At 38.1% G+C, this 60,948-nt stretch overlaps 1 protein-coding gene and 2 long non-coding RNA genes across 3 annotated transcripts; 1 reads left to right on the top strand and 2 right to left on the bottom strand.

Moving 5' to 3' along the window:
- Positions 1-10,084: 10,084 nt before the first annotated feature.
- Positions 10,085-11,811, bottom strand: LOC124170183. The gene is made up of 2 exons (XR_006867346.1): positions 11,276-11,811; positions 10,085-11,038 (listed from the first exon to the last, which is right to left on the bottom strand). It is a non-coding gene; the product is annotated as an uncharacterized LOC124170183 (long non-coding RNA).
- Positions 11,812-31,971: 20,160 nt separating this feature from the next.
- On the bottom strand, positions 31,972-32,537 carry LOC124170355. The gene is made up of 3 exons (XR_006867445.1): positions 32,398-32,537; positions 32,111-32,160; positions 31,972-31,992 (listed from the first exon to the last, which is right to left on the bottom strand). It is a non-coding gene; the product is annotated as an uncharacterized LOC124170355 (long non-coding RNA).
- An 18,676-nt stretch (positions 32,538-51,213) lies between these two features.
- Positions 51,214-53,132, top strand: LOC124170409 (gastrula zinc finger protein XlCGF57.1-like). The gene is made up of 2 exons (XM_046549130.1): positions 51,214-51,217; positions 51,496-53,132. Exons 1-2 carry the CDS (start codon positions 51,214-51,216, stop codon positions 53,130-53,132), a joined length of 1,641 nt encoding a protein of 546 aa, XP_046405086.1.
- The last annotated feature ends 7,816 nt before the right edge of the window (positions 53,133-60,948 follow it).

The following is a 60,948-nucleotide window of genomic DNA, read 5'->3' as shown; positions in this document are numbered from 1 at the left end:
ACCGCACTTTGTTACTGCAGAGGACTTTCCATGGCACATAAACGCAGAATAGGTATGTTGTTTTTCTAATCCACTTGAAATAGTGTTACGTTTTACTTTTTATTTATATCATTATGGTTTTATACTCCCAAAGAGCGTTTTTTTTCAATTTTTGAATTTTTTGTTCAATGGCAACAAATTCATTTTTTTTATTTAAATATCCTCCTCCAGGCATTTTCGCTCAATTTTTAATTTTTATTTCTAATTTTCATTTTTTATGGCATAACATCAATATTTGTTTATTTAAATGGCCTCAACTTAATTTCGTTCAATTTTTTATTGTTATATATCATGGAAATACATTCCATTTTTGCTCATTTAAATGGTTAAAAATATTTAACGAGCTCGTATTATTTTGCAAAACAAACTGCTCTACCGGACATAATTAAAGATAAATTTTGTCTAGTACATATATATATGCTCATTAATATTTTTTACAAATTCTAGCGCAGTGAAATAAATGTCCCTTTTTTTATAATTATTGAAGATATAGTTACTGTTTATGGGCATATATTATGAATAATAAGGACAATCCATTTTCAGGAAGTGTTGAAGAAGTACCCGCGGATGCCGATGAACCAGTCGCAGGGCCATCTAGTGTGACTTCTGGTGAATATTCTATTCAGTCTCTTGAAGATTAATGTTTATTATGGTTTTATATTTTAATATAATTTACATTCCGTAATTTTTAGGACGAGGGGTTCCAACGAAAACGGGAGGCAAGAGGCGTATGACCACTTTGGGCACAGGTTAGCCATTTGTTGTTTTATATTATTTATCTTAGCCATAGGGAAGTGCATTTATTTATTTAAATAATCAATGTAACTATAATAATATTTGGACGCATTGTTCTAGGAGTTCCTGTTGGAAAGAAAGTAAAAACAACATCCACCTTGACGACATCAACTCTCACAGAGGGTGCCATTGATGAGATACTAAAAGCATTTTCATCGGATGAAGAATTCGAAGACACCGATTCTGCTTCGGAAAGTGAAGACGAGAGGCCTGGGACACCCATGCAAGGTATTCTCGAGGGCGAGGAGGATTCAAGGACAACATACTCACACTCTTCGGTGCCCGCTACCGTCAGTGAAACCCTTGCCTTCACAACCCAAGAAAATCCCTCCATTTCGCCGTCCGTCTCAGGCCCTTCTACCCCAGCCCATACTTTGGGTGGTTCCGTCACCCAGTTGCACCCCACTAATCCGTTAGCATGGTCATTGACGCGACCACTTCTTGGCAGTATTCCATTCACTGGCAATCCCGGACTGAAAGAAGCACCGCATTCCCAAACTCCCCGAGGGTATTTTGACCTGCTGTTCGGCGAAGAGTTCTTTGAACTCATTCTTAAAGAGACGGAAAAGTTTGCTGAACATTTGTATTTGGAAAGTCCCTACGTTAAACCGCGAATTGCTTCGTGGAAAAAATTGGACAAAGAGGAGTTTCGAGTGTGGCTAGGGTTGCTTTTCCATATGGGGCACATCCAAATAAACAGATTAGAGAGCTATTGGAGGACCGACAAGCTCTACAATGTAGGTATTTTCCGGGAAAAAATGAGCCGAGATCGCTTTCTCGTCATAATGCAAGCCTTGCATTTTAATGAGAATCCTGGGGAAAATGACCCCGAGCCTTCTGACAGGCTTTACAAAATTCGCCCTCTTTTAGATTTTTTTGAAAAACGCATGAGGGAAATTGATTACCCTAACAGGAGCCTGTCTTTGGACGAATCAATGCTTCTTTGGCGAGGCCGTTTACTTTTTCGGCAGTATGTCCAAGGGAAGCGGCATAAATTTGGCATAAAAATTTATATGCTCACTGAACCATCAGGATTAGTTCATCGGTTACTGATATACGCTGGAGCTGGAGACAAGGATGTTGGTGGGAAAGGGCACGCAGGGAAAGTGGTACATTCCCTTTTAACGGACTTTAAAAATAAGGGACATGCCATTTACATGGACAATTTTTATAACAGTGTCGAACTGTCCCGGCAACTCCTCAGGGAAAAGACCTACACGACAGGAACGCTAAGGTCACAACGTGTGAACAACCCACCTGATGTTATAAAACAGAAATTGAAAAAGGGAGAAGAATTCCATCAGTGGTCAGACGACGGGGTGTGTGTGTTGAAGTGGCGCGATAGGAGGGAGGTCCTGGCTCTGAGCACTGAGTTTGGTGCAGAAATGGTTGAGGTGCTCGGAAAGCGCAATGTAAGGAAACCTAGAGCGGTGGTAGAGTACAATCGCTGTATGGGGGGCATCGATCATTTCGATCAGTATATGTCGTATTACACTTGCGAGCACCGCACTCTCAAGTGGTACAAAAAAGTAGCTATACACATTTTTCAAATAATGTTACTAAACAGCTACCTATTGTACAATAAGTACAGTGGGGAAAAAAAGAATCTGCATGACTTTAGGCATGAAGTAATACAGTCATTACTTTCCGTAGGTAGTGAAGAAAGGCCATCCGACCCTACAATCGTTCCTAAACATTTGCCTTCACCTACCCCAATCTCTGAAGGCAAGAGAAAACACAGAATACAAAAAAGGTGCAGGGTGTGCCATACTAAAGGCATCAAGAAAATGGTGACATACATGTGCAAAGACTGCAAGGGTGGGCCAGGTATTTGTCTTGATTGCTTTCCACTGTATGATCATGATAAGTAGGAGCACAAAAAAGCTAATTTATAATTATGTCGTATTTATTTGGATTTAATTTTAAAAATGCATTTTTTCTTGATTTTCTTGTAATGGAATGTGAGTATACATTAACTAAAAAATTGAAAATACGATGTTTAAAGTCTTCAAGATTATGTTACCATTTTATGTATTTTATTCTTCTATCTTATGAGATTAAAAGCTATAAATTTATTATGTTATTGAAATGTAAAGTTATTTATGCATGACTTCACTTGCATCACTTATTTCTCTTGATAAATATTATTAAATTGCATCATATCAAACATCAATGTATTATGCGTTTTATTTTTTTGGGAAAATACTAATAAAATAATATTTTTCCCATTATTAATGGAAAATTTGATTTCAGATATTAGTTCGACAAAATAGTGCCGCGGGTTGCATAACCACGGGTAATCGTCAAACGCGGATGCCTTGAATTCAAGGCATAAATATTTTCTTTATTAATAGTGAAATTTTTAATAATTTTGAACTATGTATGATTGTATACGATTAAGGAAGACATAATTTCTGATATTATTGCAAAATATTTTTTCCGCGTGGCGGTGTGCTATGAAAAATTTTCTCAGCATTGAGTGTGTCTACCAAATGAAGTCAATGAGGGCCAACCTTTTGAAGCAGCGGCAGTGCAAGTGCTCTTGTAGGCATGGGGAGACTGAGCAGCTGCCAAAGAGCACTTTCTCAACAATTTTGCCAATCAACGATGAAGAAGCAATGACTACATTGTGCTTAGAGTTAAGGAATGAATCCGCTAGGGAGAATCTGCTAAGAGGAGCAAAATTTCCATATATTGACAAATATTTCCTAAATTATTTTTCGGCTATTGATTGTTAACATTTTCCCAGGTGAATGAGTTATCATATGCGGCAGGGTCTACAGAGGCGCACACAGTGCGCAACATTATGAGGAAGTTATTCACTAATTGCGGTCACTTTACACGTGGCGCCAATTAGTACATTCCGTTGAATTTAAATACTCCCAAAGAATAGTATGCTTGATGGATAGGGATTGGGATTTCCTACCGACGCGCGATCACATATATGTAAATTTTATATAAATGTGCGCGCGATCATGTCATTCTGCTATCGTTCACACCGTTGGAAACTTTCCACGAGATGCCATGTTATGCATTACTTGTTAAGTGGTTCATTTCGTTATTGGTGATGCCTATTGCAGGTCGATATTAATTATTTCCCTTGAGTTTTTTGTTATCGTATTTTCATTATTTCCGGTCGCTTTACAAGTGGCGCCAATTTGTACATTCCGTGGAATTTAAATATTCCTGATGCATAGAATACCAGATGGAAAGGGATAGTGCTTTTTTTGCCGCCGCGAAATCATGAAACTCTGCCACCATTCTCACTGTAGGAAACTTTCCACGAGACTATTTCCCTGCGTGTGCGTAAATACTGTGCAAGTCAGTGTCCCTCTTGAAAAGCCTTTAAAATATTTAAAGTGCCTTGATGAACCTGTTTTTTATGTCTTTATTAGGTGATTGGTAGCGCTAGAAGGTCAAGGCCCCTCTGAAGTGCCTTTTCTATTTAGGCGAATGCTTATTAAGGTCCGCTTCTGAGGTCTTGATAAATGCTTTTATTTGTCTAATATGCAACATTACATTTTTATGTTGTAGGTAAGGACCAGGACATGAAAGAGGCGCAGGAGGAATTCGAGCATCTGATGGGGAAGGATAATATGTCGCCATGCAAGGCCATCATGGTTTTGCATGGTGAGCGTCCTGCTCCAAGCAGGAGGAGGAGATGCCCAAAGATGGGCAGTAATGTTACCAATATGGCTCCCATTCGTTCTGGGGAAGATTTCCCCCCTCTAGCCGATGCTATTGGGAATGCCCTACGGATTCAAGGGGACGTCGATTGGTTCAATTCAGAGGCTATTGGGCCAAGAGTGCCAGAGCCAATTGGGTCAAGAGTGCCATAGCCTGTTTCGATACAGCGCAACATTAATAATTGTTTGGCCAACATTGAAGGTAGACCATCAATCGATGCACTGTTGGCTAATGCTGGTAAGTTCTTCATGATTTCATGTTATTTTTATTTAGAACAGTCATGGATAACTGATCACAATATAATATCCTGATTGTTTCCATTGGCTTTTAATAGATTCTCATTTCATTTTTAGCTGATGATTGTGAAAAAGGGCGCATTCTGCTGCAGCATGCACGGCATTTCTTGATGAAAGGCCCTTCAGAGCTCACAGTAAGTCTTCGTGGTGTAGTACCTTTATATATATGTTCCAGTATCCTGTCACTGCATTCTATAAGCTAACATGTTATTTTCAGGCTGTATTGCATCCTTCGTACAACATTTATATGCAGAAAGTAGACAAGATATCTGCCATTACTATTGGGACGACACCTAAGAGACTGCAGGAGCAGCTATTGTTAAAATTGTTCGGGAGGGACTACATTGGATGACATTCTGCCAGCGGCCAAAGGAGAGGGAGAGGTGGGAACCCCGCTGCAGATGTGGAGACGATGGAGGCCACCGATGGTAATTACTGATGTCGCATGGGAGGAATCAATATTCTAATTCTTCCCTTGGAATGATTGGGCACGTTAAATATCTATGGAATGTTGAGTAAAGGCGGTTTTACACGATGCACGGAATTGCGCTATCTGATGTACATGCGAAGGCACAGTCAAAATTGCGTCGTGTATAGCGTTGAATTGCTAGAACACATGCGTGGACGCTAGACTGCGAAATAGCCCATTTTCTAATTTCGTTCATGCATTCCCACAATGCCAAGCCATTTTAGAAATTGATGCAGCTCTAACCTGCGCAATTCCGTGCACCATGTAAAACGGCCTTAAGACTTTCAACAGTCCTTGAACTCTTGTGGAACCACAATAGTCAATATTATATGTACACATTTTTGTGTCAAGTTTGATGATGATGATGATATTAATAATGTCTGTGTTACGAAAGAGCTGTTCACCGTGAAAAACACATTTAACAATACTGCTTGTTTTCCCAGCATCTAGTGTAGGTTTTTCTTTTATTTTGATTACCCTACTGTGAAAAAGCGGTGTATTATTTGTGGCAAGTCCTTTGCAAATTGCATAATTTGTGATAATTTCAATTTATTATTACACTACTTACTGCAACTTATGCATATGTTGTTCAGGCTGTTGCAATAGCATTTCCTTTTTATCTCAAAATTAATCTTGTTCTTATGTAGTGTAGCTTATGTGAGTGAGTATTCACTGCTCAAGATTTGAACAGATGAAGATTGCTTAAAATCTTTCTTGGTTACAAATGTTTTCTATCTCATTTATGTAACAATGGAAGTGGGTACCTTGTTTGTTATATTTTTATATCTATTTATTTTCATGAATGCGACATACCGCAGTATTTTTATGAATGTGAAATATAAATTTGTTACAGAAACTATCCCCAATTTCTCAGAAAAATCCATTTCAAATTAGTTTCATCACAACATTGTCATCTCTTTTCATAGAAAGCAATATGTCTGCCTACTCTGTAACTACTCGTAGAGAACTACAATAAGGCTTCATTTAGCACACAAATTCTAAGATTATCATTACTTTGATTTCAGCATGTGTCAAGATGAAGTTTAAAGGCCAAGAGGTTCCACGGCTTTCAACAACGTATAATAAACTGGCAAAGAATATGCGGATATCCAAGGGTCACCAGGCCGGAAAATACCATTATGTGAAGAGGTAAATATCATTTTAAATTGGTTGATGTAGAACAGGAGCCCAATGGCCAAATGGAGCCATGGCTTATGCTGGAAATATTTCTGACAAGTCTGCGAAGAGCTTGCATTGCAAGTACTTCGCCCATAAAATGAAAAATGTCCAAAACGAAAATTATTCATCAACCTCGAAGTGAAACAAGAATATTCCTTTGTAGAAGTGGCTAGAGTACCTAATTTTGTTTTTTTTTCATCTCACAGTCCATGCAAACTAATTTTCCCTTTGAAATTTTCTTAACTTATGACATTCCACCGCAACATAACCTCTAGTTTCTTGTCTTAGCCCTGATATGATCATCTCCACATGAGTTCACTCTCATGCTATTTTGATGAACTTAAATGGAGCCCTTTGGAAACTATTCCTCCTTTCATTGGAAATGTTTTTAGCTTACTAAAGTATGTGTTTGAAGCAAATTACAAGTTCAGAGGTTAAAAAGATGTTTGATGCAAAAAAATGTTAGAAATGGCAGCCCCTGTCGCTGTAAGGGAAAATGAAACCCTCCCCATTGAAAGACCCGTGACTGATGTAAATATTGATAAGAACATTGAGGTGGACAGTAAGGAGACGTCTGTGCCCCCTAGTGACAAAGATGTTTGTATACAACCCAAAAGAAGTAATCGGGTAAGGAAGCCAAAGCAAGTTTTCGACTTGTAAACAGGAGGTTATTGATGTTTTCTTTTTCTGTGCATTAATATCTTAGAGAGAGGATGTTGTCATATCCTAAAGGTTGGCATTGCTTGTTTTCTGTTGGGTTCATTATTTTTTGTTTTCTCCCCCTCTCAGAGATGGAGTGATGGAAGTGTAACATGTGAATTGCATCGTGTTCGAAATGAATGTGGCTGTAAACAATAAGTTATAACAAATAACTCTTTACCATGTAGTTTATTTATTTTACAGGTAACTTATTTGAGTCATGTTGGGGGAAAACATCTTACAGGTGTAACAAAAAGAATGTTAACATGGTTTATTATATCGCCTGATGTGTGGAGTTTGCGACTATCAGTGAAACTCTTCCTCAGTGGTGGTAAGGTAACATTTTTTACCTTTTTTTATAGAACCCTCCTGTTGCTACGTAATGAGCGTGAATCTCACAATTGAGCAGGCCAGAAAGCGTCTTCAATGTTATTTTTCATTTTCGGGAATTATTTTTCCACATTTGGTATCTATGAATAATTAGGCATTTCTATCTTAAGACCTCAGTCAAGAATTTTGCCTGTAAACAGTGTTCCAATTCTTAATATCGTAACCATGGAGGCACCAATGCGCTACATGAAAAACAATACATTCCATGCAGTCTGTCAGTAAGACTGCCTACTTCATTTTTTATTTTGTTGCTGAGTAAGTATATGTATCAATATTCTTGTTTTCATGTATATATATAATTTTAAACAGCCTCGTGCCTGTCTTTATGAAACATTTTATTGTATATTTAGCATAGCCACCAAGTTCTAAGTGTATTATACACACAAAAAATAAGGGTGATTGCTAACATTACAGTACATTCATTGCGGTGGCTGTACATAGGAACCAACTGTAAAAGGATGCCTTAGAGAAAGACATTGAGCTGGCCATCCCTTTGCTGCACCGTCACCCTTTTAGTCTCCTTCAGTGACAAGCAGGGATACTTGTTGGAGACTCTACTCCCCCATTCCCAGCGAATGCTTTCCTAATGAGAATGGCAAAGAACTTGCAACAATCAGAACTAAGACTATTGTGCTTTCCTCATGTTTGCTTATTCGCAATCCATTGTCAAAAATCATTCACTAAGTGGGATACTTAATACCAAAATGTTTTGCCTCAGGTTAGAGCAGTATAAAAAACTGATGTCCCTATAGGAGGGTTGGAGAAGCAGTGTAAACCCAATAGCTATTTAATTATCAATTCAATCATTACATGGTATATTCCATTACTGTGCCACTAAGTTGTAATGGTAGTTCAACCATTACTGCAGCATCCACCACAACCTAGAAGACCCATCTTCAAAGCACTGGATCCAATCATTTAACTCAATTGTGTCACCCAATGCTACGCCTTAGTAATGCATATTCCCTCCACAAAGTTCAACCACCATCAACAATCCACGTGAACCAAGAATATTCACCTTCATCACTATAATACCTTGCTACTGCCCATGATGAATTCGGAATCAGTGATGACATTGATAAGGATTAAAAATTGTTGCATTGCGAATGAACTGCACTGCAACAAAGACAGTGAGGTGTGGGACAGAGTAAGTGATTTTTCTCAGATCTAGGCGATAGCAACAAAAATTTAAATTAACTGTCATGATATAGATATTCATCAGTGATTCTTGGTTTTATTTCCTCAAGAGGGATAGTATTTAATTTCATAATTTAAAAAACGCTATCACCTTGAGTTTTCCCATTTGATACCAAGATATTCAGATTTTGCCCTTGCCCACACCTTCAGCTCATAAAGCAGACCAAACTACTGCCATCAGGCATCTAGAAGGTATTAAGAGCAATCTGTTTTCATTTAACTTGCCGAAAGACTTCTGTAATTGAATAATAATGGATATATATTGCAGACATTTTTGAACTTTTGTGGTTGGATATCAGGATTGCGATATTGATGCGTAAGGCAATAAGTTCATGCAAAAGACATACAGAAACACTTAACTTAAGCAAATAATTTTGACTAATAGATTGTACATTCATGCCATGATAGTAATGCAACATTAAGAGGTAAAAATTGAATTTTTGTTTTATGTCCTTCCTCATGAGCCAGCACAAAAATGTGGGGTACTTAGGACACGCGAGGAACTGGCTTACTAAAGTATATACTAACTCTTCACATTGTAATTCAGTTCCACACTGCATGTTAGCAGTGAGTTATATAGTTAACTGTTTTCTTGTATTTCCCATTTCCATGACTATGATCCATTTCAATTTTTTTTACTTTCAAAATTCAAAATAAGATAGTAAGATCTATACATTATGATAGGTTCAGGAGCCATGGTGGCCCTCTTCTTAAAAACTTAAGAATTGCTTATTGTACCATATATTTATATTTTATGTGCATGGGTTTTTAAAATGGAAAATTTATCTTTTTATCTTAAAATCAAGTGCTACCAAGATCATAATATTAGTCAGGTAACTGATCCATATCTTCAACAAAATAGTGAGGTCTCTTCTAGTAGGGTCCCAGAGTAGTGTATTGAATTGCACAATGCCCTTCAAGTGCATCTACAAACACTCCAACAATGTCTGTATTTAAATGCCAGCTATTGTCATTCCTATAGTCCTAAGTTTTTTTAGAGTGTGTAGGATAACTTCTTTTAATTTTAATCTGACCTATAAATTGCATTCCTGTAATGCCTCCAGGATGGAATAAATTATTATTTCCCATTTTAATTACATAGGAACAATAACTTTCATAGTTATTGCGACACCAACCCTTTTAGTCGCCTCTTACGACAAGCAGGGATACTGCGGAGGTATTCTCGAACCCCCTCTCCGCAGGGCATGCTTTCCTAAACAGCTACTATTAAATGCTTGTTATAATGAAGAGTCATTCTGATGTTTTTTTCAAGAATAATGTATAAGCAGCCTAGGTCTTTTATTGTGAAAATTCGAAAAAAAACAATAAGAAGTTGCTAATTCAAAATCAACATTTTAATTACAACTGAAAGTAATGTTGCACATGAATTGCATATATTCTCTTCCAGAGTTAGGAGAAGAAGTGTGACTGCAATGTAGAGGTAAATTTACTGTATTCCAGTATATGCAGATTGTACAAAAATTAACGATTTAAGGAAACTCATTTGATGGCCCACTGTGGTGCAAGTATAGATAATATACACTTTCACAATTGAAGACCATGACATGATCACATCAACAACCTAATTTAAATGACATTCTACAAATTAATAAAATTCTTAACTGCATACCTAGAAATTGCTGGGGTAATACTTACTGAAAGTTACTTTGGTAGAAGTCATGCAGTTAAATCAAGTAGTTGACATACATGTAAGTATTGAAACACAGTTATGAGCAATTTACGGATAAAAAATTATTTTGCACAAGCAAAAATTATTTTGCACAAAGGAGAGATTAATCTTTATTCATCACAAACAATCAAAATTTTGTCAGCAAAATTTACGAAAGGTTGTTTCACATTTTTTAGTGATTTGGGTAAAATAGTTCAAATTCAGGCCACTTTATTTCTTTCAACAACTATTTCACTCATTGCTTTCCTATTCCTGAGGTGAGATTTGTTAGGTAAGATACTTTAACAGTGAAATACACAGGTGTACACCATGGGTTTCACCTCTTGATGCTTAGTTGTGTGCAGAGTAGATCCAGACTGCTTTCTTGCCATTAAATCCAGTCTCTTCTGTGCCTGGATTAAGATGAATGTCTCATACTTAAGTACTTCTGGGTTAACATCCATACATCACTTCACAGCCTTGAGCTGAGCCTCTGGGACTCTTGAGGCATGGCTCTCTTCAGAGTATCCAAATGTTGTTTGGATAGACAGAGGGAAGAGATTTCCTGTTGTCCTAGTTTGCCTCTGCTCTGCCCTTTACATATCTTAAGAAATCCATCTGGAACAGTCAAGTAAAGATTACCTGCATGAGAATAATTGGAAAAACAAACTGTATAAACTTAAAAACTGCCACATAAAATTATATGTATTGGAAATGATGAATCAGATAATAATACCTATTAAGCATATTAGAAAATTTAATATTTTTATAATGCAGGTATACCACAGTTCCAAATAGTTAAGACCCTAGAGGCAATTCCACAGCTGGCACTGATGAGACTACATAACCACTAACCACTTCTAGACATTGCCTAGAGATGTTACAGCATTTTGCAGCCTCTTATTAATGGGAGCGGTAGGAAGGGAAGTGGATGGACAAGAGACTGTTCAGGCTTACTGAGGGTAGAGATTATACCAGAGGTTACATAGGTCAAATTCCAATGCAGCAATGCCACTTCGGTCTATACCATACATGTATTCTCCAGTACATCTGTGGAGCATTGCAGAAAACGAGAACATACTACTTATGACCAAAGCCCTGGTACACCAATGCAGCTGCCAAAAAACTATTAACCAAAGTAAATCTCTAAATCACCAAGTTGTGCTGAAGGATATGCATCAAATTTGCATATAAAAATGATGACTTGCAAAAAAAATACCACCTTAGAATATGAAGCCATTGCTGAGAGAATCATTGCATCTACTAGATGGTTGGTGGAATTGTGGCAGCTGCAGGATGGAGAATGAAATGTGCTGACATAGAGATTCAATTTTTGTGTACATAGTACCTTACTACCATGCATATATTATTGATGAATTAAAACAGAGAAATATTAAGAGACTATCCCCACTTAAGTGAGAGACAATACTATGATAAACAGTTTTGGTGGGTTACGCATACAACAGGTAAACATATTAGAGTTAAAAATAAGGAGATGAATTTACCACTCGAGGCTTTTAACATGAGTGCATTATATTTAAAAATCCAATTTGAATGAACCCATGCCTGCCGATCCCTTCAGTTTCACCAACTGGCAGAATCCCCAATCATGGATGCCCTAATGTCAACATAACTCTCCTAAATAGGCCCCATTCCCTTAAAAAATACTTTTCCCTTTAACATTCATGATAATATAGAAACTGGAAATCAAAGATTGAAGGAGGATCTTCCACCCCTCCATGTGACAACAGAGCTCCCCAATCCTGTGTTAAAAATTGATGAACTGGGTAGATAGGCTATACTAGTGTACTCCAACAACCCTCCTTCGAGAGCCCATGCATTGATACATGATGCCATGTGCTTCTCATTACAGCACTCACTGGCAGCATGTCATGCAATGATATATTTGCCATGCTAAAATAAAAAAATATGTTTCTCGCTGTTATGGCTTTTAATTTTTTTAATACATGCATTAAGTACTAGTGATTCATAGTCCCGAACAAAAAATTCACCACCAGCCATGCAGAACTGCCACGAATTTCAACAAATGCCAAAATGATATCAAATAACTCATACGAGAGATCAGGGTAAGTTGATATGATGCGAATAAATTGTACAATAGTATACTCCAAAGAACTTCCTTTTTGGAGCCCATGCATTAATGTATCATGCAAGGTACCTCTCATGAAGGCATATGGATTGCCGCTATTAAACTAAAATAAATCTATTTTTTAATGATGATCAGTTTGTTGAATATCCCACTATAGCACCTATACCAATACACACATGATCACGTAACATTCATTTTTCGTGCACACACATGACTTTAAATGCACAAACAACCAAGCTTTTCAGTTAACAAAAGAATTAACTCATTACGGATGGGCCCAGCTGTAGAGATGACACGTTGAGTGGTCAATATGGATGTCAAACTCGAGTCGACAATTGATTATCAGCAAACAATAAAATATAGTGAAATCTCTGGCAAGGAATTGAAAATAGCCTCTCAAGAAGATTGCAGGACAAACAGTTACAGGTATGTAAGGCTTTGACAGGGAAAATGGAAGTGCAACAACAATACCCAGAAGGAAGCTCATCTAATCAACACCCCCCTCCACCAACCAAGAAGGAACAGTATTACAATGCATTTATTCAACAATTAAAAACTTCTTTCTCTCATGCACCAGCTATTGAAATTGAGAGCGGCTTCATATGCTAAAATGGGTTTAATTAAACTGCTGCTGCATGCAAATTAAATTATAATTTAGAGACTTCTACAATGCTTTCAATTCCATTTGCTCATTTAAGCCTATATGTTTTCAGTCTTTGATAAAGAAACAGCTATGGTGACATTGACCAAAAACGAAAAACCGTGGAGATGGAAAATGTTTTTAAGAATCGTAATGTACAGTAATATCCATCACATCCTGAGTTAAAATAACCACATAAGGAAATGCAAATGCTTAATTGGTATAACGATGAGTTATGGAAGGACCATAAAATCATTAAAATGTAAGCTTTTACAATTGGTATGTAACGCTTACGGTACGGCATTGGTATGAAACGGTATTGGTCGCTTCATGACCTAATTTTTTGAAGCACACTTTCGTGGCTTAATAAACGAATATATTGTATTCCTGAATCAATGTATCAAAATGAAGTCATTCTAAATGTTTATTATTCCAAATACAACGAACACATAGAAGCCAAAATATTTCCTCTAGCTTCGAAGGAAATCAGCAGTTATTCAATGGTAAAGAAGTTTTGAAAATATTGTGAACACTGCCTTTGCATGTTTTTATGGTACTTCATGTTGCAAAACCCTATGTAATAAACATATATAGTTTAAAAATATGTTGATTCACTTCCCTCAACTACCAACAGCATATGTTACCACCTATTCCCTGGTTATTCCACATTACCTATCGAGGTTACCAGGCAAATGTTTCTTGATCTTATCCAGGGAATTACCTTAATGGAAAAGAAACCCCCTTTTACAGGCTTATTATGAAACTGTTAAAAACCAAGTGTTTTTACTCCTCCGTAAAATATTTATGAGAAAGCGCATGCCTTCCTGTTTAAGGTGGATAATGTCCGGCCCCCTGCAGTCTCTGCATCCCATCCAGCTATAAATTACGGAGGTTATGTATGTAAGAACATATGCCCAATAGGTGAAGTTATAGCATATATATATGTATATTGTGATAGATCACGGGTCTATACAATAATATCGTGGAAGTTCTGCGGCGCGCGTTCGCGATAAAGGTATCTAAATACTGGGGATGGATTGACCTCAGTGCAGAGCACAGCACAAGATAGAAACGACCTCTTACAAAATGATCGGGTTTACACATTTATTTGCAAAAATTGACCGTACAAAAAAAACAAAATCAGAGAAATACCCTTTCCTAGTTCTAATGAGGGATGAATGATTTGCTTTTGTGATGAAACATAAATGAAAAATAAATGAATCAAAAGACGAAGAACACTACCCCACCAAAATTACTTAATTCTAATACAAAAAATAATAGGATGAATGGATGAATGATGAATTTACAAATGCCAAAGAATGTACAGGCTCCTCGTCCAGTTCTGCGAAATGTCCAGCACTATCGCTTTGAATATGCAAACCTCGTGGACGGGAGATTAGTGATACAACTTTTCTCTTTGAATGTTGAAAAAGCTTGGCAAAGGGTTGCGTGATATCGTTCCACAAATCACTAATTTCGAGTGAACAGCACTCGGGGTCTCTTCTTGAGGAATTATGTTGGATCGAGCAGGGAGAGTGGATAATACACTATCCGGGGAGATGGGTCTGAGTATTTTACCGCGTCAATGGTGTGGTTCTCTGTCGAATCACCGTCTCGGCTGGTTGAGCCCAACAGGCTACTCTCCGCCTGCGGCTTCGAAGCACAGCGGGTGGTTCCCACGTTGAGTCGTGAACCCCGACTGACTCCTTATCTCCCGTTGACTCTCGTTCTCTTGTGCGCTGGCCTTATCTCGGCTCGGAAGGTCTCTCTGCTTCCGCGCACTTCCAAACACAAATGTCCTCCCGTCTCCTCGTGAACACCCGTTATATAGCGGCGTTCACGTGACATAACAAAAAAAATGACACTCGAAAAACCCTTGTACTTGATGGGGACGCCGCTCTAACAGTGCTGTGCCCGCTAAATTTAAATGAGCGATGGCTCACACCTGGAATTGGCCGCGATGAAAACATTGAAAAAAACGACGGTGCTAGTCGTACCGTCACATCGCCCCCCAGCACGAACGAATTTTTCCTTTTTCTTGCTGGGTGAAAGATGAATGCAAGAAAAATGAAAAATGAGTTCGAGCTTATGCACGAAAAAAAAAAAAAAAAATCAAGAAACAAATTTACTTTAGTGATTCCTTATCCCCTATAAGGAACCAAGGAAAATGCATTATAAATGCCTAATTCGGATCCATCCTCCCTTGACAACAAGTAAGCATTAGGACCAACCTTCTTTGAAATATTGTATGGACCGGTAAACAAATGAAAGAACTTGTGAAATAATCCAAGTCTGGTGTCGGACACCCGCGGAGTTCGTAATAGTACGGAGTCTCCGATTTGGAAATTAGAATGCACCACTTTTTGACATTCCCTCCTCCTACGGGCAGACCCCCTTAAATTCTCAGCAGCGAAACGGATGATAGTTTCCTTGCCTACTACGGCGTCCTCCGGACATGTCAACCCATCGGGAAAACGATTTGGTGGTTTTCGACCGAAATGAGCCTCAATAGGAGTCATTTGTGTTGACTCATGCCTTACTTCATTGAACCACTTATTCACAAAAGGCAGAACCTTTACCCAAGCCCGATGTTCACCACCGCAATAAACCCTGAAGACGCGAGACAGTTCCTTCATAAATCTCTCGCTCGGGTTTGATTGGGGATGTCGAATGGATGAGTAAATGATTTTTATTCCTAATCCACCTAACTCATCCTTCCATCTTTCGCTTGTGAACATGGTTCCATGATCCGATAAAATTGCCTTGGGTATCCCGCATAACTGAAAATATTCTTTTCTTAAACAAACTAAACAATTCTTAGCCTTTGTTTTAATCAGAGGATAAACTTGGACGAATTTAGAAAATACGTCCACACACACAAAAACATATCGAAAGCCCCCCTTCGACTTCGGCAAGGCTCCATAAATGTCTACGGCGAGGAGTTCGCCGGGTTTGTTTGGAATAATGTTGGCCATTGGGCCTTGGAAATTTTTTGATGGATACTTGGTTTTTTGGCAGACGTCACATCTAGAAACAAGTTTCCTAATCTCTCGGTCCATATTAGGCCAATAATACCTGGTTTTTATCACGGCAGCAGTCTTAGTACCGCCGAAGTGAGCATAATTTTGATGTGCAAAAGTAATAACACGCTCTCTGACCTCACGGGGCAACCACACTCGGTAACGAACAGCGTTGTTGGGAGAAGAAATTTTCTTAAATAAAATCCCACCTCTAAATGCCGCAGAATCTACCAATTTTCGAAAGCGATTGCGCCGTGCGTCGTTAGGTAACGCGATCCCTCGAAAAAAATTCACAATAGGGCGCAAGTCGCGATCATCAAATTGCATTTGTGCGAGGTTCTTGAATTCATCCTTGGGGAAGGGTGCCAACTGAAGGTCGATTTCAGCTACGAGGTAATGTCCAGATGGCTGCTCTACCAATTTCGGATGCCTAATAGAAAACCGGCTTAACCAATCTGCTACAACATTTTTCTCTCCCGGACAAAATTCAACAGTGAAAGAATATTCCTGTATCAAAAGCGCCCATCGCGTAAGTCTACAATTATTGAAGTGGCACTTATTAAGAAATGATAGGGCTTTGTGATCGGTTAAGATAACAAATTCTCTTCCCAACAAAATCGTTCTAAACTTCGTTCAAGTCCACACGATCGCAAGGGCTTCCTTCTCGGTCGTTGAGTACGCAACCTCGGGGCCTTTCAGAGACCGACTCGCAAACGAAAGAACCCGTTCGCAGCCATCTTCATCCTTTTGGAATATAACAGCCCCTAGTCCTAGGTCGCTACTATCTGTCTGAACAAAAATCTTTTTAGAAAAATCAGGGAAGCCTAGCATGACTGAATCTAAAAAACATTGCTTTATGTTTTTGAATGCTTTGTCTTGCGCCTCCTCCCATTTCCACGGAGTGCCCTTTTTTAGCAATCGCAGTAAAGGTAAAGTCAAAAATGAATATTTTTGCACAAACTTCGCATAAAAATTGCAGAGGCCCAGAAACGCCCTCAGCTGTTTTACATTAACGGGAGGTGGAGCGGTTTCAATGGCCGATATTTTCTCCGGACTTGGCCGGACGCCTTTTTCGGACAGTATGTGTCCCAAAAATTTTATTTCCTTACAACAAAATTGTGATTTAGCTAAATTCATTGACACGTTCGCTTTCAAAAGTGTCTCAAAAAGCAAACTTAATTGCGTAAGATGCTCAGGAAAGGTGGAAGAAGCGACAAGTATGTCGTCAACGTAAACAGTTAAACATTTTTTTAGTTCGGGGCCTAGAATGTCATCAAGACACCGTATCAACGCGGCACCACTATTCTTAAGTCCAAATGCCACGCGTTGAAATACATAACTGCAAGAATTGAATAAAAACCCTGTATACTTCCGATCCTCCGGATGCAGCTCAATTTGCCAGTATGACGCGGTAAAATCAATGCTTGAAAAATATTTGGCACCATAAAAATTCAACAAAATATCGTCTATCCTGGGGGGAACATCATTCTCAGGAATAGTGATACTGTTTAATCGCCTAGCATCTAAACACAGACGTATTCCACCGTCTTTTTTTTTAACCACCAGCAATGGGTTAATATACGCGGTTTTTTCTTTCTTAATGATACCTTGGGTAAGCATTTCCTCGATTTTTTCCTGCACTAGGTGTTTATATGCTATAGGAATCGGGTAGGCTTTTTGAACGAAGGGCCGGTTGTCTGAGAGCTTGATCCGATGGCGGACACCTTTTATTAAGGTCGGAGTAGAAGAAAATAGCGTGGTGTACTTAGCTAGCAGCTTACGCAATTCATCTCTTTCGTCGCCGCTTAGCTGACTAGACCTGCAAACCGCCTCCTCTATGTCCTCCTCATCTACTTGATTCCCCATGGCCAATACTTTAGCGATATTATGTTCCCTGTAAATCTTAATGGGAAAATCTATCACCGCAGAACCTGAACCCCTCACTTTTACTAATTTTTCGCCGAAATCAATAAGAACCTTATTGTCTGCTAAAAAATCCATTCCCAGAATCAGAGGTTTTATGAGATTTTTTATCACAAGACACACTACTTCAAATTCAATCCCTCGCATTTGGAGTTGTATCAAAACCTGCCGGGTAATTGGTGGGGACTTGCGGCTATCCGCACACACGATCCTTGATCGATTAAGGGGAAAAGATGGGATCACTTCTTTTACTTCTAATTCTGTCAAAAATCTATCTGATACCGCGGAAATCTCACTACCGGTATCTAACAAAGCTTCCCCTAGCACCCCATTAACCCAACACTCAACAACGGGACATACCCGCCTTTCATAGTACGTGCTGCCTTGCACACCGCTCTCAAAACTTTCACCTACCAATTCACACGTGGATATTATCTTACCCACTACCCTCTCTCCATCTGTCTCGGCTGGGGACTGGAGGTGAGTCACACCAGCCGACGCGAGTTTAACGCGAAGTCTTGACCTTCTACTCGAGGTGCGCTGGGAGGAGGCGGACTGGGGGATTTCTCCTTGTGTCGCTCCTTCCCAACCTTGCGTCCTCGCTCAAACGTGACGGAATTTATACGATAACCCTTATCAGCTGCTCGCGGCCTCGTATTTTCGGAACCTTGCAATGTACCTGGATGGAACGAATTTTGAGTAGCCAGCGTGCCTGTCTGATAAGACTGGTCATACAATCCTAGTAATACAATCAGTCGTTCAACCGTTAAATGATCAATTGACTTTAACATATTCTGAATCTGAATGGAAAACTGTCTAATTAGGACCTGAATAATTTCTTCTTCACTCATCGGTGGGGAACACAATCGCGCTTGCGCTACTTTTTCAATCGCAAACTGTTTCATCGTGTTCGACTTTCCCCTCACATACCTGTCTGTAATGATTTGCATGCGGAAATTATACTGGGTGTCAGTGTCCCAAAAGTTAGCCAAAAATTTTTCCTTAAATTCCGCAAGTGTTGACGGAACTGGCCATAGCGAGTTACTCCATATCTTGGCATCACCACTCAACATTTGAAAAAACACTTGTGGTTGCAACGCCTCTGGCACAGAGACTATGGAAAAATAATTATTAACTTCCTTTAGGAAGGCAATAGGGTGCTCGTTGCTAAGGGCAGAAAAGGTGGGTTTTGTGAGAGAGTGGGTTGATACGGCCGCTGATTGCGTGGTCGTGCCCCTATCTTTTAAAGCGGTCACTTCAGACTCAAGGGAGTTGATTCTAACGTCGCAGTGTACTTTCACTTCCTTCTGCGTCGCGATCACTGCATCGTAAGCCTGTTCCAACGCACTGGTACGAACCTTTACATCGCCAATCTCCGCACTTACCATTCCTCTACATTCTTCGCGAACGGCCCTTCCTATCGTTTTTACACCGTCTGCACACCGTGTTTCTACCTCATTAATTTTCCTTTTTACTTGGGAAATCTCTTGCGAAAAACCTTCGTTCCACCTATTCATCTCAGCTTTGATTTCAAGAAACATGGCTTGATTACTATCTTTTATTTCCTGACTCATGAGTTCCTTACTCTCTCTTATCTCCTGTCGCATGGTATCATTACTACCTTTTATTTCCTGACGCATTGTATCATTACTACCTTTTATCTCCTGACTCATGAGTTCCTTACTCTCTTTTATCTCCTGTCGCATTGAATGCATTAAGGAAAGGAGGGTATTAAGCGGGTCTTCACGGGACTCCGTTTGACTGACATTGAGACTACCGGGTTCGCCGGGTTGCACGGATAAAGATCCAACCTCCTTCCTTTCGGGGGTCTCTAACGCCATACCCGCTAGTCCGAGCGCCAACCCATCGGTATCTGAATGAACGCTCTGGTCGTCCGTATCGACCTCGTCATCCTTTTTCTCCCGATACTGTCTAAACGCTGCCATCTGATCCTCCTTGTCTGCCATTATTTAAATTAAACTTGCAAAACCCAATGATACGGAATCTGAAAATTTTGATTCGACGTAACCCTTTTGACAAAATGAATCGCGTATTCATACGAAATATGACCGCGCGTTCATGGACGTCAATTGCGACCATTGGTCATTAAATTCAATCTCATAAAAGTGGTGCTGACTGAAGGTCACTTTCAACTGAAAGGAATTTTCCATGCCAGTACGAACTATTCGAGCGGCCCCGCACGTTGGTGCGCCAATTGTGATAGATCACGGGTCTATACAATAATATCGTGGAAGTTCTGCGGCGCGCGTTCGCGATAAAGGTATCTAAATACTGGGGATGGATTGACCTCAGTGCAGAGCACAGCACAAGATAGAAACGACCTCTTACAAAATGATCGGGTTTACACATTTATTTGCAAAAATTGACCGTACAAAAAAAACAAAATCAGAGAAATACCCTTTCCTAGTTCTAATGAGGGATGAATGATTTGCTTTTGTGATGAAACATAAATGAAAAATAAATGAATCAAAAGACGAAGAACACTACCCCACCAAAATTACTTAATTCTAATACAAAAAATAATAGGATGAATGGATGAATGATGAATTTACAAATGCCAAAGAATGTACAGGCTCCTCGTCCAGTTCTGCGAAATGTCCAGCACTATCGCTTTGAATATGCAAACCTCGTGGACGGGAGATTAGTGATACAACTTTTCTCTTTGAATGTTGAAAAAGCTTGGCAAAGGGTTGCGTGATATCGTTCCACAAATCACTAATTTCGAGTGAACAGCACTCGGGGTCTCTTCTTGAGGAATTATGTTGGATCGAGCAGGGAGAGTGGATAATACACTATCCGGGGAGATGGGTCTGAGTATTTTACCGCGTCAATGGTGTGGTTCTCTGTCGAATCACCGTCTCGGCTGGTTGAGCCCAACAGGCTACTCTCCGCCTGCGGCTTCGAAGCACAGCGGGTGGTTCCCACGTTGAGTCGTGAACCCCGACTGACTCCTTATCTCCCGTTGACTCTCGTTCTCTTGTGCGCTGGCCTTATCTCGGCTCGGAAGGTCTCTCTGCTTCCGCGCACTTCCAAACACAAATGTCCTCCCGTCTCCTCGTGAACACCCGTTATATAGCGGCGTTCACGTGACATAACAAAAAAAATGACACTCGAAAAACCCTTGTACTTGATGGGGACGCCGCTCTAACAGTGCTGTGCCCGCTAAATTTAAATGAGCGATGGCTCACACCTGGAATTGGCCGCGATGAAAACATTGAAAAAAACGACGGTGCTAGTCGTACCGTCACAATATATATATATATATATAGATATAAATATATTAGTACGACATTTGTGAGCTTACAATTCAAAATACTCCTCCCTCACCCTACAATCCCAAAGAAAAGGTGTGATGAAGTCAACCACCTGAAATCCACCAAAGGGATTTGAAATCACCAGAAAGGGAAATTAAATCACCAGAATGAATATCATGTTAATACATAAACGCAATGACAACTGTAACACAAATGAATAATTGACATAATTATAAATCAAGAGAGTGAAAACATTGTCTTACTCTCCCTTGTGTCCATCAGTTGATGGCTACTAAATGACGCCGAAGAATAATGTTTCCCCATTGAGCTGGAGTGGGGATCATGCTTAATAGAACCACCCTTAATGTCAAGCAATGAGTCCTGAGAAGTATCCAATGGAAATTACTCATCAGCTTTTGAAATCTTACATCCCTCCCCAAGTCATCGGATCCTATTGATAATATAATTGGAGAATAAAAGCATCCAGCATCCAGCAAAACTCTCCGCAATTTCGTCGTGCTCTGGCCCGATACGCAAAGTCCAATGGCAGCAGGACAACCTATCAGCAAAGGAAGCATTTAGTATAGAAAACAAGTTGCATAAAGGATTCGTTAAAAAGAGAAAAAGTTCTCCTGCCTCTCTCAAGGTGGTACCCCAGAAGAGATGCCAACCACATCAAATGGCTGTCTCCCACCATTATGTGCCCGTAAATCTCGGGTCTATCCATGGAGAATCCAAATCAATCACATGTGGAACACTAGCGATTGACTATCAAAAGGCAAGTGTGGGCACAATAGGCAGGGTGAAGATCAGCCAAACAACTCCACCTTCCACGCCTCATAAAAAAGCACACTAACAATGTACTCGGTTGAAAATCAGGAGGACCTCTGTCTCTCATCTCCCTATTGGCATAATTAGTTACTCTCATGTTCAAACAGGCAACCGGAAAAAAATGTTGGTGACCTCTGCATTATTTCCAATGCCAAAAACACATTGATGGCAAAATGCTCAATTTGAATACATCTATGGTGACAATGTAAAATGAACACAGTGAAAATGTGTAAAAATGTTTTTAAAAATCAAATAATCCAATTATATGCCCATACTCCATATTCAGTGACAAATTGAGGAAATATTTAAATCACAGGAAGTCAACATGGAATAGCAAAATGGCAATTCATTGAACACATTGCTAATTTGTAAAATAACAATAAAATCCATGCAAAACAGAACTTTTATCGTAAGTACATAAATAAGGTTAAGTAACATTGTTTGCCACAAAGCACCGTTACATAGTTGATTGTAAAGAAATCGTGTGATTAATTCAATATAATAAAAAGATATGGCTTTCAGTGTATTTAACCTTTTCTCTACTAAAGACGACAATATATGTGTGGACATTTCTTGACCCGGGAGACGAATGCCGCATATTTTCATCGGAGGTATTCTTATGCAAATAAATGAATGCCGAATACATACGTTTCCTAGCTTTCCCCCTTTTACATGGGGGTTCCTGGAGAGGGCATAAGCCCTCAGATGTGAAGCCATGCCTAACGGTACTCTTTGAGCATTTCGCCATCATGTCCTGCCCAGCTTCGTCAATTTGCCATAAGGCTGCATGTTAAGAAAATATTGAGTTTTTCTGAAACCAGTGGCTTCACCTTGCATTCTTTAGACAAATGAATCCTTTACACGTATTAAATGCAAAAACAATGACTTTCAACCTGTGATTTAAAGGAGATTTTAGGGTTGCCACTCTGCCTACATACTGAAGTTCACCATCCTTTCCAGGTTTTCACAGTCTAAATGTCACCAAATTGACAGTCTGTTAATAAGCCAACAATAAAACTATCACCAGCCGCACATCAACAAAAAATTACCTTATGCGACAGATGCTGTGAATGTAAAGGCAGCGATGAAAGTGATATCTGTTATGAAATCGCCTATTGTTTGCAAAATTCAGGAAACTGCGCTCTTGCCCGGGCACTGAATACCAAAGCCACTTTTAATATGCTTATGCCTTTATGACCTTCTTCAGTCTGGACACTGGAAGTCCTTTTTCAATTCCTGACCAAGAGATTGCTTTTTGCACACGTTGTTATCACCACACAGTAACCAAATTTCCCTTACCCATTTCAAATTCAAAAGGGAATTGAACATGTAACTTATTTTAACATAAGTATAAATTATTGTGATGCGTAAATAATATTTCTATTAAAAACAGTACCTAGTAATGCAATAATTTGATGGTGGACTCATGGGCTAGAGGATCTAGTACAGTGCCTGGGGTAATAGCCCAGCACCCCATTGAGTTGAGTCCCAAATCAGAGGGAAGCAAACACTAGAGAAGTGTACTCCTCTCAAAATTACACCTCAATAGAGAGAGATTAAAAATATTCTAATGCTATGAGTAGAATGGAAAAAATTTTTCTTTGACAGAATGAGTTAAGTATGCCATCTTCAGCATGGAGTTTGCCTTACTCAACAACTCACTGACCAGAGGATCTTGCTCAACTCCAGCACCAAGCAGCTGTTTTACTGAGGCCCTTACTCTCCAATCATAACTATAGCTGGAAGGTGGAGCGTTACTCAAGACACTGGGGATTCTGAAAACACAGTAGTCCTCAAAGACACTGTTTTACCTCAGCTTGTCCAGACAGACAGAACAGACGCATCTCGGGAAGCCATGTGACTGCACAACCTACAAATCAAGAGGAGGGAAATTTTTCATACTAATAATAGGTCCAATGAAATCCTTTCTTCAAATTCTCCTCAGTCAAAATTGCGATCGTTGAACAATGATGCCGAGTCATGAAAGTCAATCGATAGTCAAAGTATGGCTTGATTAGGGCAGAAGTAAAAAAAAAACGTTTAAGTTTAGGGCCCCACAGCGACCATATCTCTAGTTCTGTCTCACAATTACACCTCAACAATTACCATGATTCTAAATGCATTATAGAAATAAACAAGAAAACTACTTACTTCAATTTGAAATAAGTCACATATAACTCAAGAAGTTTTTAAGGATGCCCAAGACAGTGGAGCAATAAACATGTCCCTCTTGTTAGTTTTTGACCTCCGATGAATACGTAGGGGTCAAATGTCACAGAATCGTTCGCGGGAATATCAGGACAACTACCATGACAGACAAAAGGTTTTAGAAGTTGTTTTAAGGTATAGCGCTGTCCACATATCATTACCCTACATGAGTTACACATTAACCTTATTGTATGCCTCAAAAACTGTTTGATGCATTTTTCAAGTATTTTCATGCAGGCACCCATACCTCAGCAACAATGTTACCCATTTGGGAAACTCTTCAGCTGCATGTCTCTTTGTAATTAGTTTGTCGTTAGTCGTAGTGGAAAGAACCACCATGAAGAGCCTAACTCCCGCAATCGGGGCGGATATAATCGAGATATTAAACGGAAAGTCAGCTATGAAAACGAGTCGTAAAATTTTCTTTGAGCATTGGCATTTGCCTTAGAAGAACAGAGGACCACAGGTTATATGAAAAATTTAGGAAGGGAAATTGTTTCATCATGGAACATCTTAAGATGAGGAATTGTAAAGGACACCCAACAATGTTATCTAAGCACAGAAACACATTTGTGGCTTCAGTCTTCAGCCATCAAGATCCATCCACCGTCACGCACTTTCATTGGACATTTCCAGATCTATGTTACAACACACTTTAAAAATTCTAATCTTGAGGTCTTATAAAATGAGAATGGTGCAGGAGCTTCGTGAAGGAGATCATGTCTATCGAAACCATTTCAGCAACTGGATGATTGACAAGCTTAATGAAAACGCTTTGATCACATTTCAGGTTAATATGTTATTCATTCTGTTGTTTTATATTATATTTCTTTGCTCTTACTGTCTTTTGATAATATTATATCAACTTGTATGATGTATCTAAATTAAAAATGAGATTCATCCACTGCCTTTATGTTTCAGCTCATGCTTTCGGATGAAGCAATATCTTTTTAAAATGGTGCTGTGTCTTCAACCCACACATGATATTGGGCAACAAGTAATCCCAAGGCACAGCGTGAGAGGTTGTTAAACTGAAATGGTGTAATGGTGTTCATGGCCATTTAAGCTGGCCATGTTTTTGGGACATACTTTTTCGAAAAGAACGTGAGGACAGACACCTATCAGGCTATGCTGGAGGAAAGCCTTTGCCGGGATATGGAGCGTGAAAACTTTGGAAATGCTGAGGAAGTGAGGTTGCAGCAGGATGGAGCTCCTGCACACAGGTCTAAGGCAGTCCTCAATGTGCTGAAAGACAATTTTGGAAATCAGCTGATGTCCATTGGGACAGAAGTGTAGTGGCCACCAAGAAACCCCAACCTCACTGCATGCGATTTTTTTTTAATGGGGATTTTTAAAGCAGTTAGTGCATAAAAAAACATTTAATAATGTTGAAGAACAGAAAAGAGAGATAATAAGATGTGCTAAGTTCATTACCCTGCTTGTGTTTGAGGACGTTTTTACTGGATCATTTGTCAAGTTTCAATTCAATTATGCCTGGCACGGGAGGGAGGGCACATTGAATAATGGGTACTCTATATATTTATTTTTATTATTATTTATACATATGAATTTGACTTTTTCATTAATATAAACCAAAATTTTACTTTCATTTCAACGCACAGTTAAGTTTGAAATTAGCTCAACTCGACCCAACATCTCTTTCTTAATCACTAATTTAGTAACATTGAAATGGGAATGGCACCACCCTTTAGAACACATTTTAAACCTTTAATTTAGCATGGTGCTCACCACTCCATTGTCTTGGGGCATCCTTGAAAACTTTCCGGCTAGCGATTTAATTCCCTGGATATTTTTGTGCAAACCTCAGTGAATGTTGGCCACCTTATGACCTCAGGAGGGTAATGACTTAACAAAATGAACACTATTCACTCACTAGGTCACCCTTTGGTTGGGTACATTAGTTTCCTTGATATATCAAAGCATGCCTTTATGACCTTTGACTCCCATTATGACCTATGAAGGTCAAAAAGTCAACAATACTGATATATGAACTGCAAAACTGTCATAAGCACCCTTAAAAACCCATGGTTCGACATGCTGGTTATCACGATGGCCCGACGTTTACCTCTAAGACCTTTTACCCCCATTGTGAACTCCTAAGGTCAAAAAATCAACAATACTGATAAATGAACTGCAAAAATGACTTAAGCACCCTGTAAAACCTGTGGTTTGACACGTTGGTTGTCACGATGGCCCGAAATTTACCACTGACCTTCGACCTCAGTATTAGCCTTGGAGGTCAAATACTGGATAAGACAAGTATTTGGACAATACCAATGACTTGGGCACCCTTTAAAACCCATGGATTGACACCTTTGATTGTATGCTATTCTTTTGGCCACCCTTATGTCCTTGACAGTGACCTGACTTGGTCAACAGTTCAATTTTCGTAAACAAAAGTGTCATTTTCGGTTTCCTCATGTCCGAAAACCTAAGAATTGACATTCAGATCAATGAAATTCAGACTTTTTTCCACCTCGATTTTTTTAACATTGAAACCCCATAAGGCGAATTCAAAATTTTGGTTTGGGCCCACATTGTGAGGTCAAATGATCAAAATTCTAAAACGTTGCTTGCATTCAACAAAACTTAGGACCTTTCCCCATAAGTATGCCAACTTTCACGAATATTTGCTGGAGTGGGAGTTACTAAAATTAGAGGTCAAAAATGATGCACCACCGTTGGGACAGTCCGTAAAATAACATAAATCTAAGAAGGAAGATGTATAGATCAAAATTCCTGCGAAATATTTTGAGGGAGTTGGTAGTCGTTTATAAGAAGAAGATCAGAAACAAAATGATCTCAAATGAGCTGAAAAGAAAGAAATGGTGGATTTATAGTATGTTGGCAGAATAAAGACATTAAAACAAAATTGTTCTGTTGCTCATACAATAATTGGATGTGCATGAGCTATATGATTTATATTTCCAAGGACTGTAATAAAAATTCTAAGGATCACTGACAAGGAACATAAAGTGTAAAAATATCAATATGTGTTTATCTTCATTAGGAACCTACACTACGAAACTTTCATAAGTTACGGAAATATGAGTCAGCAGGCGGCGAAAAAGGACTGCCGTGCTAATGCCATGATAACATTATTCACAGAGCATACTGAAGATTCTGAGGAAGTAAGTAAATTTTGTAGGAGACAGATGAGGATTAGGCTATAAATTTTGGGGGGAACACCACCCCCAAGTATAATCTCAGGATAATCCAAGTATTATCAGACACGTATTGGAAGTGTGAACAAAAATTTCTCAGATGGAACACCAAGTCACAGTGGCCATTGTTTCAGACTTGTCAACACTATAATCGAGCATCATTTTTCTGGGAAAATTTGAGTCACCTCTGCCGTGACACTCTCCATGCACATTAAAACTGCAAGCAAAAATTGATTTAAATCATAATAAGTACTTTTAGATGATTAAATGGTAAACTTAAATTTAATTTTTTCCCTTCTACTAGATTCCTTCACTATAAAATCTAATTCCATTTGTTCACCTTTATAGTATTGTATTTGGGCACTGATAACAACCATAATTAAATTGTTGATCTTTTATGGGATGACCCATTATAGGTTCATTGATGCTATACTTATAACATAAATCCTGGTAATTTTTTCAATAAAAATATTGTACAACCCATTTTTTCCAATGTTCTATGTGGTGTCAGGAGCACCCCACTCGAGTAACCTCGATCGTGAATCTCGTGAGGGAAATGCCGGGTTATTAACGTTATAATGAGCTAAAACTAAAACCAGATGGAACTGTCTGTGATAACTCAAAGAATATAGAATTCAAGATATTTGTTTCATTCAATTCAAACATCAAATTTACGGGTTATACTTGCAAAATTGAATCAATTCAGGTATTTTGTTGAATGCTGAACATTTTTCACTGCTCTGTAGATCATTGTAAAGGTCCTTTCATAATATTTAATATTATTCATTAAAAAATTTAATGCTCCATTAAATTTTGATCTCTAACTGAATTGCTTTATCGTAAATTTGGCACGTAATACTTTGTTGGAGTCACTAAGCATTATACTTTGCCCTTCGTGGCAAATGATTCATCAAATACAAGATTTAGTTACTTTTTCTATTGCTATAATCTGTCAAGCCCACAAATACAAATATTTTGCTAAAATTTTCATTCTCGATGATATGAACTTGAAACTATTAAGGCCGGGCTACATGGTACATCAACATGAACAAGTTAATATCTGCTTGCCTGAATCATTTCACAGGGCTTACAATGAAAAAAGAATCAATCACGCTGAAGAAATTTCCACAGAAAATTTTGCAGACAACATACTGCGTCCAAAATATGACAAATATATCTGAAATCATTGAATTTGATGAGATTTTCAAGCACAGTGGGCATACAGTGGCAGGTAGGCCATCTCCAAAAGCAACCTACGAAAGGAATGAAAACATATGCAAGAGATTTCAGACTTGTCATGGAAAGCATGCCCATAGAATGGAATAAAACAATAACTAAGGAAATCAATAAAATGTAACCCCTCACTTACTCCGAAGTAGACAAAATCATACAAGGCATACTCTACAGTTATCTGGCCTGCCACATTTGAAGTGAATATGTTGTAATAATAATCACTTTCTTCACGCTAAGTCTGCACAGGGGTACCCTCGGAATGGGGAATTCTACTAAAAATGAATGATTATGAAATAAAAAAATCCTTCGTGCTGTAAATTAAAGTGAAAGCAGTTCTTCTCTAAGCTGCATATTTTTTTGTAGAATTTCACTTTGAAAATTATTCATTGCGATCTTGCACTCAAAACGACCCATTGCCATGTTGGCTGAGCGTGTCATCAGAGGCCAGTAAACAATAGGTTTAAGTGGTGCCAGTAGACTATTTGTCCAAGTTTTAGAAAAACCTATGTATCTCTCAATACAATTAATTTTTTATACGTCAATTCCATCATCAATCATGTGAAATATTTATCCTGAATAATTGACAGGTTTAAAGAGTGTATGCAAACTGGAAGATGCAGCACCATCTTAACAAATAGCACTTATTACTTTCTCATCCTCATCCACTGCGATTTCCATAGTATAAGCTTATTGTTCTCACTTAATGTTCTGGTGTCACCTTACCCTCAACAGTGCAAACGTTCAAATTTATTAACACTGGAACCTAACAACCTGCTGAAACACGGTATTTTTCTCTTCCAGACCTTAAGAATGCTAAGTAAATCAGCATAAAATATGATCCGTTGTATTTCTCCAAAACGTTAACATCACATATTCCAATATTGCGCCAAGTACACATTAAAATCAATGAGTAAATGACAGTAGTTAAATGAGACACAAACCAAGCTTTAGATTATTAGCGAATGAGATTATTGATTTAATTTATGTTACATTTCAATTTCGTGGCTTCTCAACTCATAGAAATCTTCATTACTGGAGAAGAAATGAGTTGCCATGAATTAATCTACCTTCAGAATGTTCCCAGGATGCGTCTTTACGAAGTCCGAGTCAACCATTGCTCAATACAATCACCGTAAAAACTTTTGAACAATTCACATGCTTTCACACACCCTAAACGTTCTGAATCAGTATCGTTGTAGATGTTTGTTACCGTCGTTACTGTTTTGTTATTGCCACAGAGTGAGTCTGCTTACTCGCATTCTGATCTCAAAGGGCATTTTTGTAGCACGAAATAATTTGGTAATTGTTGCAAACTTTGAAGCTCTCCAGCAACAAGAATACTGAGAATCATGAATTATTTATATTGCATATATATATTTTATATGCAAAAACATTATTTGCATGCAGTAATAACTTTAACTAACTTAATCTAAACTTGAAAAAAATAGCTTTTTAATTTTAGGAGAGCGCCCCATTCCTTTGTAAATACTACGGGAAATTCCCAATGGTAATACAAGTTTGTTTTTCACTGCTATAACTCATTCAACCTGTAAACCAGTTCACTCCACAAACAAATCTCAAAGCACTCAGTGATTTACAAATTTCTAATACATTACGTTCATTTTTATGACGTCGGCCAATGCAAAAACTTGAGAATAACTAAGTAAACTGGCATAAAAAGTTCACATTAACATATGACCTCAAAAATAAATCGAATTTCAACGAAAAAGACAGCAAATATTTTACATGAACTCCATGGTCATTGACGCCCTAGCTCATAACTGACCAGGCTAGCAAGGTTTAGTTTAGATACCAGACTTCATTTGTGCATTGCACCACCAGAGGTTTACGTATGCAACAGGCTTATAATCGAAAAATGAGGTATTTCCAATGATGAGTGATATATTATTGAGGTGCATTGCATTATTTTAAACATGGATATTCAACATGAACTTTTTTCATTCCACATTAATGAAATTTTTGACTCTTTTTCAAATTTAAAGACCATAGATGAAATGTGACCAAGGGGAAGCCATGAAAGTACCTCTGGGACCCAGTGATTGCTACATGAACTATCACAAATTGCACCTTCAACAATGTAATTCACCACCAATACTTAGAACTGCCCACTAAGACAGTCCTAAAAATAAAACTGCAAAATATACTAGAAAAAAGAATTTCCCGTTCAAGAAGCTCGTTGCAATCTGTACACCAACAATTTTTTTTTTCATGTTCTCCAAATTAAATAAACAAAATTAATATGTAAAAAAAACCACATCTCATAAGTAAATAAACTTCAAAAATGGGCGCAAATATGATTCCAGAAATAACCTAAACTTTGAGTGTAACAAATTTAAAAACAAACAATTTTCCATGTACTCAAAATTAATTAAACAAAACTGATCAATAAAATAAAGTACAGCCCATTCTCTAATCCATGAGTCTGATTACAAAAAAACTTATATGTACAGATAATAAGCGTTTCCATAAAGAAGACATAAAATATATCATGAGAATCAAAATCATCACCTCATATTTTTAACACCTGTTTACACCACACATAAACATATACTAGTTATTGATTGAATGCATGAAAGACTTTAGCAGACCAGAATGGAATGTGTACATATGCGTTGACCATATCAGAACAGGTTCTATTTTCTATTCATGCATTCACGCAAGTTATGTGGTTACACGGTGTATTTTGGCGTTCGTATATTTAAACGTTAACCCGTACGTGTTAATGTACCGTATAACAAATACTATGCCCGTCATGGCAAGTGAGTCATCAAATACACGATTAATTACATTTTCAAGTTATTGCTATAATCTGTTGAAACCACAAATACAAACATTTGGCAAAACTTTTATTCTAGCCCACATGAACTTTGAACTATTAAGGCCGGGCTACACGGTAAAGTAACACGAAGAAGTTAATATCTGGTTACGTGAATGATTTCACATTATTTGAAAGTTATACGAGGCTTCCAATGAAATAAAAAAAGATGCACTCACCCTGAGGTAATTTCTACACGAAAATTTTCTCAGTTCTCCGTCCGATTTATGACAAATACTTATGACATCATTGAATTCGATGAGCTTTTTCAAGCACAGTGGGCTGGCAGGCAGGTCATCTCCAACAGCAACCTACGAAATGAATGAAAACATATGCGCAAGAGATTTCAGACTTGCTGTGGAAAACATGCTCATACAACGGAATAAAACAATAACTGAGGAGATCAATAAAATGTAAACCCTCACTTACTTGTAAGTCAACAAAATCGCCTGAGGCATCCTTTACAGTTATTTGGCTTCCTGCAATTGAAAAGAATATGTTGTAACAATAATCATTTTTCTTCATGCAACGTCTGCACGGAGTACCCTCAGAATTCCATTCTGAAGACTCGGATAAATTCCCAGTGGTAATACTCATGTTTTCTCAGCAATAACTCAACCTATCTGTAAAACCAGTTCACTCCTCAAACAAACCATCCACACAGCACTCAGTGATTTACAAATTTCTAATACATTATGTTCATTTCTATGACTTACAATAACGCAAAAACTTGAGAATAATCCAGGATAAGGGCTTATAAAGCTCACGTTGACAAGGACCTCAAAAATAAATCGCATTTCAACAGAAAAGACATCAAATATTTTCCACGAACTCAATGCTCATTGACGCCTTGCTATTAACTGACCATGATAGCAAGGATTAGCTTACATACCGGACTTCATTTGCGTTTTGAACCGCTAGAGGACTGCGTATGCAGAAGGCCTAAAATCGAAAAATGAAATATTTCCAACAATAAGTGATATATTATGCTAGTTTATTACATAATTTGAAAAAAAAATATTTTCAAACTTTTTAAATTCTACATTTAAGAATTTTGAACTCTTTCTCATATTTAAAGACTGTAGATGTAACCTGACCTGGTGGACGACGAAGTTGGGCTTAAATTTTGTTTCCGGCCAGGTGGTTGAATAACCTTTAACCAAACATTTTTACACTACAATTAATCGAAAATGTGATGTATTTTAAATGAAATGGTCCTTTATTTTTTGAAATGGAAAGAAAATACTCTTCAAACACGGATGTTTGGCCTGCTCTATAGTTGTGCTACTTGCGGATAAAATGGCAACTAGAAAACATCGGTTCTATACAGAGGTTGATTGTGTAGACATATAATAACAAGTGAACGTTGTGGATTAATCCTGGCGTGGATGTTTGTCGGAAGAATTTACTGTCGTGTCATAAATTGTTGAAAAATTTCTCAATCCAAGCTATTGAGTCGTGATATATCTTTCCGTCGATTCATCAATTGTTGGATTTTGTGTTCCTTTCGTTTAGCATACTAAAGTATTATATTTTCACTCATCATCTTAGTCAATGTAGTTTCCTTGTTGGAATTTGTGATCTTTGTCAATGCTGAGTAGATGATTTCTTTGACGATAAACCTGATTTAAAAGGTAAATAATATTTTGAATCGAAAACATGAGTCGCACCATCGGGATTTTCACGGAATCTTCATATGGGAATCCAGAAATAGACCTTTGCAGACTTTGTAGGGAGAAGCATGATCGGTTTTACAGCATATTCACTTCGAATGTAGCGTACAATATAACTGTGAAGGATGCCCTACATGATTTAGTTGGCTTACAAGTAAGTGGTACATTAAATGTTATCGATTTTATTTAAAATGGTGCTTACTTCATTTCATGTTTTGATTCCCAACTCTATTGATGTGTAACGTGTTTATTAAAATCTCAGGTTACTGTGGGAGATGGCCTGCCCACTACCATGTGTCCACTGTGTTTGAAGAAACTTACGGAATTCAGTGCTTTCAAAAAGATTTGTTTAGAATCAGACGCAGTTCTTAGAAAAAGTTGCTTCAGGGTGAGTACTTATGGTAATTTCTTATTTGAAGACTGGTGTAGTATAAGTATTGCAGAGTTAAAGGTGAAACTCTTTGGTTTATGTAGACAAAAGTAGGAATCAGGAATGATATATTTTGCGAAACGTTTTACGGAAAAGTGTAACAAGTCCAAAATCCCGTAAATTTGGTTTTTCCCTATCCGTCAATCGTTGGCAAGGTCCTATTAATGTTGCTGTTTGTGTTACAATGGCGACGATTGAAGACATTTTGTCATCTAGTGAAATTAAGTGTGTTCTAAACTACGATATCCAGGAAAGAATGGCATTCAAACTCACCATTTATCAACTCAAAAAGGCAATCTACCAACTGCGCTATACCACGCTACCTTTTTAAGTATTTGATTAGGTAATCGGAGATTGTTAAAGGGAACAAAAAAATCCCTGACGATTTGCTGCGAAAGATTGAAGTGTCAGAGACCCAGAAATTGGTTTGTCTATGCGTTGTCAAATAAAGTCACAGTTGCACGTAAATATATTACCTTTCATTTATAATATATTACCTTCATTTAGCTCGGGGCCCCTTTCTTACCTTTCACTATGATATCATGAGGCTATGGTTATGTGTAACTAAAAATATCTTTGTGAAGTTTCGGAAATTGATTGTTTATTTTCAAGTCATCTTGTATGAATAGATGGTGGTTACAATGAAGGCAAGACTGGCTAAGTATTAGGAATTAATTTAAGTGCGGAAAAATTAACACAGAAAACATTTCCATCAAAAATGTAAAATTAGTAAGAAAATTAGGAATTTTGAATTGGTATATCTTTTCTGCATTTGTTAAGTTTATTTTTATTTAGTTTACTATTTTCCAATATTGGAATATAATTTTTATATTTGCATAATCTTTGATTATTTCAATCACAGCATATTTGGCTAGAACCATTTCTGTTAGTGCCCTTTTTAAAATTATTTGCGTTTTACTTTTAAAAACAGTTTTTTACACAATCATTTAGAGAAACTATTTTTTTCTAAAAGTACATTATAAAATTTGAAAGTTTTCTATAAATTTTGTGGTTAGCAAGTTTAAATATGACCTTAGCATAAATAAGTTCAAAGGTTACCTGTGTTAGGAAATATATTTTTTAGGTACTGAGATGTTTATCCTTCATAACGGTCTTCAAAATCTTTGCAAAGGATATGGCATGCAGAAGCTTAGTCAGGAGTTATGCCAGGCCAGACTCTCCTACTTCATTATGGCCGACGTTTCTATTTCGACGAGTTGTCCTGGTGCACTAATGACGATGGACAGCTCATACATCAAAACTTCGGCTGATTGTAAGATAGAGTTGGAGAACCTAACCCAGTGGAATTCCCATGTAACCTTTGACGATTTTATATGCAGGGAAAACCAGTGATAATTCTTTTTATGGCATGCATGCCTGGCAAGGTTATTGCGTTCTTAATTTTTTGGGGGCTATTGGCATAAAAAAGGGCTCTAAATTCATGCTCAGAGTAGATTAATTCTTACAATCTATTTTGAGGTCTATTCTCTTTAAACCTTTTTTTATTTGTTTTGATAATCTTTTGTGTACTAATTGCATGATATTTGGAATGGGATGCTGTTTTAGTTTGTGGATCAATTTTGCTCAATGAGTTTGGAGTGTGTTGACAGAAATATTTTCTTAGTGCATAAGGAATAATTAATGCTTTTTGCTGATTTTTTAATACCTTTGTATTTATGCAGGTTACTGTGGTGAGAAACTTTTTTACCTAACTGTAGAGTTAAAGATTTAGTTCGTGATGCGTATTTATTTTGTATTTTAATGGTTGATGTGATTAATAACTTATAATTGTGGTTGATTAATGAGGCTCTGTCCACCATGTGATAGAAATGTAGCTATTAGAATATCTTGTATGTGAGGTGGAAAAGGAAGGATGTTGTCCATTTCTATCTGCAGTTTTTCCCCATCATTGTGGCAGAGCTTGAACACGGGAATGGTTTAAGTGTTCATCTTTTGAGGTTATACATGAATGAAGCCATTTTCAATGCATTCATATGAGTGCAGCTGCTGATCTGTCAGACCATGTAATATTGAATGCAACAAATAATAATCAGATTATTCAATATCTGGGGAATTTGGTGGGTGCATTTAGCCTTTGCATTTGAGTGTATCTAGTTAGGTTTTAATGTTCTAGGCGTTGTAATGTGAGGTTGAGCATTTCATGCTGTGGAATTATTGTTGAATCATTGGAAACACAATTTCCTCGCTTGACACTAAATTCCCATTGCATGCAATCCCTTGGAAATGGCTTGGTGGGCAACTACAAATACAAAGCAGTCTCTTCTTGAGTATGGCATTGATCTTCATTGAGCAATGCCCCCAATTATTTTCTCTGGAGGTTTTTGGCCTTTCTACACCTAGACAGTGGTCATCATTGAAATGATTGTCTTTGAAGGAATGATACCAATCGTATAACAGTGTTTCTCTTATAGCAGTATCTCGGTTAACTTTATGGTGCTCTTTTCTCAACACTAAGTATCTAATGCTGTGACATATTCATCATGGTTGTTGAGCAGTTTGTTTACCTAATGGCTAAGCTTGAGTCATGATTATTCTGGTAGTTCAAAATTGACCAACAATCAGGTCTATAGCCATATATTGACAGACAGTAGGAACTTTGTTTCGAGAATAATACATAATTGCTGTGTGATTGGTTTTGTATATTTTAAGTATAATAATAACAGGGTAATTTAAAAATCCATTTCATGAAATAGTTATGGAAGAGAAGATGATTTTGATGTCTGTTTTCTTTCTGCATAGATATTACACCCTGTATTCTCTTCTAGAGTTTATATTTGAGCATTAACAAGAGGTAAAAGAGCATAATAGGTACATTGAAAACATGCTCCACCTGTTTTATCCATGACTCTACTGTTGAGAAAAGAATAAATAGTGATTTTGGCCTTTTAACAGCTACTACTACAAAAATGATAGTTGCAGAAGCAATTTGAGTGCAAGAATAAAAAACTTGATCAATTCATTTTCTTAACTGCAAAAAATTGAATCTTCAGTCTCTCTTTTGATTTCTCATGATTTGAAAAAAAAAACGGAAAAATGATACATCTGAATAATCTCCATTCTCTGTCGTGTATTATGCTGTGAAGGGGCAGCTTCCATGGTCCCTAAGATATTTAGAAAAGACGCTGTGTGAACCTGGAATATCAGGGATCTTCCTATTAATTTTTTTTCAGTTTGCACTGTACCTTTTCAGTATTTGATTGACAGGCATGCAGAGACCATGCCATTTTTATATGATAGCAGAGGCAATATGTGTAACATTCTTCTTCGTAACGCTTAGAGTATTCCATATATGTGTGTTTTAAAGAGATAAAGGTTTATCCCTGTTCCTTTGTACGCAGAGTTTTGAAGGAGGAGGGGCAGATGATGAGGAGTCGGAGCCTTGTGTGGAGACAAAGGACTGCATTCAAGATGTCATTGAAAACACTTCAGAGTTCACATGCTCAGCCCAAATGACTGAAGTATACATTCCTGTGCCAGACTGCGTATTGCCCAGGGACGATAAGTTGGTAAGTTATAATCTTATTCACAGAGAAAACTGAGTCTAATCACATTCAGTTTTACAAATTCCTCGGTTGTATGAGGAATGGGGGTTTGTCTGTTATAAATTTAAGAATTTTTGTGGGAAGTCACTGGCATAATGCAACCTTCAGATGTTGCTCTTTCTAGTAGTGACACATGATGCAGGAAGTGGAACCACACAAATGTTTTTTCATGCAAGTCAATAGCAGTTGTATAGCATTGATAATCTGTTGACAGAAATGTCTCTTATCCCGTGGAGTATAATTTTGGATACCCTGGTCAAATCTCTGTTCAAGTCATTAGTAGTGGCTATTACAAGGCAGTGTCTGATGATTTCCCTCTATTTGTTCAAGCCATCATCCTCCATTGTTTCAACTTAGGAACCAGCATAAACTATTGTGGTTCCTTTTTATAAGCCAAGGTGAAAAATGACATCCTTGTTCAGTGGAACCTCGATGTATCGTTCCCACTGTGGTGCCCTTACTGTAAGTGGCCTATATTCTCATTCTAACCATGTGATGTTGGTGACGCAGCTCCCCCTCCTTATTTGGACATTAATATTCTAGAGTTTGATCTTTGAGTTGAAAGAATGTCATGATTATTTTTGCCAGCTGGAGTGGTCTCACTTAAAAGAGTAGTTATCATTATCAAACGAGGTTATTTTTGTTTTGGTTTTATTGAGTGATGCCCGTTATCCTCTTCTAGATTCATGTAAAACATGAGAATGAAGGTCAACTCAATGAGTACTATCCCGTGCTGTACACCACAGATCCAGCAGCAATAAAAAGTGATGCCTCAGACCCATTGGCCACTGATGACCTGGTGAGTGTACTTTTGCCTTGTATAGTTTTATTTTTCTATGGCACAATGTCATTCCTTTATGTATTATTTTTTTATACCTCTCAGCAGAAACATACATCATTTTGCCTGCCTGTTCAATCATGAACAACTACGGAAGAGCTTTCATGTTTGAATCATTTAAATTAAATGTAATAAACAGATTTGGTGTATTTTGCCTAACTGACCGCTCAACTTTGCTCACTGAGCAAGTAAGCTCTCTGTCATCTCGGCACTAAGCAGTCATTTGTTATGTGATCATACAAATACAGTTTCATTTCCGTTTACCATGGAGCGGAAGGGGGGATGTTAGGAATTGAGAGTTAAACTGAGTACTATAGAATTAGGTGCACTGAAACATATTGACTGTGACATCATGATGTAGCTGCTAGCCAGATTCAACTACATAACTTGCATTCCTTATGAGAGATTGATGTTCACAGGAATCTAATTGTTGAATATTTGGATTTTGTGATGAAAATGAAGAGGAATTTACTGTGGGGATGAGGGATATGTTAGACCTTGAATTGAATTGAGAGTTGGGCATCGGTGATGCAAGTCGATTGCCAAAAGATTAGTGATGTTAACACATTCAACGCTGACCATGTAAAACTCAAAATCACCCTGTGCAGCTTCCATTTTTTTTCCTTCCCGTTAACTGCACAGTGGGATAGACACGTGATGCAGGTTGGATAAGGTCTGCTTTTTCCCCATGCCACCATTTTCTTTCAATTTTTTGTGTGCGATGTGCCCAAAAAAATACAAGGAAAATGAATTTGTAGTGTTCTACTAGTATTGCCATTGGTATTTTGCCACTGCCATAGGAAATTTTTGGTTTAGATGGTCATACACTCATGCCTTGCATAGCACAATTTCTATATAGCGCAGATTTGTTCCTCGGGGAAACATCGTAACGCAGTGTAACTTAATCAAATAACTTTGCCACTCTAATGATAAAATGTGAGCTTGCGCTTAGTATACTGAAAGTGAAAAATTTCAATTCTGTTAATACTTCTGCTTTCCTCAAATCATCTTTTTTTATTTATTAATCGACGACCATTGCTGTGCAATGTCCAAAAGCATTACTTGACATTGGGTCTACATAGTCGGCCTACTGAAGTATTTTATTTTCTCTCCTTAACAGAGTGACAATAGTTAATTTAGATCAATAGCTATGCATGGAGCTAGTGGAAATGAGTTTTTTTTAAGCAATACGGTTGAGACATAATTTTTGCCGTCATAGGTTATCAGGCAATTGACTTCCAGGTAGAGGATCTATGCTAAAGCCTTCGATGTCATCGGTATTCACGCGGGAGAAATGGAGTGTTGGCCGAGTTGCGTATGAATATTATAAATACATAAAGGGCCTGCTTTAGTCTCAAACACAATGGCATAATTCCCTCCCAGCAGTCGTAGCCCCTCTGTGTCACAGGAATACAGTGCTGCAGTGGGTGACTTTGATAGAGCCGTACAGAGGGAAAACCAAGAGAACAATGTCCAAAAATAGGAATGCAGGTAGAGAAATCAAGAAGTTATCAAGAAAAACCATTAACCTAGAAGAGAAATTGAAACAGGTCAATTGCTTTGAAAATGGAGACCATCAAAGCAATTTTGCATGGAAGTTTAAACTCACGTTTATCTCTTTACTGTTCTGCAGCTGTAAATTTTGAAGCCACCATTTATAAATATGTTCCATACTTAGTATCTAATGCATTGGTTCCTTACCTCTGTATTTGTATTCTCAGCTGTGAGTGGATCATTCTTTTTTGTAGAATGCTCCCTGTGCCTTTACTATTCCAATTGATGTTTCTTTCTTGCTTCATCCATCACTGGTGGCTAGGCTTTCTGTGGCTTATCAATGAACTGGTTACTCTGCTGTGTGTAGCTTAGCATATCAGTTTGTTTGTAAGGTTGTGAAACATGATAATCAAATATTATTGAAGCCATGTTAAGTACTTGATTTATACTTTAAAGTGGTGACGTTATCATTTGTTTTTTATATATTTTATCATGGATCTATTCCTTTTTCACCTGAAACAACTTCACGTGTTTGCAAGCACTTTTTGAGCAAATAAGTTATGTATGGTTCAGTTATTTCCTGGAAAGCTAATGATGTTCTACTTGCATTGCAAATTTTTATTTAGCCCCTGGATGTAAAAATACCACAAGAAAACACCACTTATGAGTAGGGATAGGAATTTTTTGGTGGTTTGAGAGGGAGAAAAGCAGTACTTTGGAATTGGAAATCTGGTTATTTCAAATAGACATTTCGGTGTTTTCTCAAAAACTGCAAGTTTAAATATATATTTAAATTCGTTTTTATTTCAAAACCTAGAAAAGGGTCAGTACCATAGTTTAACCAAATATATCTCGGTTATGTGACACTTCCCTTGTGGCTGTGTTATGACTGCAGACAATCACCTCAGTATCGGAACCGGGAAAGTCAGCTGTTGAAGTTGAAAAGTAAGCTATAATACCTGTCTGTAGTGAAATGGGGAATGTGACATGTATAAAAATTGCATGCTGTTTTGTGTGGTTATTTAGCATTAATTCTATCTAATATGTAAATTTCAATCTAGATTATTTCTTTTACATATTCCACTGGATCTAGAATAACATAGGTAACACTGCAGAGTCAAATCAAGGCACCAGGATAGCTGAGAGTCAATGCCACTCAATGTTTTGCATACTTACACTATATGATCTACTAGATTTTGTTTGTTTCAACCTTCAAAGTATGCTTCAAGAAACAGTTCTAGATTCTCTTGAGCTAAATGATGATGCTTATCACCCAACACTCTTGTGTGCATAGAAAAGATCTGTTCACAGTCGACATTTACACAAGAAATCCAAATCGATTTCAACACAGCCTCACTAAATGTTGGAAATGTTAGTGACATCCCTAGCAATACTGCTTTAACATCTACCTTTAGCTTTCCACGTACACGATTCTCCACAAAAGATTTCAGTTCTTTGTTGCATGGCATTACATCTATATCATCCAGTTTGGGACACAAACTTATTCTGTTAATTTTCTGCTCAAGTTCTTCAGTGATAATCATTTGTACTATATCAGCTGGGTCAAATACATTGATGTACTTAAAAAACTGTAAAGTGGTATCAATAGCCTGAAACTCCAGTAGCTTGGTTACAGCATGGGAAGCTGCACTGGACAGGACTGCACTCACTTTGCCCCTACTGAACATTGTCCTTCCACAATCCTCTAGCAGTTTAATAACATTGCTCCCTCAACTCCCTCATACAATGATTTCAAGTGCTTGCTAAATTCCCCTTAGCTGCCCATCTAGAATAGTACAGAAAGTACACAAACACCAAAGTACACACGTCACCAACTACAATGTCCAATGGAGTATCAAGAAGTTCAACAATTTTTAGCTAGATCACAAAAACATTTTCTTCTCTCTTGTTCATTATTTTATTGCAAAAAACTATCACCTACTTGTCCTTCAGTTAAGTCATAATGTTGACCTATCATTGTATTTTAGATCAGGAATATATTTATCCCTTAGTTGACGAATGCAGGAAATTTCTCCAGCACCTGTAGCAAGGTAAAATTATTCAAAGTGGTAAATAAAATGTTAGTTTTCCTATTACTATGGAAAGGATTAGAATGCCTTGACTTAATTTACAAAAAGCTGCTGTAATGTTATACTTGCCATCAACAAATTCATTCAAAAATAATTAACAGTAGCGGGTGTAACTTTGTGGAAATTCATCATCGCAGGAATAAAAGGGTCAACAACTTTGCTATTTCCACATGGTGATTATTAGAGATAGACCATGATTTTGTTACAGCGACCTTGATAATTTTACGCTGCAACGAAACCATGGTCGGTCTCAATAAATCACCATGTGGAAATAGGAAAGTTGTTGATCCTTCTATTCCTTTTATTCAAAAATGACTTCATGTGCTCATTTTCCAATTTGTAGAGAAGAATGTCAGCTTTGAGAAAGTTTCATACTACCCACTTTCCAAAATGATGAGCAATTTGGTTTTTTTCATGGCAGCAGTTGATGCAGATAGAGATTGATGTTTTTAACTTTAAAGAATATCCATACTTACCAAATTTTGCAGCAGTTAGATGCTTCGAAGATTTCCAATGTTTTTCAATCGAGTCTTTCCTTTCCCAAGCTACCTGACAATTGCAGAATTTGAACATAACCATACTTTTATCGATACAATAAAATCCATCTATTTGATACGGAAAAGCCCTGTCCCTTTTCATAATTTTTCATTCGACACTACAATAACTCGTCAAAATAACTTGAATGTCTGACACACCAGCAGCAATACTTAACAATGTACACTGGAAAAACAATTATTTGACAGATATAGCTAAAAGGTAGAGATCCAAACAACAGGTATTCAGGCATGTGCAGTCCATGGGTGCATTCATCAGGCTAGCGCCGGGTTAGCGGACAGTTCTAATCAGGATTTACCACTGAAATCTGATTTTAATGCTCACGGAGTGACAACAGTTCTATGGGCATGCTTCAGATTCCTCTACTAATATAATATTCCATTGGTGATGTTGATAAGAAAAAAATTGCATAAATTGCTCTTTTCTTGCTCAACTCAGAGAGCAAATATACGGTTATTCCCTCTAGAGTAAGGATGGGAGATTGCCATATATTTTGCCACTGCCTCGTATTGCAGCAAATCGAAAACACGCGATGCCATCCTCCCGGGATTGTATCGTAACATTAGTTATGCTTTTAGGAACTGCACTCGTCCACATACCTAAGGAATACTCGCGCTTGTGTTAATTTGAATAGAATTGAAATCATTCTATGTAATGTAATGCTTGTTCCTATGTTTGAAATTATAGTTTCAAAATTTTCTCCAAAAAAATAAAAATTCGTATTTTTGGACACAATTTGTGACATTTCGTGAGTTCAAAAGTCTTATCCTCAGTTACTTTGAGGTAATTTGTAATGTCTTGCCTCTACCAGGACACTTTGTGTCTAAATCTGCAAAATTCATGATGGCGAAATTTTCCCATCCCTACTTATCAGTTGTCCATGCAGGGTAAATGACCCTTTATATTTTCCCATTAAAGCTATGCAAGCTTTGTTCTATAAGGAGTTTATCTACAGATTTCTCTTTTTGTTAACTCAGAATGGCCATCTGTTATATCTTGTCTGAGTAAGTTTAATTTATTAGTCAAAAGGTTTGATGTCTCTAAACTGAATTAAAAAACCAAAATGTACACTAAATTTATCCTCCATTATTGACCCTATTAATTAACCATGAATGTACGTTATTACCTATGAGCTATGGATTCTCATGCAAAGTTCTTTCTTAAAATAAGTTACAGTTATGAATAAGATTTTATCTGGAGTTCTGCATCTCCAGAAACGATTGGCCTGTGGATCATCAGGTGGCTTTTGCAGGGATTTTGCGATGAAAATAAGAAGTAACAGGAATATAGTAAAGTGGTAGTTTTAACAAAATAATTGTAAATACATATTATAAATTCCTATCATTAATTACCTTGAGGCAGCTTGCAGGGTATTATGAAGACAATAGCCATTTGAAACTAACTTTAATTTTATTCGTGTGATGAATTCTCAAAAGTTTTGTTTTAATATTTCTGTATCTCAATCATTAATGATGATTATTGGGGTTTATGTTGCAGCCCAATACCTTAACTCCTTCCCAAGGCGAAAAGGTGGAAGCTCAGGGCAGGGGAGCCATGGTGGCAGACCTGGACTGGACGCTGGTCGGGGCAAAGGAGGAACCATCTCCTGAGGAGAATGACCATGTATGTATAGAATTATTGCTATTGAATTTGATGAATTGTTATAGGAGATTGTGGGCAGAAATGTTAATCAAGGAAAACGCTAGGACATTCAGATTTTTACACAGCTTTAAAGGTAACCCATTTGATAGAAAGTTGCTAATTACTCGAAGAAGTTTTCTTATCTTAAAAAAGTGTTTTTTTTTCTTTTCATGTTGTACATTTGTATTGTAGTTTTCTTGCCTTATAAAATCCTGGGACGGATAAACTAAACATTATTAGCCCTCCAGTGGGGACGTGGGGCTCCTTGGTGGCCCATAGTGTTTCATGTGTTTGCTCTTTTTCACATGTTAACATAAATTACCTGTGATTGTCAGAAGCTACCCATTACTTTGGTGTCAAATGCCTCACATAGATGCTTGTTATTAACCTGCACATGGTTGGCATTTAATAGCACACATAAGGAAGTTGGCATGTATTGGCCACGAGCTAACAGTGTTTGGCATGTTTATGCTACTTTTATTGGTACCTCAACAAGTGGCCTACTTGCTTGCTTTCATTGCAAGGGGGTGAGGTGCAAATGATCTAAAGCTCTAGCTTTACAAGTGACCAAGCTCAACTTTTTTCCCTGTGGTGAGTAACAAAGAGCCTTACTCCTGCAATGCAAGTGTGTGGATTTCCAGTGGTACTGTTTATTGGAGTATAGTGACCCTTCTTCAAATTCCTTTCATCTTATTTAGGCTGAGGCACAAGTATTTACAGACATTGTAACCTATTTGATTCAAAGTTACTTATAACTGGAACAAGTACATATTCTTATCTGAAAGTAAGTCATATTTTCCTCTTTATTTTGTATTTAATTGTTGTAGTTTCCTTGCCTTATATTTTTTCTATGCTAAATCTTGGTACCGATGAAGCAAATATCAATATGATATTTATTTTACTATAAACTATCCTGTGACCAATAAATCATGCCTCATGAAAATGTTTATTTTACAACATGAAATCCCAGGACTGATAATTCATTGCTCATTTAGAAAATCAGGTCTCACATTTTAATCAAACTCTGTAGTGTTGTAGTTCATTGGGAGCTGTCCACAAATCTCCTCCCATATTAGGTTATATAACCAATGGTTTTAAAAGTGGAATGCAGTTCAACATTTATGTACCTAATATATTCCTATAGAAATAGTCTCCCTTTAAGTAGGAGCGGTAGCCCGGTGTTTATATCCTAGGTTTGATGTTTACATGTAGCACTTTTCAAAATTTGTTTCTACTTCATATTTTACAAATGTCAGCTGTTCATCATTATCTCCATGATTTTCACTGAAAATTTTACGAGGGGTGTTTTTAAAGTAAGTACCATTTTGACATATAAAGCAAGTAATTTTTTTTCAAAATTAATTTATTCACTTGAAAGGCCATACTTTACTCTACATTTCTACGTAATTCCCATTATTATTGAGGCATTTATCGTATCTTGGGACGAGCTTTTGTATGCCATCATCAAAGAAGCTTGCCGCCCGACTAGAAAACCATTGCTTTACGGTCGTTTTCACTTCGTCATCATCGGAATGGCACTGTCCTGCCATAAAGGCTGTGTTGCTAGTCGATTTTTAGACTTGCAGCGACGCAATCAATGCAGCAGCGTACTGTGCTACTGTACAAAAAATGCAATGCACTGTTCAAAACAAAAGGCGTGGCATACTGAGTACATGTGTCGTTTTGCTCCATGATATACCCGTCCTCACAGAGCCAATCAAACTCAAGACCTTATCACTTCTTTTGGCTGGGAACAATTAAAGCTCCCTCCATACAGTCCCGTTCTAGTGCCGAGCAAACATTTGTTTATGTACTTGAAGAAACATCTGGCGGATCAGCACCATTGCGATGATGATGAAGTGAAAACGACCGTGAAGCAGTAATTGTCTAATCAGGTGGCAAGCGTGTTTAACAATGGCATGCAAAAGCTGGTCCCAAGATACGATAAATGCCTCAATAGCATTGGGAATTACGTAGAAAAGTAAAGTGTGGTATTTCAAGTGAATAAATTATTTTTGAGAAAAAATTTATGTGGAATTCCAAATTTTGATATAATAAAAAAAGTTTAAATCAATCCTTTCAAAAAAAGTCCTGAATCTCTTTTCATGCATGATTTATATCTTGATGATTACTTCCAGCCTACTTTAAGTGAGGATGGGGACCCATTTGAGAGTTCAGCTACTGCCCATGAGTCTGCATTTGGTGAGTACTCTTACAGGTTGCAAATAACTCTATACTTGGAGGGATTGATGTTAATGTGGAGGATATACAAGTAAATGCTTTTATTTAGCGAACTTTTACTGTGACTAGAGCAATTATTGAAAATTTGACAGTGTCCCATAAGTCCACAATGGAAGCCATGGATGAGTGCTTTTTAGGGCCTCAAATAGTTGCATACAAGTAAGGCTTAGGTCACTTTCAGATGGCACCGTGCTGTGCTTTAATATAATCTAATGTCCCTACGGATGCCTTCATACCAGTCAAATCATGCGGTGTTCACTACTGTGCCCATTTCTAACCGGCCAGGCACTGCAGCATCAATAGCGTCAACTGGTCGTGAAACTCAGACCGCTTTCAGATGAGAAAACTCTGGATTTCCTTGTTCCATGCGGAGAATGTAGGAATGTGGAAAGTGCTCTCTTCTGAAATTGGCCTTATTGTGACCAATTCTGAAGGATGAAGAACCTGAATTAGTCATCCATTCATATTTCCTGTTGTCTTTATTTTAAGTGGTAATTGGATAGGGGAGAAGTTTCATATTTACTTACTTTTTTGTAGTCATTTGAATCGTTTTTAATGGTCTTCCCTAACAAAATATTTTTGTTTCACTGAAATTGTTGGGTATGTTTTGAGCAATGGCTAAGAAGTTTTTCTTTATTTTCTCTATTTGGCATTTATGACAGTTAAAGAGTCATATTAAATGAATAAAAAGAATGCTGCCTTGCTTCAACCAAGCTTGGAGACTAGTTTATTGAATGAAAAAAAATTACTCGTAGTAGCCACACACCTTTTTTCCAGAAATGCCGGTGAAAAGCGGTGCGAATCCTCAAAATTATATACCCAAAAAGCCAGAATGGAGCATTTTGTTTGAGAATTGAGTATGAAAAGTAAATTTCAGGGTTCATTGAAAATGTAAACATGGAACTTGGTCAAATGAGGGCGAAAATTAGCTTTGCTTTTTGACCATTTAGAATTCGTGGGAAAATAAGCGAAAATCTTTTAAATGAGTGCATTCCTATTCACCCTTATGTCCCTGGGATTAGCAATGGTGCTTTGTTAGGTTTTACTGACAATTAAGCCTGAAGCTTCCTTGGAGGATGCACAAAGGTTAAGAAAAGACTTAGCTGTTTCACAAAATAAAATGTATTTGCGACCGGTTTGTATCGAAACCGGTCGTAAATAGATTTTATTTTGTGAAACAGCTAAGTCTTTTCTTAACCTTTGTGCATCATGAAGGAGTTTCACCATGTTACGCCAACCACCATCGCATTTTTCCTTGGAGGAGAAAATATGGTTGACATAATATTTAATTTAGAGGTATGCTCCAGATATGAAATCAGTATGGCGAAGAAACAGCCAAATTCTTGATATCAATCAAATAATTCTACATTCAATCTGTATAATACCCTGAAAGGCGTGTGGTAGGGGGTGTTAGGACTTCCGCTGTTCTTACATAAAAAGGAGATGCTCTATGGGAATTAGGACTAGCGTTTATTAAAATCCTTTACGGCTCGGGGGAAAAATGAATTCTCATGTCTACCCGTTCCGCAAAACAACTCTTTTAATTTATCGCTTCTATCGGACCTGGAAATATAGTGGGGCTCAAGTATTTTGTCCTCCGTGTCGCTTTTAAAGAAATCCATTCTCAACTGTTCAAGAAATTTAAGCCTAGCATGCAGCCTTCGAGTCTCCAGTGGCTCCCAGTCCAATTCACATAACATCTGGGTAATGCTTTCTGTACAAAGGTAGCGGTTTTTGGCGAACCACACAGCCTTATTTAGTTTTTTTTTCAGCTCGCTGATTAAGGCCCATATCGTCAGTCGCTCCTTCAGATCTCGTCTTCATTTCGGATTCCTTCGGCGGCCTCCTTCGCGAAGGACGCGATTACGTTCGAGAGACGATCCTCAGTGAAGCTCTTCTTTATCTTCCGACTTAAGCTGGTCTTTTGGATCATTTTCGTCGCTCATGGAATGTCCGGTTCTGAGATCCGTTCATCCAGTCAAACAAAGACAAAGCATAACTCACCTAGCGTCACATGGGTCACAAAATATGCCGAAATGGAGCGAATGGGTAACGCGGAAAGAGTTTTTTTGTTTAATTTGGTAATCAAACATAGGGATATTCAAGAAAATAAGAAAACGGACGCAGTGACAGTTTGTATTGGAATCAGAAATTAAATTCACCGAAAATTCATAGATAATTAATACTTCAAATATACAACAGACCGAGGCGTGGGAAAAAAGCAACAAGTTTCCTCAGTTAGATGATTAGTAAATATCAACTATAGTCTTTAGTAGTCGAAACGTACACCTAAACAATCCAGCATTAACGTAAGCCAACATAATGATTAAATAATTCCTGGGGTGTAGGTAATATAATGCAAAAAGTTGTTTGCCAACGTGTTGTTTTATTTTAAAGCCATCATTCCCTTTCCGAATAAAATTCCACTGGATTTTGGCAATTCCTCAAGTATTGCCGAGATATGTAATCGTACGCGGAAAAAAGGTTTAGTTAGAACTATCGAATTCTGATGAAATTTATCAAACTTTTCGGTCGTCATATGGCTCATTGAAAAATTTAGTAACAATTACCAAACCAGTTTGATAAATTATATCAAACTGGTTTGGTAATTGATACCGAAATGGCCACAGCAGTTCGATAAAAACTATCAAAATCAAAAGATAATAAAACCGACGTAGCGTGCACAGTGCGCGTGAAAGATTTTCAATCCAGAAAACACTATTCTTATTTAAAATCATAAAATTAATAGTTTAACGTAAGTTTATGCTAAAGAAATACAAAAAAAAGCTAAAGAAAAATTCACCATCAAGTAGAATTGAACGTGGGCCCTCCGCATGGTAGCGACGGGCGCTAACCACTGGGCTAACTCGGTTACAGTGAATATGTCTCACACAAAGGCAATAATATTTTATTAATGTAAATAATCAACCTTTGCGTTGAAATGTGAATAAGATGTGACTAAACTTTCCCTTTCTAAGCTTAAGAGGAATACTTGATGCACACAATTGCATTACGTAGTTACTCCATATCCATTTCTAGTGCAGATGCGCAAGAAAACTTTATTTGTAGGCTTTTTATATCGATGTAGAGATGATTTTAACGTGCTGGGTGATGGATTGAGTCTAATATGACTACTTTTATCACATGTCATTCAACATGATCGCGAATGATTATGCCTCAGGAATACCTCTAATTAAGGTTTTTATGTGTCGAAATACACAAACATCTCCTTACAGCTTTAATATCCATGATAATACGCTGTTCAATCATTGCCTTTGATGCACCGGCTTACGGATAACATTGCAATGTAAAGCAGAAGTAAACAGAAAAATGAACGTAAACAAAATTAAAACGTTATCGCCATCACAAATAATAAAAACAAAATCATTTATACTAACCTATCTTTTATGTAAGGCCTGTTTAAAAATCTTTAAAGTGATGAAATGGTTGTGAAGTGGATGTGAAGGTTGGGTCAGACCAACCTACGCTGGCGAGGAGTCCTTCACCAGCAAAGTGCGCTGAAGAAGACCTTCGGACGTCTCTCGAACTGAAATCTATCCTTTAGGAGCCGAGGAAGATGAAGGATGGCTAAAGAAGCGACTGACGATACGGGCCTCTGTCTTTCTTTGCTGGATCCCATACGCTCGTTGCATTATCGAGGTGCGGTCGGACGAGTGCAAAATAGCACCTATATTTAACTATCTCATCTGAAAATCTTCCCACAATACGCTTCACAAATCCTAATTTCTTCGGGTCTATGCCACAAATATTTCTTATGTGTGTTCCCTACTATAGGTTCAAGGTTATCGTAACTCCCACGTACTTCACTTCGCATGTTGCCACTATGTTAACACCATCCACTGCATAAACAGGGTTATAGTTGTACGAATTCCACAAGAAATTTACCGTCATGCATTTGCTCAGATTAAGTTCGAGTGCCATCTCTTGGCTCCACAAATTAACGTTGTTTCAGTCCAATGATAGAATTTCATAGTCAGAGTGATCACTAATTCCGCGATAGATGACAGGGTCGTCAGCAAATAAACCTATTTTACTGCTAATGCGGGAGCAGAGTTCATCAATGTATATAATGAACAGCAGGGAAGAAAAATCTATTGTTCCCTTAGCCAAAATAATTGCTGAAAGAAGAAGACCTACGTTGGTGCAAAAAAAAGAAATAAGGGGTGAATTTGGAGAGAAATATTCCCTTGCAAAAGCAAAGCAGGGGATTTATCTCTCTTTAGTTCACAGAAGAATTGACGATAATGTCATACTGACCCAAAATAATAAATTAGTCCTTATTCTTTATAAAATGGTTTATGATTATGCCATTGCTGCTGAAAGGGAAAGCCAAAATAAATCTGATACGCTTACATCCTACAACAACTAAAATTGACGTTGATGTAGTGGACGTCCAATTCTGTGCAAAAACTATACTGCAGGACTTAATACAAGATGGCAGCCGTCGGTCATTTTTTTTACTAATTATTGAAATTTTCTGCTTCCATTACCCATGGCATTTTAAAGGTTCATTAAATATCTTCTAAAGTTATAAGAAGTGGTTTTCCGCAGAAGAAAGCTTGGGAAATGATTAAACTGCATATACTGAAAAAGAGTGGAAATGCTACTATCTCAGCACAAATAAGAGCTCAGGCTTGCGTGCCATACTTGCTCCGCTCCAAACCATTGCTTATCTCATGACTGTTGGGTATATTTCACTCAAGGGAGTTTCATTTGGCTGTTTATTCATTGCTTTTATCTTTAAATTTTTTATTACCTCTATGAGAACTGATCCAGGAAGAAATTAAAATAATTTTTCTAGATACTCATCTGCAGTACCACAAAATTAATTGTGATTGCCATTGTTAGGAACCTTTTTAATTTAGAAAATATTCACCGATCATTAAATATTCGATTGAAAAGAAACATATTTTTCCCTTTTTAAAGGACCAATTCTGAAAGGGGTCTAATTTTATTCTTTTTCTGCAATTGGAAGTTATATGTGTGATGCGTATGTGTGTGCTTAATTATTTGTATACGTATCATTTTAACCCGTGATTTCGTATTTTTTTCTACTACACCCCTGTTGCCCTCGTCATTTTTATGATATGTTTTCTTTTCCCCTCCATTCATTTACATCGAGTCTCGAAGTTCAAGTCCACTTTGGGCAGCAATTTTACCACCTGTTTGTGCATTTTTCCGTCCATTCAATGGTTTTTATATAGAAGATATTGTAGTATTAAATTTCATGTTTGACTGTGTTAGTTGCTGTTTGAAATTTTCTTCTAGGGGTCCTGGCTGCCGAGCAAACAACATCCACTTCATATCTGCTAGCAGAAGGAAATCTAAGGAATCATTCAATTAATGAATGCATTGGTCCCACTCCTTTGGTGACACAAATTGATTCCAAGGCTGGATCATCCCATGAAGAGATAGAGAAAAATCTGATAGATGAAGACTTGGGAAAATGTGGTGCTTTTGACTCTGATAAGATATCAAGTTGCTCAATTCCTGATGACAGACAATGTAATACCAAAGACATTGAATCACTTAAAAGCAGCAGAGTTGGACCCGCAATGGCTGTTGTTGGGGAGAGAAGTGGTTGTGATGCACCAAATACCTCGCATAACCTTAGGTTTATCAGAATAAGTAGAAATGACAGAAGTGGCTGTGAGACCATCATGGGAGGCAACAACGAGGTACTTAATTGCTTGATCGAAAATCCATGGAGTAGTTACAGTTCAAACGAAGATTCATATAATTGTTTTAACTGCAGAGATGTGTTCAACAGCAAGAAGGAGCTAATGAAACACATGAAAATTCATTTTGTTGCTCGTAATTTTGATGCTGCAGCAGAATCATCAATCGTAGATGTGTCTCTGGAAGCACTTCCATCAAGCGGACACAGCAGTTCTTGCGAGCCTACCATCTCAAAGGCTTTAAGTGGGCTGGATAGGAAAAGACTAGAGCCTATGCGAAAAGAAAATGTGCTCATCAAGGAAACCAGTGGAGGAAAAGGGGATGAGAAAAACATAAGACGATTGACGAGAAGTTTCACAGTAGGAGAGAAATCAACTTCACAGCGTTTATCTTCAGAGTCAACTAGCATTAGAAATGTACGAAATCACGTGGGTCCGAGAAAGGGAGAGAGACCATATTCATGCAGCGAGTGCACTGAGTCCTTCACTCAGAAAAGGGACCTCACCGTACACATACTTACACACGCAGGAGGAAAAACGTATTCTTGTGGCACTTGCAGCAAGTCTTTCACTCATAGAGGTCATTTCAAGAGTCACGTACTGACACACGCAGTAGAAACGCCTTTTATATGTAAGTTGTGCAGCAAGTCCTTCTCTAGGAAAGACAATCTCTACGCTCACGTACGTACTCACACAGGAGAAAGACCTTTTTCATGCTACGTGTGTGAAAAGTCTTTCTCGATTAAGAGCAACTTAGTGAGACATGTACGTATTCACACGGGGGATAAACCCCACTCGTGCAGAATCTGCAAGAAATCTTTCACTCGGAAGAGTAATCTCAAAAGTCACTTGCGAACACACACGGGAGAGAGGTCTTTTTCATGCAATGAGTGTGAAAAGTCCTTCCCGATAAAGAGCGACTTAGTTAGACATATTCGTACGCATACGGGGGATAAACCGTATTATTGTGGCATTTGCCGCAAGTCTTTCACTCATAGAGGTCATCTCGACAGTCACTTGCGAACACATACCGGAGAGAAGCCTTTTATCTGCAACCTGTGCAGTAAGTCCTTCTCTAGGAAAGAAAGTCTCTACGCTCACGTACGTACCCACACAGGAGAAAGACCTTTTTCTTGCAACCAGTGTGAAAAGTCTTTCTCGATTAAGAGCAACTTAGTTAGACATGTACGCACGCACACGGGAGAGAAACTGTTTACTTGCAACTAGTGTGAAAAGTCTTTCTTGTCAAAGAGTGACTTAGTTAGACATGTTTATACGCACACGGCAGAGAAACCCCACTCGTGCAGAATCTGCAAGAAATCTTTCACTCGGAAGAGTAATCTCAAAAGTCACACGCGAACACATACGGGAGAGAAGAAGAAGCCCTTTTCATGCAATGAGTGTGAAAAGTCTTTCTCGAGTAATAGCAACTTAGACATATTCGTACGCATTCGGGGGATAAACCGCATTTGCGGATGTAGCATTTGCCGCGAGTGTTTCATTCGGAAGAGTAATCTGGACAAAAATGTTGCTTGCATTCAACAAAACTGAAGACCTCTCCCCATAAGAGTGTCAATTTTCATGAATATTTCTCAATGCAAAGTTACTAAAATTACAAGTGAAAAATGACACACGACCCTTGGGACAGTGTATATTTAAAAGGGTAAATCCTATATGTGTAAAAGGGAAAAACATGGACCCACGGAAAATTAAATCGAACGAATTTCAAGAGATTTGGTTTCAGTTAATCGCAGAGGAGGAGGAAAAAATTAAACTCGCTACTTGGTGACTATGAATTTTTTTATTCCGATGACAGAAGATGGCGAACTTTTTCGCGATAAACCTCTTTTATTAGAGAAGAATGAAACTTGGTTGAATGAAATTATTGATATCCGTGATGTTGTCTTTCGCAACCTTCTAAACACCTCAGATTTGCATTATCCTTGTACTCTGACGGTAATATAGTGTTCCCTGGGCGTTTGTGATAACTTTTTTTAACTGCTGACTTCAATGACACTAAGGATAGTCTAAGCAAACAATTCACCGATGACACTACCCGCTAAATCTAAATGCTAAGGGAAAGAAACCATCTTAAAGGACATTCCCCTGCAGAGTTGTCTTTTGCCATAAAAATGAGGTTAAGACAGGCATGGCATGACACAGAAGCGTATCTGGTTAAAGACGCTACCATGACTCCCACAATTCATAGTAAAGGAACCGTAACCGTCGCCGTTTGGTCGGTGACATTACGGGTTGAATGAACGCTTTGAGAGAGGGAGAACATTACCTCATGGTCAAGCGCAGGTTTATTTTTGTGTGTGTGTGTGTGTGTGTGGATTGTTTTTGAGTGCGAGCGAACGATGCGAGCGTGATTCATTTTCTCCTCCCCCGCGCCCACCTTCAATTCCCGCTTTCCTGAGTCCCCAATTTGTAAAGTGAACGAAGACATCCCCCCCTCTCCACCATGGTTATATGAATCGAGAGAGCATCCATTTACGGGCCCTCCCACTGCCCCCACACCAGGTACACCACCCCGGCTTTTGGGGATAAAAACCCTGCGATTTAGGCTGCCGAAAGGAGAACGAGTCGGGTCACGCGGTCACGCTGGGCGTAAGATTGCCAAACTAAAGGAGGAAGTCGGCCTGGTTTTTTTTAAGTGTTGCTGGCGAGACACGTTGCCAGAGGAGGTTTATCGGGACGTGGCGTGGGTGGACAGGAGAAATTGAAGCGCGACAGGAGAAGGGAGACTGACCGGTAATTTTCCGTCGCCAAAGGAAAGCCGTCCCGCGTTACCCCATCCAGGAGACGGCGGAAAGCAAAAGCCCACACCCGGAGCCGCAAAAAGCAGAAACTCAGCCCTCGGCGTTGACGCGACCAGGATCTGATAAGTACTACTGCCCTTGCCCCAAACCAACAACTAAGACATACCGCCCCCCCCACCAAGTTAAGAAGATTCCGGACCAGTGTCGTCTACGAACCCCAAACTGTATCCCAAAATTGTTCCCCCCATTCAGTGAAGAAGAGCCGTTTCCCCCTCCTGCCCTCCGATCTTTATTTTTTGTTGTCCGATTCCCCCTATCCCCTCCGGTGTGCGAGTGTGTATGAGTGTATTACTTTGTAAGGACAGGGTATGTTTTTCTTTTGATTATATTGTCATTTAAATTTGTGATCAGACGGTGCAAGATGAAGTGATGAAATCAATCGGGCGAGAATTAGTTGTTTCAATTGTGTTTGCTCAGTTGTCTTATGATGTTATATTCAGTCGATTCTCGCATATGCCCGCAAGGAAGCGGCAATCTAATGTATGATTATGTATTCACGGTTAACTGCTGTTTTCATTAAATTTGTGTCAAACGAAGGATTTATAGAAAGCTCTCGTTCCTTCAAGCGCACCTTAAACCAAGAGATCACTCATACGTTCCTCCCCATTCTCGCGCACCCCGTATCCTCTCTCTCTCTCTCCCGAAAAAATAAAAATCCCTTCCCCTTTCCTTGTCCACCCCCAATCACTCCCACTTTACCCTCGACCCGTGACGAGAGGTCACTATACATGGTGCAGATGTGATCGAGTCGGCTCTTCTTCCAATTGGGTAACTGCCGGAGGAGGCAGAGGAATCGTGGATTAAAGGTGGAAGGAAATAGCGCGATCATCACGCCAGAAAAATATTTCGAATTTACCCAAATGAAGATGTTTTCCGGAGACTGGTCCTGACTTGGGGTCCTCATATTTTCAATCCATGTATTGAATAATCTCCGAAAGAGAACCCGAACTCAGAGAGCGTATGCGAAGAGGAGAGGGAGGGGAGGGATTCAGGAGGATCTGATATTGAAATTTATTAATTTTAAAGAATATAAGGCATTAAAAGTGCTCAAAGGAAAATGTAGGAGTTAACTTTCACCCCATCACTACTCAAAATCTTATTCAAATATTACGTTTTGGTCCAAATAGCAGTATCTGAAGAAGTCTGAAGATCACATCTCCTCAAGGTAAGTCAGTATATGCACAAGGGTGCCTCGTTTTGCCACTTTTTTTAGGAGCGAATCGTAATACCCGGCAAAAGTTGCGAACCCGGGTGGGTATTACAGATATGATTTTTTTCAAAATCGGTTAATATCTTCTGTTCGCCATTTTGTCTTGAAATTTCGAAATTTTTAACAAAAAACGTTCAAAATGTAAATAATTCAAATTTGGTTTTATCAAGCACTCATTTTTTCCAATGGTGTATAACGTTGTTATTTCCTTAAAATTTTAGACCATACGCGACACACAGTCTCATTTTTACGCTTTGCATGCGATAAATGACGCGAAATAGAGATGTTTTTCAGTCAAAAATGTGTAAACCATGTCTGAACTTGTCGAGGGTAGTCATTAGGATTAGTGTATGCTCTTTTATGTCATCGCCGACTATATTGACCGTATTTTCGTGTAAAAAGATATCACTGAAGATGGAAATTTTATCATTCGGCATTCACTGACGGTTTTTTGTCCTGAAGGGTCAAATTTACCTCCTCTGCGGTCAGAAAAGGGATTTATTTTAGTATCATCTTGCAAATGTTGACCTTCTCGCTCACCTATCCAGAGAAATTAGCCATGTGACCCAGTGCCCATCTCGTGGAGGTGCCTGCACCTTGGGCTCCCCCGCCTCCTCTACCCAACCAACCAACCAACCAACGTTATGCAGACCAGCTTATTTGTTTTGAATCGTCGCCGTCCGGAAATATTGTGAAAAATTGGGATTTCGATTGAAACTTTGGCAGAACTTTCCGTCTAATCAAATTGGATCTAATAACGACATCCTTGGCGTTATTGCCGCATGTATGGGAAGCTGCTTCGGAGACTAGCTTTACTGTCCGTTCCACTGCCACTGTGTGGTGGAGATATACGGCGAATGACTATTTTGGCGAAGTATTTTCAGGAAGTGATAGTTTTTCAACGATTTCTTCATTTGATATATTCCTCACAACTTGTAGCATGATAATTGAAACGTCGGTGCTTTCCAAATGAATCATTTCTCCATAATCTATGGCTTCAAAATTCAAATGGGAAATAATTTTTCATATGATGTCATAATTTAAATTACCATCTTTGCGTTCTATAACTCTAAAAATTTAAATTTGTGCCTCCTCTCGGGCAGTCAGTCGACGATCACTTATAACTATTAGAATATTTTCTGGGAGTGCGGGAAACACTTTTGTTTGGATGGATGAATATACTACTGATTGGTGCGTCCTTGGCAAGTTTCTTTATCTATGAGTGGTCTCACAGACGTAACGATCATCATCGGTGGACGAAGATTGAGCCATGATCCTACATTGCATCACTACGTAGGCCTTTTATATAAATGTAACTCTTTCGAGGACTTTATTGCTAGGTTTCTTAGCCTAAATGTATAACTTAAGAACTGTATTAGCTGCGGTCAACCAACGGGCTTTATTTTGTTTCCCAGGAATCATAGTGACTAGTCCTGGACAAATTCCAGACGCAATGACTTGGCGTATCTTGACTAGGTGCTTCAGTTTCAGATTTATTCTGGACTGTCGTTTGGCAAGTCACAACTGATGAGATGAAATGACACCACTGTTAGCTATTCACATTTAGGCAGTTTTGAAACTGTCAGCTGTGTATTAATATGGGCTGGAAAAAGCGTGGTCAATGTGGGCGGAGAGAGGTTGAAAAGGCAACTCAATGAAATTCAGATGGCAAATAGACCATTGCATAGGTTTTCCCGACATTTCTTCCCATTTTCGCAGGAAACCACCATTCCAACCCGCATTGGTGTTCATCCCGCCATAGCCAAGACCTATATTGCTTAACGATATGTCACTACATTGCTCTTGAACTATAATTCCCCCTTTTAAAGCCGTTTTAAGTACAGTGGATGTAATGTGTGCTGCAGCTCCCATTTACGCTATATCTCTGGAGATTTATGGCAGTCTTAGTCAAGTCTAATTTGATTATGGACTTTCTTTCTCTTGGTTTGGTGAATGCCACATCCTTAGTGCATCTCTTGTCACTGTTTTCCTCATCAACTTGAGTACTCTCAAAGTTTTCACTTTCATTCCAAAACAAGTTGATTCAGATGATTTGAGTTTAAGCCTCTCATTTATATTATTGCGTTTAGCCGTTTTTTGCATTTTTTGACGCAGGGATGTCAATAGTTCCAATTCGTATTATTCTTCGACCTCGCTGTTCCACAAGGAACTGGTACTCTAGAATAGAAACATTTTTTCTTATGACAGACACAATTGGGAAAGTTGGTACATTTGCAGAAGGCTATATCAAATGGTTTCGTCGCCTCTTTTGTAGAAGACTTCAACAAGTCTTCCTATGTTTTCTGAAATACCGTTTTACTGTATAGGATTGAATTTTCCATACTGTTTTCATCATATAGCGTGAGATGAGTTTAAGTGCTCTGGTTTACGTAACTACTAAAATAGACGCTCTTTTCCAAAAGGCACATGCCTCGACAGAAACTTCAGTGATATCTTTTTACACAAAAATATGGTCAATATAGTCGGCGATGACATAAAAGAGCATACACTAATCCTAATGACTACCCTTGACAACTTCAGACATGATTCACACGTTTTTGACTGAAAAACATCTCTATTTCGCGTCATTTATCGCGTGCATAGCGTAAAAATGAGACTGTGTGTTACGGATTGCCTACCTACCTAAAGGTCATTTTTCTCGATAATAGGGGTGTTAACCTCAAACGAAAATACCCATTTAAGTAGATGACAACGGTGAGTTTTGGCTTATAATTTATATTGGTGAAAAAATTTCCGCAATAGGTGCATTACATTTTCTTTAGTGCTCCGTTGAAATTTGTGCGCCTTTGAAACGGCCAGTTTCGGCGGGAAGTCAGGCTCGAATGGCTCTGACGTCACACACAGCTACTTCGCTGACTGCACCTTTTCGGTGAACGCCGTTATCCGAGCCGTGCTTGACTTTGTGGATGCCGTGGTGAGAAATGCCTTCGGATTGTGGTTTTGCGAGGGCTAATTTTACTACTGTGCCTAAAATGGTGCTCTGATGCTCATTTTTTATCATTAATAAATAGAGGTCAAGGCTAGAAAAAAATATAAATACGCAGTAATGACATTTTTAGCGCTGCGGAAATTCAAGGAGTCAAGCAAGCACGTTCGGAGTCAATGCATATTAATTATGATAGCACTGTTAAATATGTTAATCGTACTTATGAGTATATTTTGCATCAAATACTTAATTTTGTTACGATTTACTCAACCTTGGTTTCCATTTTTATTCAAATTATCCCCTAGTAAACGCTGAAATGATTCTCCAGGGGTACATTTCATATTATATCACAAATCCCTGTCACGCAATGCTCGTTTTTTTAGTTTTAAAGGCTTTTGATAATTTATAGCCTAAAAAAACTTAAGTGACATAAGGGAACTACTACCGTAAAATAATCACTTTTGTTCGTCTCAGATCTGTCTGAATCATGATATGGAATGGCGAATTATTGTCAATATTTATTCTTGTGAATGTTACTGTAAGGCCCCTTACACACGCACCGATATTTTATCTGTGAAGCGTTGCTTGCACACACGCCGGATTTTCACAGGTCAAAAGATAAGTTGCTTGGTTGTTGAGCTGGCGCAGGGGATCTGCTGTGGCATTTGCCGGTAGCTAACAGACTTGTTACCAGTGCCGGTGCGCAGTCAGTCAGTGTGCAATCTCCCATGCCCTTCCATTGTTCATCATTGGAATGTTGACGGCCGTCCAAAATTGGCGTGTGCTATAGGTCTAAGGGTTGAAAACTATTTCAGCGCTGCCAGGAAAGAATACGGCGATTCAGCAGTTTGCTATATCCAATTTAAAAGAGAATAATATATACACTATGAAAGGAAGAGTTTGTCCTGAGCACAAAATCAGAAGAAACCGCAGGAAAAATAATTTTTGTCACTTATTCTTCCGCCATACCCAGAGGAAACAAAATTTACAAATTCATTTGGTTCACAAGGTACTACATACTTGATGGCATTACATTTTTTATACTCACTCCATGTCAAAGCTTGATTTATTGGATCAGAGGGCTTTTGAATTTGAATTTCAAAACTTTCAATTATATAATGTACATTGCTGTAATTGAATTGAAAAGACAAAGGTAGATCAAATTTGTTTTGCTTCGGAAAAAATATTAAATTTTTTAAGCAACGTGAAATAAGAGGTAAAGTTGTGTGGATAGTAGAAGAAACTCTTGTCTTACTGATTTGTAATTGGTCTCCTAATCTCTTTAAGTTGTCATTTAATTTAATTTTGATGATGGTGATGAAAATGTCTCTGGTGGCAATCTTAAATATTCCAGAGGGCAAATCAATGACGTACATTGGATAATTAGGTATTCCTAAGTACCTCTTGGGGTAACTTCATTATTAAGTCAGTTATATTATTGTTTTCATCAACTCCAAAACTCTCGGCTGAGAATGTGCTCGAGAATATTTCATCAATAAACATTATGTTTGGTTACTGTATGGCAATCTCTGGTGTACTAAATTTAAGACTTAAGTTAGCATCAATTAACTTCGATGCTCATTGAATAGTAGCATAAACATTGTTCTTAATCTTTTGTAAATTATTTCCCTTCAAATAACTTAAATTGAAATTGTTTTCGTCCGTTCGACTTCTTTTGGAAGACCGCAAGTATAACAATAAATCACGTTAACTGACGTTGTAATGCTGGCATTTAGTATAAATTTAACACTAGCATTAAAATAATTTTCACAGCAATAATAAGATGTCTTGCCGTTGATGTTTTTTGTCATCTCGCAGTGCTGCAGTTAACCATTTCCTTCGCACACGAGAATTAAGAGGCACAGCAATAAAACGTTTTCCCGGATTTATTATTGTGGTAGAATTACAAAGCGGTAGAAAGCAATATAGTATATACGCCTTCTTCCTAATTTCCTCCATTTTCACCCTCGTTGTTTCATCTCTGACGCAGGATCACAGGTTTTTCGACGGGGTTGACGGCTTCCGCGAGAGGTTCACTGTGTGTGACGTCAGCATGCCTTCGGC

The sequence above is a fragment of the Ischnura elegans genome, chromosome 13 (assembly GCF_921293095.1).
Source record: "Ischnura elegans chromosome 13, ioIscEleg1.1, whole genome shotgun sequence".
NCBI classification, from domain to species: domain Eukaryota; kingdom Metazoa; phylum Arthropoda; class Insecta; order Odonata; family Coenagrionidae; genus Ischnura; species Ischnura elegans.
Note: the sequence above shows the minus strand (reverse complement) of the source record. Positions and strands in the feature narration are given on the sequence as shown.